Source organism: Triticum aestivum, chromosome 2A (genome assembly GCF_018294505.1).
Source record: "Triticum aestivum cultivar Chinese Spring chromosome 2A, IWGSC CS RefSeq v2.1, whole genome shotgun sequence".
In the NCBI taxonomy this organism is placed as follows: Eukaryota; Viridiplantae; Streptophyta; class Magnoliopsida; order Poales; family Poaceae; genus Triticum; species Triticum aestivum.
The window spans coordinates 759,520,016-759,592,104 of NC_057797.1; the positions used below are offsets into that span (position 1 = coordinate 759,520,016).

The 72,089-nt window shown below is 45.1% G+C and overlaps 2 protein-coding genes across 3 annotated transcripts; both read right to left on the minus strand.

The window, feature by feature from the left end:
• Window positions 1-31,373: 31,373 nt before the first annotated feature.
• LOC123190968 (WAT1-related protein At5g64700) lies at window positions 31,374-42,500 on the minus strand. 2 transcript variants are annotated; one of them, XM_044603705.1, is made up of 8 exons: window positions 42,101-42,500; window positions 41,487-41,661; window positions 41,312-41,374; window positions 39,616-39,732; window positions 39,097-39,337; window positions 35,917-36,075; window positions 35,354-35,505; window positions 31,374-31,733 (listed from the first exon to the last, which is right to left on the minus strand). In XM_044603705.1, the coding sequence occupies exons 2-8, from the start codon at window positions 41,564-41,566 to the stop codon at window positions 31,574-31,576; spliced, it is 972 nt and encodes a 323-aa protein (XP_044459640.1). In that variant the 5' UTR covers window positions 41,567-41,661; window positions 42,101-42,500; the 3' UTR covers window positions 31,374-31,573. The 2 variants fall into 2 exon arrangements, with proteins under 2 accessions (XP_044459640.1, XP_044459641.1); XM_044603706.1 differs by having other exon boundaries at window positions 42,395-42,485.
• A 6,724-nt stretch (window positions 42,501-49,224) lies between these two features.
• LOC123186527 (loricrin-like) lies at window positions 49,225-50,266 on the minus strand. Its single transcript, XM_044598280.1, has 2 exons — window positions 49,664-50,266; window positions 49,225-49,496 (listed from the first exon to the last, which is right to left on the minus strand). The coding sequence occupies exons 1-2, from the start codon at window positions 50,255-50,257 to the stop codon at window positions 49,362-49,364; spliced, it is 729 nt and encodes a 242-aa protein (XP_044454215.1). The 5' UTR covers window positions 50,258-50,266; the 3' UTR covers window positions 49,225-49,361.
• Between the last annotated feature and the right edge of the window lie 21,823 nt (window positions 50,267-72,089).

The following is a 72,089-nucleotide window of genomic DNA, read 5'->3' on the forward strand; positions in this document are numbered from 1 at the left end:
GCTCCAGAACAAAAGAAACTATACCCAAAATACTATTTAACCATGGAGCATCCAGTTCACTACAGATCAGCCCTTCGTTTCTTTACACCCTTAAAGTGCACAAGAACATCTTCATAGCTGTACTTCTCCACAATTTCACTCTCTATGTTTACTAGCAAGCTATTGGCTAGATAATCATCTTCCATAGTATTACGTAGCCTTGTCTTGATGATCTTCAAAGTAGAGAATGCTCGCTCGGCACTTGCTGTAGAAACTGGAAGAGTTAGAAGCAATCACAACAATTGATCAACCAAATTGTAGATAGAATGCCTCCCTGACTCAAAGAGATATCGACAAAGATTTGTTAAGGTTGACACATTTTTCAACTCCTTATCATTGGAGGCGTCCACAACAAAGTGTTTTAGTTGTTGCTCCAATCCATAGATTTCCTGTTGAGTGAAATCTGCTGGATAATATTTCTTCACCAACTCGCAAATATCATCAGCTTTGAAAGAACTGAATTTATTTTTGGGGATCAGAGTAGCACTTGTGGTCAAAAGATCCAGTACCTTGTCATTGAACCTGAATTCTAATTCATGTAGCTGAGTATCAAGTGTTGCACGAAATACTTCCACCCGGAAATAATGTTCCTTCGTAAAACGGTCTGGTTGGCGACGAGCACGACCACCACGCATAATGTAAGTTTCCCCCAGATTTGGAATATCAATGGAATGATTTACACAGAACTCAACAACCCTATCAAAAAAGGCTTCCCAACCATCATCTGATCTCATTTCATCAAGAAGAACCTTTGTTGTAAACACTAGGCGCATGGCATTTACTATGTCCTGTGATTTCTTTTGCAAAGCTTGACCAAGATCTTCAGTTATCTCCAATATTTCTTCCATTAGACATAAGATAAATATGAACTCAAAAGAGGACAAGTAGCTAAAAGCAGTGTCTCCATCTGCACGAATTGAGCCAGCTGACCCATCGGATGCTATATTTTGAAGTACTGAATTTACTGCATTAAACATTTTCTTTAGGCTTGATATAGAACCTAAGTGAGACCCCCATCTAGTGTCTCCAGGTCGTTTTAGTGTGCAGATTTGATTTCCCCCTTTTCCAGTTTCAATGTCATCAATAGCTAGTAACCGAGCTAGTTCCTCCAACTGGGCATCATGAAGCTCATCATGGCGCTTTGCGGAGGAGTCAACGGTGTTTACAATAAAAAGAAGTTTCTGGAAGAATTGCGCAATAGAGACCACTTCCTTTGATGCAGCCACTAGCGCAAGTTGCAAACGATGAGCATAGCAGTGGACATAGTACGCATACGGGCATTCTCTAAGAAAAAGAGCTTGCAAACCATTGAACTCCCCCCTCATATTACTAGCCCCATCGTACCCCTGTCCACGAAGGTTCTGAACATCAAAAGCATGTTTGGATAACAAAGAACTCAATACCTCTTTAAGTGTTGCGGCTTTGGTGTTCGTCACATGTATCAAGTCAAAGAACCGCTCTTGCAATATACGATCTTCATCAACGAATCTGAGAACCAATGCCATCTGCTCTCTTTTTGCTACATCACATGTCTCGTCCACTAGAATAGAAAACTTAGAATTCCCAATCTCTTCACGGATATGTTTCCTAACTTTAAATGCATAAATACCCAATATCTCTTGTTGGATTTCATGTGATGTGTACTTTGAACTGTATGGAGCATTCTCCAAAATAACTTCAGCAATCTCAGGATTGAATTCTGCAAGGAGCTTTAATAGTTCAATAAAGTTCCCTCTGTTCTTTGACTCTGGTGTTTCATCATGGCCTCTAAATGCACAAGATTGTGATGTCAACCACTTAACAGCTGCAATTGATACTTTCACCCTCAGCTGGTTTCTTTCTGTCTTCCTCTCGTTGCCCACTGCTACAACATTTTCTAAATGGCCTTGCTGATTCAAGAAGTCATGATATGCTTTGGTTGCATTATTATGTACAGAGCAAGGTTCAGAACCTATATGGTTTAAGAATGCACATTTCTTTCCATCATGGACCTTCTTCCAATTTACAAATCCTCGCACTGTAAAGACATCTGAACCACCTCGCTTGTTTTTATTGTTGCTGAACAAGAAACAATAGAAGCAATATGCACGATGACTGTCCTCCGAGTACTCCAACCATGATGGGAAATCCTTGAACCAGTCATATTTAAAGCGTCGTTTGCGACCTTCTGGACCGTAAGCTTTGTAATCCTTCAAGCGGGGCTGCATAATACCAAGCTTCAAATATGCTCGCCGCACATCATCTCTTTGATTAGGTGGATATTGCCAAATCTGTGGACGTAGTGCTGGATCCCGCTGCAAGAATTCAATCCCTCGAAATTGTACTTCATTTGTTTGAGTTTGATGGCCTTGTTGCTGAGGCATCGAAGGATGTGGTCCATGTTGCTCAAATTCGAGCAACAACAGAGGAGGCGGAACAGGAATTTCTTCTGTTGCTAGTGGTTCATCAGCTTCACATTCAGTTGAATCACCTCTCTTTCTTTTGAAAAACGCATCAATTGTTTTCCCCTTAAGCATCACTGTCTCCCTTGTTCCCTCTTAATCTGTAAAGGACATTTATCTATTTCGGTATAAAATCCAATTGACAAAATCTAACTGACAAAATCAATGACCAGATGACCTAATTAGAATCTTCCTCCACTAAGGTAACAAAACTACAGAATCACAATATTCCAACTTTCCAGAATTTCCATAGGGGAGAGATTGAGAGAGATACAGCCAGGGAGGGGAATCTGCTCACCGAGGCACTGTTGCGCGGGGTCGACGGGGCCTAATGCTATAGCGGACAGCCACAACCGAGGCAGAAGTGGATGAACCTGAGCGAAGGAGGAAGGAGTCGACCAACCCCTAGCCAGCCACCCGCCAGCCGGCCAGCGGTCGCCCCACGCCGGCAGGCCACAGCGCAGTTCCCAGTCGCCGGTGCCCCACGCCCACGCTCAGCCGTCCGTGGTCGCAAGTCAAAGGCCAAAGGGGATAAGGATTCTGGAGTGGAGTTGGTCGCTGCATCCAGGCATCGTAGACTAGGCCTAGTTGATAAGCGGGCCTGTGGGCTGTATGTATACATAGGGGTAGTAAAAAAATTTCATTTTTGCTGGGGGGGCGACGGCCCAGGTTCGCCCCCACGAAGCTCCGCCGTTGGTCCCGGCCATCGGACCGGCACCAGGCCGGGTAGGCGGTGACACGATCGAGTGAAGGAAATATGGCCTAGAGGCAATAATAAAGTTGTTATTTATATTTCCTTATAGCATGATAAATGTTTATTACTCATGTTAGAATTGTATTAACCGGAAACTTAGTACATGTGTGAATACATAGACAAAACGAAGTGTCCCTAGTATGCCTCTACTAGACTAGCTCGTTAATCAAAGATGGTTAAGTTTCCTCACCATGGACATGTGTTGTCATTTGATGAACGAGATCACATCATTAGAGAATGATGTGACGGACAAGACCCATCCGTTAGCTTAGCATTATGATCGTTGAGTTTTATTGCTATTGCTTTCCTCATGACTTATACATGTTCCTCTGACTATGAGATTATGCAACTCCCGAATACCGGAGAAACACCTTGTGTTGGGGATCGTAGCGGAAATTTAAAATTTTCTACGCATCACCAAGATCAATCTATGGAGTAATCTAGCAACGAGGGGAAGGGGAGTGCATCTCCCTTGTAGATCGCTAAGAGGAAGCGTTGCAAGAACGCGGATGAAGGAGTCATACTCGCAGCGATTCAGATCGCGGTTGATTCCGATCTAAGCGCCGAACAACGGCGCCTCCGCGTTCAACACACGTGCAGCCCGGTGACGTCTCCCACGCCTTGATCCAGCAAGGGGAGAAGGAGAGGTTGGGGAAGACTCCATCCAGCAGCAGCACGATGGCGTGGTGGTGAAGGAGGAGCGTGGCAATCCTGCAGGGCTTCGCCAAGCACCGCGGGAGAGGAGGAGGACTTGGGAGAAGGGGAGGGCTACGCCAGAACTTGGGTGCGGCTGCCCTCCCACCCCCCACATATATATAGGGGCAAGGGAGAGGGGGACCAGCCCCCTTAGATCCAATCTGAGGAGGGGGCGGCGGCCAGGGGGTTTGCCTTGCCCCCCAAGGCAAGGGGGGCGCCCCCCTTTAGGGTTCCCCCAAACCCTAGGCGCATGGGCCCTAGGGGGGAGGCGCCCAGCCCACTAAGGGCTGGTCCCTCTCCACACACAGCCCATAGGGCCCTCCGGGGCAGGTGGACCCTCCCGGTGGACCCCCGGAACCCCTTCGGTGGTCCCGGTACAATACCGGTAACCCCCGAATTATTCCGGTGACCGTATGATGACTTCCCATATATAAATCTTTACCTCCGGACCATTCCGGAACTCCTCGTGACGTCCGGGATCTCATCCGGGACTCCGAACAACATTCGGTAACCACGTACATCTATTCCCTATAACCCTAGCGTCATCGAACCTTAAGTGTGTAGACCCTATGGGCTCGGGAGTCATGCAGACATGGCCGAGACAACTCTCCGGTCAATAACCAACATCGGGATCTGGATACCCATGTTGGCTCCCACATGCTCCACGATGATCTCATCGGATGAACCACGATGTCAAGGATTCAATCAATCCCGTATACAATTCCCTTTGTCTATCGGTACGATACTTGCCCGAGATTCGATCGTCGGTATCCCGATACCTTGTTCAATCTCGTTACCGGCAAGTCTCTTTACTCGTTCCGTAACACATCATCCCGTGATCAACTCCTTGGTCACATTGTGCACATTATGATGATGTCCTACCGAGTGGGCCCAGAGATACCTCTCCGTTACACGGAGTGACAAATCCCAGTCTCGATTCGTGCCAACCCAACAGACACTTTCGGAGATACCCGTAGTGCACCTTTATAGCCACCCAGTTACGTTGTGACGTTTGGCACACCCAAAGCACTCCTACGGTATCCGGGAGTTGCACAATCTCATGGTCTAAGGAAATGATACTTGACATTAGAAAAGCTTTAGCATACGAACTACACGATCTTGTGCTAGGCTTAGGATTGGGTCTTGTCCATCACATCATTCTCCTAATGATGTGATCCCGTTATCAACGACATCCAATGTCCATGGTCAGGAAACCGTAACCATCTATTGATCAACGAGCTAGTCAACTAGAGGCTTACTAGGGACATGGTGTTGTCTATGTATCCACACATGTATCTGAGTTTCCTATCAATACAATTCTAGCATGGATAATAAACGATTATCATGAACAATGAAATATAATATAATAATAACTAATTTATTATTGCCTCTAGGGCATATTTCCAACAGTCTCCCACTTGCACTAGAGTCAATAATCTAGTTCACATCGCCATGTGATTAACACTCACAGGTCACATCGCCATGTGACCAACATCCAAAGAGTTTACTAGAGTCAATAATCTAGTTCACATCACTATGTGATTAACACTCAATGAGTTCTGGGTTTGATCATGTTATGCTTGTGAGAGAGGTTGTAGTCAACGGGTCTGCAATATTCAGATCCCTATGTATTTCGCAAAACTTTATGTCATATCGTAGATGCTGCTACCACGTTCCACTTGGAGCTATTCCAAATTGTTGCTCCATTATACGTATCCGTTATCTCTACTCAGAGCTATCCAGATAGGTGTTAAGCTTGCATCGACGTAACTCTTTACGTCGAACTCTTTATCACCTCCATAACCGAGAAACATTTCCTTATTCCTCTAAGGATAATTTTGACCGCTATCTGGTGATCCACTCCTAGATCACCTTTGCACCCTCTTGCCAGACATGTGGCAAGGCACACATCAGGTGCGGTACTCACATGGCATACCGTATAGAGCCTATGACAAAAGCATAGGGGACGACCTTCATCCTTCCTCTTTCTTCTGCCGTGGTCAAGCTTTGAGTCTTACTCAACTTCACACCTTACAACTCAGGTAAGAACCCCTTCTTTGACTGATCTATTTTGAACTCCTTCAAAATCATGTCAAGGTGTGCGTTCTTTGAAAGTATCATCAGGCGTCTTGATCTATCTCTATAGATCTTGATGCCCAATATGTAAGCAGCTTTATCCAGGTCTTCCTTTGAAAATCACTCTTCAAACAACCGTTTATGCTTTCCAGAAATTCTACATTATTTCGGATCAACAATATGTCATCCACATATACTTATCAGAAATGTTGTAGTGCTCCCACTCACTTTCTTGTAAATACAAGTTTCTAGCAAACATTGTATAAACCTAAAAGCTTTGATCACTCCATCAAAGCATATATTCTGACTCCGAGATGCTTGCTCTAGTCCATAGAAGGATCGCTGGAGCCAGCATACCTTTTAGCATCCTTAGGATCGACAAAACTTTGATTGTATCACATACAACTCTTTCTTACGAAAACTGGTAAGAAAACTTGTTTTTGACATCCATCTGTCAGATTTCATAATCGAAAAATACAGCTAATGCTAACATGATTCCGACGGACTTAAGCATCGCTACGGGTGAGAAATTCTCATCGTAGTCAACTCCTTGAACTTGTGAAAAGACTCTTTCCCACAAGTCGAGCTTCATAGACGGTAACATTACCGCCCACGTCCGTCTTCTTCTTAAAGATCCATTTATCTCAATGGCTTGCCGATCATCGGGCAAGTCCACCAAAGTCCATACTTTGTTCTGATACATGGATCCTATCTCGGATTTCATGGCTTCTAACCATTTGTCGGAATACGGGCCCACCATTGCTTCTCCATAGCTCGTAGGTTCATTGTTGTCTAACAACATGATATCTAAGACAGGATTACCGTACCACTCAGGAGTAGTACATATCCTTGTCGACCTACGAGGTTCGATAGCAACTTGATCCGAAGCTTCATGATCACTATCATTAACTTCCTATTCAACAGACGTAGGCGCCACAGAAAACATCTTTCTGTGTTGCATCACTCTTTGGTTGAAGTAAAGGTTCGACAACCTCATCAAGTTCTATCTTCCTCCCACTCAATTCTTTCGAGAGAAACTCCTTCTCGAGAAAGGACCCGTTCTTAGCGACAAACAATTTGCCCTTGGATCTGAGATAGAAGGTATACCCAACTGTCACCTTTGGGTATCCTATGAAGATGTGTTTGTCCGCTTTTGGGTTCGAGCTTCTCCGGCTGAAGCCTTAAGCATCGCAGCCCCAAACATTAAGAAACGACAACTTTGGTTTCTTGCCAAACCATATTCATACGACGTCGTTTCAATGGACTTAGATGGTGTCCTATCTAAAGTGAATGTAGCTGTCTCTAACGCATATCCTCAAAATGAAAACGGTAGATCGGTAAGAGACATCATAGATCGCACCATATCTCATAAGGTTCGATCACGACGTCCGGACACACCATTACCCTGTGGTGTTCCAGGTGGCTTCAACTGTGAAACAATTCCACAATGTCTTAAGTGATTGCCAAAGAAATTCTCATCGATCGGATCGTAGGAATTTGATCTTCTTGTTATGATGGTTCTTAACTTCACTCTGAAATCGCTTGAACTTTTCAAATGTTTCAGACTTGTGCTTCATTAAGTAAATATAACTATATCTACTCAAATCGTCAGTGAAGATGAGAAAATAGCGATATCCACTGCACGCTTCATTTCTCATTGGATCACACGCATCAACATGTATGATTTCCAACAAGTCACTTGCCTGTTTCATTGTACCTGAAAACGGGGTCTTAGTCATCCTGCCCATGAGGCATGGCTCGCATGTGTCAAGCGATTCAAAATCAAGTGACTCGAAACATCCATCGACACGGAGTTTCTTCATGCATCTTACGCCAATATGACCTAAGCGGCAGTGCCACAAGAAAGTGGTACTATCTACATATTTTGGCGTGAACATGTGTATTACCACGACCGAGATTCACTGAACCATTCACATAGGGTGCATGACCATGAAAGGTATTATTCATGTAAACAGAATAACCATTATTCTCTAACTTAAATGAATAACCGTATTGCAATGAACATGATCTAATCATATTCATGCTCAACGTAGACACCTGATAACATTTATCTAGGTTCAATACTAATCCCGAAGGCAGATGGAGCGTGCGATGGTGATCTCATCAACTTTGGAAACACTTCCAACACACATCGTCACCTCGCCCTTAGCCAGTCTCCGTTTAGTCCGTAGCTTTTGCTTCAAGTCACCAATAATAGCAACTGAACCGGTATCCAATACCCAGGTGCTACCAGGAGTACTAGTGAGGTACACATTAATAACACGTATATACTTTGTTGAAGTTGCCAGCCTTCTTATCTACCATGCATTTGGGGTAATTCCGCTACCAGTGACCGTTCCCCTTACAATAGAAGCACTTAGTCTCGGGTTTGGGTTCAACCTTGGGTTCCTTCACTGGAGCGGCAACTGGTTTGCCATCCATGAAGTTTCCCTTCTAGCCCTTGCCCTTCTTGAAACCAGTGGTCTTGTTAAACCATCAACACTTGATGCTCCTTCTTGATTTCTACCTTTTGCGGTCTTAAGCACCGCGAACAGCTCCGGGATCAACTCCATCCCTTGCATGTCATAGTTCATCACGAAGATCTAGTAGCTTAGTGATAGTGGCTAGAGAACTCTATCAATCACTATCTTATCTGGAAGTTTAACTCCCACTTGATTTAAGTGATTGTAGCACCCAGACATTCTGAGCACATGCTCACTAGCTGAGCTATTCTCCTCCATCTTGTTGGCAAAAGAACTTGTCAGAGGTCTCATACCTCTCAACACGGGCATGAGCCTGAAATCCCAATTTCAGCTCTTGGAACATCTCATATGTCTTATGGCGTTCAAAACGTCATTGGAATCCCGATTCTAAGCCGTAAAGTATGGTGCACTAAACTATCAAGTAGTCATCAGGATGTGTCTGTCAGGTGTTCACAACATCCACAGACGACGTTGTAGGGGTTTGCACATCGAGCGGTGCATCAAAGACGTAAGCCTTCTGTGTAGCAGTGAGGACACTCCTCGGACTACGGACCCAGTCCGCATCATTGCTTACAATATCTTTCAACTTAGTCTTTCTCTAGGAACATATTGAAACAGGGAGCTACAACGTGAGCTATTTATCTACAACATATTTGCAAAGACAATTTAGACTATGTTCATGATAATTAAGTTCATCTAATCAAATTATTTAATGAACTCCCACTCAGATAGACATCCCTCTAGTCATCTAAGTGATACATGATCCGAGTCAACTAGGCCATGTCCGATCATCACGTGAGACGAACTAGTCATCATCGGTGAACATCTTCATGTTGATCGTATCTTCTATACGACTCATGTTCGACCTTTCGGTCTTCCTTGTTCCGAGGCCATGTCTGTACATGCTAGGCTCGTCAAGTCAACCTAAGTGTATTGCGTGTGTAAATCTGGCTTACACCCGTTGTATTCGAACGTTAGAATCTATCACACCCGATCATCACATGGTGCTTCGAAACAACGAACCTTCGCAACGGTGCACAGTTAGGGGGAACACTTTCTTGAAATTATTGTGAGGGATCATCTTATTTAAGCTACTGTCGTTCTAAGCAAATAAGATGTAAAACATGATAAACATCACATGCAATCAAATAGTGACATGATATGGCCAATATCATTTTGCTCCTTTTGATCTCCATCTTCGGGGCGCCATGATCATCATTGTCACCGGCATGACACCATGATCTCCATCAACGTGTCTTCATGAAGTCGTCTCGTCAACTATTACTTCTACTACTATGGCTAACGGTTTAGCAATAAAGTAAAGTAATTACATGACGTTTAAGTTGACACGCAGGTCATAAATAAATTAAGACAACTCCTATGGCTCCTGCCGGTTGTCATACTCATCGACATGCAAGTCGTGATTCCTATTACAAGAACATGACCAATCTCATACATCACATATATCATTCATCACATCCTTTTGGCCATATCACATCACAAGGCATATGTTGCAAAAACAAGCTAGACGTCCTGTAATTGTTGTTGCAAATTTTTACGTGGCTGCTATAGGTTTCTAGCAAGAACGTTTCTTACCTACGCCAAAACCACAACGTGATATGCCAATTTCTATTTACCCTTCATAAGGACCCTTTTCATCGAATCCGATCCGACTAAAGTGGGAGAGACACACAGCCGCTAGCCACCTTATGCAACTAGTGCATGTCAGTCGGTGGAGCCTGTCTCACGTAAGAGTACGTGTAAGGTCGGTCCGGGCCGCTTCATCCCACGATGCCGCCGAATCAAGATAAGACTAGTAACGGCAAGTAAATTGACACAATTGACGCCCACAACAACTTGTGTTCTACTCGTGCATAGAAACTACGCATAGACCTAGCTCATGATGCCACTGTTGGGGATCGTAGCGGAAATTTAAAATTTTCTACGCATCACCAAGATCAATCTATGGAGTAATCTAGCAACGAGGAGAAGGGGAGTGCATCTACATACCCTTATAGATCGCTAAGCGGAAGCGTTGCAAGAACGCAGATGAAGGAGTCGTACTCGCAGCGATTCAAATCGCGGTTGATTCCGATCTAAGCGCCGAACAATGGCGCCTCCGCGTTCAACACACGTGTAGCCCGGTGACGTCTCCCACGCCTTGATCCAGCAAGGGGAGAAGGAGAGGTTGGGGAAGACTCCATTCAGCAGCAGCACGATGGTGTGGTGGTGAAGGAGGAGCGTGGCAATCCTGCAGGGCTTCGCCAAGCACCGCGGGAGAGGAGGAGGACTTAGGAGAGGGGGAGGGCTGAGCCAGAACTTGGGTGCGGCTGCCCTCCCACCCACCCCACATATATATAGGGGCAAGGGAGAGGGGGACCGGCCCCCTCAGATCCAATCTGAGGAGGGGGCGGCGGCCAGGGGGTTTGCCTTGCCCCCCAAGGCAAGGGGGGCGCCCCCCTTTAGGGTTCCCCCAAACCCTAGGCGCATGGGCCCTAGTGGGGGAGGCGCCCAGCCCACTAAGGTCCTGGTCCCTCTCCACACACAGCCCATAGGGCCCACTGGGGCAGGTGGACCCTCCCGGTGGACCCCCGGAACCCCTTCAGTGGTCCCGGTACAGTACCGGTAACCCCCGAATTATTCCGGTGACCGTATGATGACTTCCCATATATAAATCTTTACCTCCGGACCATTCCGGAACTCCTCGTGACATTCGGGATCTCATCCGGGACTCCGAACAACATTCGGGAACCACGTACATCTATTCCCTATAACCCTAGCGTCATCAAACCTTAAGTGTGTAGACCCTACGGGCTCGGGAGTCATGCAGACATGGCCGAGACAACTCTCCGGTCAATAACCAACAGCGGGATCTGGATACCCATGTTGGCTCCCACATGCTCCACGATGATCTCATTGGATGAACCACGATGTCAAGGATTCAATCAATCCCGTATACAATTCCCTTTGTCTATCGGTCTGATACTTGCCCGAGATTCGATTGTCGGTATCCCGATACCTTGTTCAATCTCGTTACCGGCAAGTCTCTTTACTCGTTCCATAACACATCATCCCGTGATCAACTCCTTGGTCACATTGTGCACATTATGATGATGTCCTACCGAGTGGGCCCAGAGATACCTCTCCGTTACACGGAGTGACAAATCCCAGTCTCGATTCGTGCCAACCCAACAGACACTTTCGGAGATACCCGTAGTGCACCTTTATAGCCACCCAGTTACATTGTGACGTTTGGCACACCCAAAGCACTCCTACGGTATCCGGGAGTTGCACAATCTCATGGTCTAAGGAAATGATACTTGACATTAGAAAAGCTTTAGCATACGAACTACATGATCTTGTGCTAGGCTTAGGATTGGGTCTTGTCCATCACATCATTCTCCTAATGATGTGATCCCGTTATCAACGACATCCAATGTCCATGGTCAGGAAACCGTAACCATCTATTGATCAACGAGCTAGTCAACTAGAGGCTTACTAGGGACATGGTGTTGTCTATGTATCCACACATGTATCTGAGTTTCCTATCAATACAATTCTAGCATGGATAATAAACGATTATCATGAACAATGAAATATGATATAATAATAACTAATTTATTATTGCCTCTAGGGCATATTTCCAACACCTTGTGTTCTATCAAACGTCACAACACAACTCGGTGATTATAAAGATGCTCTACAGGTGTCTCCGAAGGTATTTGTTGGGTTGGCCTAGATCGAGATTAGGATTTGTCACTCCATGTATCGGAGAGGTATCTCTGGGCCCTCTCCGTAATGCACATCACTATAAGTCTTGCAAGCAATGTACCAATGAGCGGGATGATACATTACGGAACGAGTAAAGAGACTTGCCGGTAACGAGATTGAACTAGGTATGGTGATACCAACGATCGAATCTCGGGCAAGTAACATACCAATGACAAAGGGAACAACATATGTTGTTATGCGGTTTGGCCGATAAAGATCTTCGTAGAATATGTAGGAGCCAACATGAGCATCCAGGTTCCGCTATTGGTTATTGACCGGAGATGTGTCTCGGTCATGTCTACATAGTTCTCGAATCCATAGGGTCCGCACGCTTAACGTTCGATGATGATTTGTATTATGAGTTATGTGATTTGATGTACCGAAGGTTGTTTGGAGTCCCGGATGAGATCACGAATATGATGAGGAGTCTCAAATGGTCGAGATGTAAAGGTCAATATATTGGAAGGCTATATTCGAACATCGGAAAGGTTCCGAGTGATTCGGGTATTTTTCGGAGTACCGGAGAGTTACGGGAATTCGCCGGGGGAAGTATTGGGCCTTAATGGGCTTTAGTGGAAAGGAGAGAAGGGCCACAAGGGGAGGCAGCACGCCCCCCCATGGGCTGGTCCGAATTGGACTAGGAGGGGGCGGCGCCCCCCTCTTTCCTTCTCCCCTCTTCCCCCTTCCCTTCCTTCTCCTAGTTGGAATAGGAAAGGGGGGGGGGCAAATCCTTCCTGGACCGGGAGTCCAAGTAGGACTCCCCCCTTTTGGCGCGCCCCTTCTAGGGCCGGCCTCCTCTTCCTCCCTCCTTTATATACGTGGGCAGGGGGCACCCCAAAGGCACTCAAGATTTGTCTTAGCCATGTGCGATGCCCCCTCCACAGTTTTACACCTCGGTCATATCGTCATAGTGCTTAGGCGAAGCCATGCGCCGGTAACTTCATCATCACCGTCACCACGTCGTCGTGCTGACGAAACTCTCCCTCGGACTCAGCTGGATCAAGAGTTCGAGGGATGTCACCGAGCTGAACGTGTGCAGATCACGGAGGTGCCGTGCGTTCGGTACTTGATCGGTTGGATCGCAAAGACGTTCGACTACATCAACCGTGTTACTAAACACTTCCGCTTTCGGTCTACGAGGGTACGTGGACACACTCTCCCCGCTCGTTGCTATGCATATCCTAGATAGATCTTGCGTGATCGTAGGTAAAAATTTGAAATTGCATGCTACGTTCCCCAACAGTGGCATCCGAGCCAGGTCTATGCGTAGATGTTATATGCACGAGTAGAACACAATTAGTTGTGGGCGATAATACTCATACTGCTTACCAGCAATGTCTTACTTTGATTCGGCGGTATTTTTGGATGAAGTGGCCGGCCCGGACCGACATTACATGACCACGTTCATGAGAGTAGTTCTACCGACGTGCTTCGCACACAGGTGGCTAGCGGGTGTCTGTTTCTCCAACTTTAGTTGAATCGAGTGTAACTACCCCTGGTCCTTGTTGAAGGTTAAAACAACACACTTGACGAAAAATCGTTGTGGTTTTGATGCGTAGGTAAGAACGGTTCTTGCTAAGCCCGTAACAGCCACATAAAACTTGCAACAACAAAGTAGAGGACGTCTAACTTGTTTTTGCAGGGCATGTTGTGATGTGATATGGTCAAGACGTGATGAGATATAAATTGTTGTATGATATGATCATGTTTTGTTAAAGTTATCGGCAACTGGCAGGAGCCTTATGGTTGTCTCTTTATTGCATAGGATGCAAGCGCCATATAATTGCTTTACTTTATCACTATGCGATAGCAATAGTTGTAAAAGCAATAGTTGGCAAGACGACCATGTGACGACACGTTGATAAAGATCAAGATGATGGAGATCATGGTGTTATGCCGGTGATGATGGAGATCATGACGGTACTTTGGAGATGGAGATCAAAGGCACAAGATGATGATGGCCATATCATGTCACATATTTTGACTGCATGTGATGTTTATCTTTTAAGCATCTTATTTTGCTTAGTACGACGGTAGCATTATGAGATGACCCCTTACTAAAATTTCAAGGTATAAGTGTTCTCCCTGAGTATGCACCGTTGTGACAGTTCTTCATGCTGAGACACCACGTGATGATCGGGTGTGATAAGCTCTACGTTCACATACAATGGGTGCAAGCCAGTTTTGCACACGTAGAATACTTGGGTTAAACTTGACGAGCCTAGCATATGTAGATATGGCCTCGGAATACTGAGACCGAAAGGTCGAGCGTGAATCATATAGTAGATATGATCAACATAGAGATGTTCACCATTGAAAACTACTCCATCTCACGTGATGATCGGACATGGTTTAGTTGATATGGATCACGTGATCATTTAGATGACTAGAGGGATGTCTATCTAAGTGGGAGTTCTTAAGTAATATGATTAATTGAACTTTAATTTATCATGAACTTAGTCCTGATAGTATTTGCATAACTATGTTGTAGATCAATAGCTCGCGATGTAGCTCCCCGTTTATTTTTGATATGTTCCTAGAGAAAAACTATGTTGAAACATGATAGTAGCAATGATGCGGACTAGGTCCGTGATCTGAGGATTATTCTCATTGCTGCACAGAAGAATTATGTCCTTGATGCACCGCTAGGTGACGGACCTATTGCAGGAGCAGATGTAGATGTTATGTACGTTTGGCAAGCTCAGTATGATAACTACTTGATAGTTTAGTGCGCCATACTTTACAGCTTAGAACTGGGACTTCAAAAACGTTTTGAACACCACGGAGCATATAAGATGTTCCAAGATCTGAAATTAGTATTTCAGACTCATGCCCGAGTCGAGAGGTATGAGACCTCTGACAAGTACTTTGCCTACAGGATGGAGGAGAATAGCTCAACCATTGAGCATGTGCTCAGATTGTCTGAGTACAACAATCGCTTGAATCAAGTGGGAGTTAATCTACCAGATAAATAGTGATTGACAGAGTTCTCTAGTCACTATCACCAAGTTACTCGAACTTTGTTATGAACTATAATATGCAAGGGATGACGAAAACGATTCCCAAGCTCTTCGTGATGCTGAAATCAACGAAGGTAGAAATCAAGAAAAGCATCAAATGTTGATGGTTGACAAGACCACTAGTTTCAAGTAAAAGGGCAAGGGAAAGAAATGGAACTTCAAGAAGAATGGCAAGTAAGTTGCCACTCCCATGAATAAGCCCAAAGCTAGACCCAAGCCTGAAATTGAGTGCTTCTACTGCGAAGGGAATGGTCACTGGAAGCGGAACTGCCCCAAATACTTGGCGGATAAGAAGGATGGCAAAGTGAACAAAAGTATATATAATATACATGTTATTGATGTGTACTTTACTAGTGTTCATAGTAGCCCCTGGGTATTTGATACTGGTTTAGTTGCTATGATTAGTAACTCGAAACAAGAGTTGCAAAATGAACAAAGACTAGTTGAGGGCAAGGTGACGATGTGTGCTGTAAGTGATTCCAAGGTTGATAAGATCACCATCGCACACTCCCTTTACCTTCGGGATTAGTGTTGAACCTAAAATAAATGTTATTTGGTGTTTGCGCTGAGCATAATATAATTGGATCATGTTTATTGCAATACACTTATTCATTTAAGTCAAAGAAATAATTGCTATTCTGTTTACATGAATAAAACCTTCTATGGTCATACACCCAAGGTGAATGGTTTACTGAATCTCGATTGTAGTGATACGCATATTCATAATATTGATGCCAAAAGATGTAAAGTTGATAATGATAGTGCAACAAATTTGTGGCACTGCCGTTTAGGTCATATTGGTGTAAAGCGCATGAAGAAACTCCATGCTGATGGGCTTTTGGAATCACTTGATGCTTGCGAACCATGCCTCATGGGCAAGATGACTAAGACTCCGTTCTCCGGAACAATGGAGCGAGCAACTGACTTATTGGAAATAATACATACTGATGTATGCGATCCGATGAGTGTTGAGGCTCGCGGAGGGTATCGTTATTTTCTGACCTTCACATATGATTTGAGAAGATATGGGTATATCTACTTGATAAAACATAAGTCTGAAATATTTGAAAAGTTCAAAGAATTTCAGAGTGAAGTGGAAAATCATCGTAACAAGAAAATAAAGTTTCTATGATCTGATCGCGGAGACGAATATTTGAGTTACGAGTTTGGTCTTCATTTGAAACAACGTGGAATAGTTTTGCAACTCACGCCACCTGGAACACCATAGCATAATGGTGTGTCCGAACGTCGTAACCGTACCTTATTAGATATGGTGCGATCTATGATGTCTCTTACTGATTTACCGCTATCATTTTGGGGTTATGCATTAGAGACGGTTGCATTCACGTTAAATAGGGCACCATCTAAATCCGTTGAGATGACACCATATGAACTATGGTTTGGCAAGAAACCTAAGATGTTGTTTCTTAAAGTTTGGGGCTGCGATGCTTATGTGAAAAAACTTCAACCTGGTAAGCTCAAACCCAAATCGGAGAAATGCGTGTTCATAGGATACTCAAAGGAGACTGTTGGGTAAACCTTCTATCACAGATCTGAAAGCAAGATTCGTTGCTTAGAATGGATCCTTTCTAGAGAAGGAGTTTCTCTCGAAAGAAGTGAGTGGGAGGAAAGTAGAACTTGATGAGGTAATTGCACCTTCTCTCGAGTTGGAAAGTAGTTCATCACAGAAATCAGTTCCGGTGATGCCTTACACCAATTAGTGAGGAAGCTAATGATGATGATCATGAAACTTCAGATCAAGTTACTACAGGAACCTCGTAGATCAACCAGAATATGGTCCGCACCAAAGTGGTATGGTAATCCTGTTCTGGACGTCATGTTACTTGACCATGACGAACCTACGAACTATGAGGAAGCGATGATGAGCCTAGATTCCACGAAATGGCTTGAGGCCATGAAATCTGAGATGGGATCCATGTATGAGAAAAAAGTATGGACTTTAATTGACTTGCCCGATGATCGGCGAGCCATTGAGAATAAATGGATCTTCAAGAGGAAGACGGATGCTGATAGTAGTGTTACTATCTACAAAGCTCGAATTGTCGTAAAAAGTTTTCGACAAGTTCAAGGTGTTGACTACGATGATATTTCTCACTCGTGGCGATGCTTAAGTCTATCCGAATCATGTTAGCAATTGCCACATTTTATGAAATCTGGCAAATGGATGTCAAAACTGCATTCCTTAATGGATTTCTTGAAGAAGAGTTGTATATGATGCAACAAGAAGGTTTTGTCAATCCTAAAAGTGCTAACAAAATGCACAAGCTCCAGTGATCCATCTATGGACTAATGCAAGCATCTCGGAGTTGGAATATACGCTTTGATGAGTTGATCAAAGCATATAATTTTATACAGACTTGCGGTGAAGCCTATATTTACAAAGAAAGTGAGTGGGAGAACTACAACCTTTTTGATAAGTATAAGTGAATGACATATTGTTGATCGGAAATGATGTAGAATTTTCTGGAAAGCATAAAGGAGTGTTTGAAAGGAGTTTTTCAAAGAAAGACCTCGGTGAAGCTACTTACATATTGGGCATCAAGATCTATAGAGATAGATCAAGACGCTTGATAAGATTTTTCAATGAGTACATACCTTGAGAATATTTTTGAAGTAGTTCAAAATGGAACAGTCAAAGAAGGAGTTCTTGCCTGTATTGCAAGGTGTAAAGTTGAGTGAGACTCGAAACATGACCACGGCAGAAAATAGAAAGAGAATGAAAGTCATTCTCTATGCCTTAGCCATAGGTTTTATAAAGTATGCTATGTTGTGTACCAAACCTATTGTGTACCTTGCCATGAGTTTGGCAAGGGGGTACGATATTGATCCAGGAGTGGATCACTTGACAACGGTCAAAATTATCCTTAGAATACTAAGGAAATATTTCTCGGTTATGGAGGTGATAAAGAATTCATCGTAAAGAGTTACGCTGATGCAAGCTTTTACACCGATCTGGATGACTTTGAATCTCAATCTGGATACATATTGAAAGTGGGAGCAATTAGTTAGAGTTGCTCCATGCAGAGAATTGTAGACATAGAAAATTTGCAAAATACATACGGCTCTGAATGTGACAGACCCATTGACTAAGCTTCTCTCACAAGCAAAACATGATCACACCTTAGTACTCTTTGGGTGTTAATCACATAGCAATGTGAACTGGATTATTGACTCTAGTAAAACCCTTGTGGTATTAATCACATGATGATGTGAACTAATCACATGGTGATATGAACTATTGGTGTTAAATCACATGGCGATGTGAACTAGCTTATTGACTCTAGTGCAAGTGGGAGACTGAAGGAAATATGCCCTAGAGGCAATAATAAAGTTGTTATTTATATTTCCTTATACCATGATAAATGTTTATTATTCATGTTAGAATTGTATTAACCGGAAACTTAGTACATGTGTGAATACAAATGTCTACTACAAAACCTTCTTCTTGTAGACGTTGTTGGGCCTCCAAGTGCAGAGGTTTGTAGGATAGTAGCAAATTTCCCTCAAGTGGATGACCTAAGGTTATCAATCCGTGGGAGGCGTAGGATGAAGATGGTCTCTCAAACAACCCTACAACCAAATAACAAAGAGTCTCTTGTGTCCCCAACACACCCAATACAATGGTAATTGTATAGGTGCACTAGTTCGGCGAAGAGATGGTGATACAAGTGCAATATGGATGGTAGATATAGGTTTTTGTAATCTGAAAATATAAAAACAGCAAGGTAACTAATGATAAAAGTGAGCGTAAACGGTATTGCAATGCTAGGAAACAAGGCCTAGGGTTCATACTTTCACTAGTGCAAGTTCTCTCAATAATAATAACATAATTGGATCATATAACTATCCCTCAACATGCAACAAAGAGTCACTCCAAAGTTACTAATAGCGGAGAACAAACGAAGAGATTATTGTAGGGTACGAAACCACCTCAAAGTTATCCTTTCTGATCGATCTATTCAAGATTCCATAGTAAAATAACACGAAGCTATTTTTTCCGTTCGATCTATCCTAGAGTTCGTACTAGAATAACACCTTAAGACACAAATCAACCAAAACCCCAATGTCACCTAGATACTCCAATGTCACCACAAGTATCCATGGGTATGATTATAAGATATGCATCACACAATCTCAGATTCATCTATTCAACCAACACAAAGAACTTCAAAGAGTGCCCCAAAGTTTCTACCGGAGAGTCAAGAGGAAAATTGTGCCAACCCCTATGCATAAGTTCACAAGGTCACATAACTCGCAAGTTGATTACCAAAACATACATCAAGTGGATCACGTGAATATCCCATTGTCACCATAGATAAGCACATGCAAGACATACATAAAGTGTTCTCAAATCCTTAAATACTCAATCCGATAAGATAACTTCAAAGGGAAAACTCAATCCATTACAAGAGAGTAGAGGGGGAGAAACATCATAAGATCCAACTATAGTAGCAAAGCTCGCGATACATCAAGATCGTGCCAAATCAAGAACATGAGGGAGAGAGATCAAACACATAGCTATTGGTACATACCCTCAGCCGCGAGGGTGAACTACTACCTCCTTGTCATGGAGAGCGTCGGGATGATGAAGATGGCCACCGGTGAGGGATCCCCTCTCCGGCAGGGTACCGGAATAGGGTCCCAATTGGTTTTTGGTGGCTACAGAGGCTTGCGGCGGCGGAACTCCCGATCTAGGTTATGTTCTGGAAGTTTGGGTATATATAGGGATTTTTGGCGTCGGGAACAAGTCAGGGGGGGGTCTCCGAGGCAGCCATGAGGTAGGGGGCGCGCCCAGGGGGGTAGGGTGCGCCCCCACCCTTATGGGTGCCCCGGGACTCTTCTGGCCCATCTCCGATACTTCGTGGTCTTCTTATGGTCCAAAAATTATCTCCGTGAATTTTCAGGTCAATTGGACTCCGTTTGGTTTTCCTTTTCTGCGATACTCAAAAACAAGGAAAAAAACAGGAACTGGCACTGGGCTCTAGGTTAATAGGTTAGTCCCAAAAATCATATAAATGCATATAAAACATCCTAGATGGATAATATAATAGCATGGAACAATAAAAAATTATAGATACGTTGGAGACGTATCAAGCATCCCCAAGCTTAATTCCTTCTCGCCCTCCAGTAGGTAAATGATAAAAACAGAATTTTTGATGTGGAATGCTACCTAACATATTTATCGATGTAATTTTCCTTATTGTGGCATGAATGTTCAGATCCGAAAATCCAAGACAAAAGTTTAATATTGACATAAAAACAATAATACTTCAAGCATACTAATCAAGCAATTATGTCCTCTCAAAATAACATAGCCAAAGAAAGCTCATCCCTACAAAAATCATATAGTTTGGCCATGCTTCATTTTCGTCACACAAAATGCTCCCATCATGCACAACCCCGATGACAAGCCAAGCAATTGTTTCATACTTTAGTATTCTCAAACTTTTTCAACTTCCACGCAATACATGAGCGTGAGCCATGGACATAGCACTATGGGTGGAATAGAATATGATGATGGAGGTTGTGTCGAGAAGACAAAAAGGGAGATAGTCTCACATCGACGCGGCTAATCAACGGTCTATGGAGATGTCCATCAATTGATGTCAATGCGAGGAGTAGGGATTGCCATGCAACGGATGCACTAGAGCTATAAATGTATGAAAGCTCAACAAAACAAACTAAGTGGGTGTGCATCCAACTTGCTTGCTCACGAAGACCTAGGGCATTTGAGGAAGCCCATTATTAGAATATACAAGCCAAGTTCTATAATGAAAAATTCCCACTAGTATATGAAAGTGACAAAATAAGAGACTCTCTATCATGAAGATCATGGTGCTACTTTGAAGAACAAGTGTGTAAAAAGGATAGTAACATTGTCCCTTCTCTCTTTTTCTCTCTTTTTTTGGGCCTTCCTTTTTTTATTTGGCCTTTCTCTTTTTTTGGCCTTTCTCTTTTTTTTCACATGGGACAATGCTCTAATAATGATGATCGTCACACTTCTATTTATTTACAACTCAAGGATTACAACTTGATACTAGAACAAAATATGACTCCATATGAGTGCCTCCGGCGGTGTACTGGGATAGGCAATGAATCAAGAGTGACATGTATGAAAAATTATGCATGGTGGCCTTGCCACAAATACAATGTCAACTACATGATCATGCAAGACAATATGACAATGATGAAGCGTGTCATAATAAACGGAACGGTGGAAAGTTGCATGGCAATATATCTCGGAATGGCTATGGAAATGCCATAATAGGTAGGTATGGTGGTTGTTTTGAGGAAGATATAAGGAGGTTTATGTGTGATAGAGCATATCATATCACGGGGTTTGGATGCACCGGCGAAGTTTGCACCAACTCTCGAGGTGAGAAAGGGCAATGCACGGTACCGAAGAGGCTAGCAATGATGGAAGGGTGAGAGTGCGTATAATCCATGGACTCAACATTAGTCATAAAGAACTCACATACTTATTGCAAAAATCTACAAGTCATCAAAACCAAGCACTATGCACATGCTCCTAGGGGGATAGATTGGTAGGAAAAGACCATCGCTCGTCCCCGACCGCCACTCATAAGGAAAGCAATCAAAGAACACCTCATGCTTCAAATTTGTCACACACCGGTTACCATATGTGCATGCTACATGACTTGCAAACCTCAACACAAGTATTTTTCAATTTCACAATTACTCAACTAGCACGACTCTAATATCAGCATCTTTATATCTCAAAACAATTATCAAGTATCAAACTTCTCATAGTATTCAATGCACTTTATATGAAAGTTTTTATTATACCCATCTTGGATGCCTATCATATTAGGACTAGTTTCATAACCAAAGCAAATTACCATGCTGTTTAGGACTCTCAAAATAATATAAGTGAAGCATGAGAGTTCGTCTATTTTTTCAAAATAAAACCACCGACATGCTCTAAAAGGATATAAGTGAAGCACTAGAGCAAATGACAAACTACTCCGAAAGATATAAGTGAAGATCAATGAGTAGCCGAATAATTATGCAACTATGTGAAGACTCTCTAATATTTAAGAATTTAAGATCTTGGTATTTTATTCAAACAGCAAGCAAAACAAAATAAAATAAAATGACGCTTCAAGAAAAACACATATCATGTGGTGAATAAAAATATAGCTCCAAGTAAAGTTACCGATGAACGGAGACGAAAGAGGGGATGCCTTCCGGGCCATCCCCAAGCTTAGGCTCTTGATTGTCCTTGAATATTACCTTGGGGTGCCTTGGGCATCGCCAAGCTTAGGCTCTTGCCACTCCTTATTCCATAGTCCATCGAATCTTTACCCAAAACTTGAAAACTTCACAACACAAAACTCAACAGAAAACTCGTAAGCTCCGTTAGTATAAGAAAATAAAACCACCACTTAGGTACTGTTGTGAACTCATCCTAAATTCATATTGGTGTAATATCTACTTTATTACAACTTGTCTATGGTTCATACCCTCCGATACTACTCATAGATTCATCAAAATAAGCAAACAACACATAGAAAACAGAATCTGTCAAAAACAGAACAGTCTCTAGCAATCTGATTTGTTCGAATACTTATGGAACTCCAAAAATTCTGAAAAACTAGGACAACCTGGATAATTTGTATATTGATCTTCTTCAAAAAGAATTAACATTTTATCACGTTCTGGTGAATTTTAACAATTATTTCCTTGAGCACAAAGTTTCTGTCTTTTTCAGCAAGATCAAAAACTATCACCCAAGAAGATCCTATTAGTTCTACTTGGCACAAACACTAATTAAAACATAAAACCACATCTAACCAGTGTCTAGATAGATTATTTATTACTAAACAGGAGAAAAAGCAAAGGACTAAAATAAAATTGGGTTGCCTCCCAACAAGCGCTAACATTTAACGCCCCTAACTAGGCATGATGATTTCAATGATGCTCATATAAAAGATAAGAATTGAAACATAAAGAGAGCATCATGAATAATATGACTAGCACATTTAAGTTTAACCCACTTCCTATGCATTGGGATTTTGTGAGCAAACAATTTATGGGAACAAGAATCAACTTGCATAGGAAAGCAAAACAAGCATAACTTCAAGATTTTAAGCACATAGAGAGGAAACTTGATATTATTGCAATTCCTACAAGCATATATTCCTTTCTCATAATAATTTTCAGTAGCATCATGAATGAATTCAACAATATAACTATCACATAAAGCATTCTTTTCATGATCCCCAAGCATATAAATTTTATTGCTCTCCACATAAGCAAAATTCTTCTCATGAATAGTAGTGGGAGAGAACTCAACAAAATAACTGTCATGTGAAGAATAATCCAATTGAAAATTAAAATCATGATGTCAAGTTTCATGGTTATGTTTATTCTTTATAGCATACGTGTCATCACAATAATCATCATAAATATGAGGCATGCTTTCATCATAATAAATTTGCTCATCAAAACTTGGGGGACTAAACATATCATCCTCATCGAACATAGCATCCCCAACCTTGTGGCTTTGGATATCATTAGCATCATGGGTATTCAAAGAATTCATACTAACAACATTGCAATCATGCTCATCATTCACATATTTTATGCCAAGCATTCTATGTAATTCTTCTTCTAGTACATGAGCACAATTTGCCTTCCCATCATTTTCACGAAAGACATTAAAAAGATGAAGCATATGAGGCACCCTTAATTCCATTTTTTGTAGTTTCCTTTTATAGACTAAACTAGTGATAAAACAAGAAACTAAAAGATTCGATTGCAAGATCTAAATATATACCTTCAAGCACTCACCTCCCCGACAACGGCGCCAGAAATTGCTTGATGTCTACTACACAACCTTCTTCTTGTAGACGTTGTTGGGCCTCCAAGTGCAGAGGTTTGTAGGACAGAAGCAAATTTCCCTCAAGTGGATGACCTAAGGTTTATCAATTCGTGGGAGGCATATGATGAAGATGGTCTCTCTCAAACAACCCTGCAACCAAATAACAAAGAGTCTCTTGTGTCCCCAACACACCCAATACAATGGTAAATTGTATAGGTGCACTAGTTCGGCGAAGAGATGGTGATACAAGTGCAATATGGATGGTAGATATAGGTTTTTGTAATCTGAAAATATAAAAACAGCAAGGTAACTAATGATAAAAGTGAGCGTAAACATTATTGCAATGCTAGGAAACAAGGCCTAGGGTTCATACTTTCACTAGTGCAAGTTCTTTCAACAATAATAACATAATTGGATCATATAACTATCCCCCAACATGCAACAAAGAGTCACTCCAAAGTCACTAATAGCGGAGAACAAACGAAGAGATTATGGTAGGGTACAAAACCACCTCAAAGTTATCCTTTTTGATCAATCTATTCAAGAGTCCGTAGTAAAATAACATGAAGCTATTCTTTCCATTTGATCTATCATAGAGTTCGTACTAGAATAACACCTCTTCCTCCACATTTTTACACCTCGGTCATATCGTCGTAGTGCTTAGGCGAAGCCCAGCGCCGGTAACTTCATCATCACCATCACCACACCGTCGTGCTGACGAAACTCTCCCTCGGCCTCAGCTGGATCAAGAGTTTGAGGGACATCACCGAGCTGAACGTGTGCAGATCGCGGAGGTTCCATGCGTTCGGTACTTGATCGGTTGGATCGCGAAGACGTTCGACTAGATCAACCGCGCTACTAAATCTTGTTGCTATGCATCTCCTAGACACACAGTTTCGCTTTCAGTCTACGAGGGTACGTGGACACATTCTCCCCACTCGTTGTTATGCATCTCCTAGATAGATCTTGTGTGATCATAGGTAAAATTTTAAAATTGCATGCTACGTTCCCCAACATCAACAACGCCCGCTAGCGTCGGTACTCACCATTCCCCCCTTCCCGCGAAAGGCACCCCCTGTGGCGCCCCAGCCGAGCTCCATCTCCGCAGAGAGCATGGCAAAGAAGGACACGAACACGAGGTCTCCCTCCAGCATGTTGATAGAAGAGGAAAGGGAAACCATCAGGGCCAGGGGCCCCTTCTGCATATGATCCAAAGACTGCTTTTTAACATCTTCCTTAGTGATATCAACTTCTAGGAGCCTGTTATGCTCATCAGAAAGTTTTTTAGAAGGATCCTAGAACTCTTCATCCAAGGAAATATCTAAGGTGTCTTCTTTACCAAATAGTTGCTTGTAGTAATCTACATCAATCTTAATAATATCACTAGTGTTCTCCACAGGCCCCTCTGGGCCATTTAGCAAATCAATTTGTTTCCTTCTCCTCCTATGATTAGCTAAAGCATGAAAGTAAGCAGTATCCCCCCCCTCCAAAATATCTCTCTCTCTCTGGATCTTTGCCTGGATTTAATTTCCTCTAGCCTCCATATATTTTGGAGATCTAGGGCAATTTTGTCCATCCTATATTTTGAAGGTGGGGAAAGCACTTTAGTCTCAGACTCTATGTCCAACAGGTCATACTCAGCAACTAGCTGTTGTTTGCTTTTGTTCTGGGCAGCCTCATAATTGGCATTCCACCCCTTACAAATTCTCCTAAGCAATCTTATTTTATGTTTCCATCTATCTAAAGGGTCTTTGATAGAACATGGAGCATTCCAACATTTTTTAACCATATCCTCAAAGCCTTCTACTTCCAACGACCACTTCTCAAACCTAAATTGTTTATTCTTTCGTGGCTGGATGGCCCCTGTATCTACCACTAGGGGAGTATGATCACTACCCACCCTAGGGAGGGCTTTGAGTTGGACAGCTGGCAAAATATTTTCCCAGCAGGTGGAAATAAAAACTTTATCAATATTAGCCATCACCAGCTTATCCTGGTTGTTAGCCCAGTTATATCTCCTACTAGAGTTTTTCAACTCTATCAGCCCATACTTGTTGACCCAATCATTAAACAGGGTCACCCAATGGAGGTTGACTACCCCAGTATTTTTCTCTTCATAACTTCTAACCAGGTTGAAGTCACCCCCAATTATGGTGGGCACCATCCAAGTATCTAAAATGTTATGTAGCTCATTGATAAAATCTAGCTTGAGATTATCATAAGCTGAACCATATACCGAAATAAATCTCCATTCAATATTATTCTTATTATCTTTAATTAGACAAGAAACAGAGAACTCCAAAATACCTACAGAAACAATATCAAATTTCTCTGCATTGATCCCAACCAGGATGCCTCCAGCTGTACCAACAGCTGGTAACCAGTGCCAAGAATAACACTCATGTGGGTCAACACTAGCAATTTGAATATTACTAAAGGACTCTTCCTTAGTCTTAGAGAAACCAACCAAGTTAGAATGAGTGGCTCTAATGAGCTTACCCACTGCCTTAATTTTTTCAGGTTTATTCATCCCTCTAACATTCCAAGATAGGGCTACTACCATTATTAAATTCAGGTTTTCTACAACTACTTTTTCTACCTGAGACTACCTCAGCCCATGTAGGAATATCTTCAGGGTGATCACTACTGTGATCACTCACTAGGGATGCCTTCTCAGATAGATCATTATTTAATACTTCTAGACTAATATCCAGGTTAGCAGGGAGGAAACACTCTAGGTGAGTGTCTTTAAATGCAGATAGCATGCTTTCCTCCACTTGTCTAATAACCTAAATATTTTGAGAGATACTAATATCATCATTACCTAATTTCAAGACAACCTTTTTTGCTTTCGGAAGTAGATCATCATCATTAAAAGCAGAAAAGGAGTTAAAATTCCTATTACCTGTTGGAACTTCCAGGTCTTTAAGCCTCCTGAGGTCTTCAGCCTTCTGTATGGCATTTCTCCCATCTCTTTTTATCCTGTTGCTCACCCTGGATGCCACCACAAGGTCCCATTTGTTGTGTGGATTCTGTGGTCTTGGCACATCTATGGTTGCCCCATCTCCATCAGACTCCTCATCAAATTGTTCCAGTAGCTGAATACCGATGTTATGCTCAGGTTTTTTCCTATGCAAGTCCTTCTTTGTGCTTGCATCTCCTTTCAGTCCCAGTATAGCACTTTGCACCTTTTTTCCAGTGAGTTCACTAACTCCATTGGTGTTTTGGACTGAGAAGGAGCTTTCTGAGAGTTTTGAGCAGCCCCCCCCCCCCCTAGATTTTGGATTTTTACTCTTATCAGTCTCCATATCTTTTGGGCCCTGCATTTGCTGATCTTTATCAGGATTTCCTTCCAAAAGGTCCTCATCTGACCTCTCTCCACCACTTGTTTTTGGGTTAATACTTTTCAGGACTGGTTCTGTATCAACAAGGAAGGATATGAGGAATAGTTCCTTGTCAATTTCTACTAGCCTTTCAGTTGGGATTTTTGAAATATCTCTCACAGCAACCTGCACCTTGACTTTTTCATAGAAACTTCTGAAGATTTCATGCCAATCTACATTCGCCAAGATTCCCAAGATGTAGGTGATCTGAGATATAACTTTCCATGTGAGCTTGTTAACAGGAATCCCAATCATGGTCACCCAAACCTCTTGTAATTCAGCATATGCTACCTCCTCACCCTCCCATTTATCAAAAGAAACAGTTACCCCCTTTTTTGAGATTGATGGAGGGGAGCTCAACCAAATCCTTTAATTTTTTGTGAGGTGGAAACCTAACCAGGAAATGTTTCTCAGTTAACTGCCTCACTTGCCATGGCCAATTGGTCTTCCATATTTCAGAAAAGTTGTTTCTCAGTTCTTGGGAGGTGATAGAACCTTCCTCAATCACAGCAACACACACATTGGTCATGTTCAGCCATTTAACTACCTCTTTATCATCAGATTCTATGTGAAAGAATCCCAGCCCAGCATTGGCACTGCCATAGTATTGGGCAGTGGCTTGAGGTTTACACCACTCCAAGTAGTTATCCATATGGTGTCCAGCCTTGTGGCATATGAAGCATTTTTTTGGCACTGGACAAGTTCCAACAAAGTGAGCTGGCTCTCCAAAAATTGTAAAAAATGACATCCCTCAACTTTGGATCATAATTGATCACAGCCTCTTCATTCCTGTTTTGAGAACTATCAGCCTTGACAGCACTGTTGGCTTTCCCTTGCTGTTCTTTTTGGGAGTTGAAGCTTTTGTTTTTTCTCTTCTGTTGAGTCTGAGTGTTCTGTTGTTCAATACTAGACTGCCCCTCCCCATATCCTTGGAATTGATTTCCAGTCTGGAATTGATCAGGGGGATGCCCATATTGCACTGGCTGCTGCTGTTGATGCATATCCTTGTTGTTGTTGTTGTTGTTGTTGTTGTTGTTGTTGTTGTTGTTGTTGTTGTTGTTGTTGTTGTTGTTGTTGCTGGTGCATGACAGGCATATTGGGCAGAAACTGCTGAGGCCACTGATTATACTGAGGAAATTGCATCCCTTGCCATGGTGGCATCCCTTGCAAACTGCTCGGACCACTGAATTGTTGCATTGGTTGGAAGGTACCTGGTTGTAGCTGCCCCTGCATCACCGGTGCCCCCTGCGGGCATGCCCCAGTCTGGATGGGGATCTAGCCATGGGTTGGGGGATAATCTTGGCCCACTGGACGATGAGCTCCCTCTCCGCGGCCAGCAACATTCCCCCCACCCCGGCGTCCTCCTCCTCCGGTGCCTGCCATCCCTTTGACCACTTCAGCGTACGTCACCCGATCTGCACCACCACTCCACAATTCTTTTGAGAAATTGATCATCTTTGGTCGAGCAAGCTCTCTACTCTCTCTCGCCGGATAGCAATCCTCTGGGGTGATTTTTTTTTGGAAAGGACTAGATCCTTGTGGATCCAGACCAGTCTTCTCTTGGCGGCGGAGACCCTAGCAGTGTTTGGGGACGGAACCGACCAAAGCTGTCCGAATATTTCTACCACCTCTTCCACGTCCCGGGGAAGCTGCTTTTGCAAATGCGCTTTTCCTTTTTGAAAACAGCCCCCGCAAACCGCTTCTCGCTTCTCAGGTGTCCACTGCCTGAGTTGAGGGCCCCATTGCTCAAATTCCCCCAATCGCCTTTGTCCTCGCCGCAGCAGGTCGCCGGCAAGCCTGAGCCCTCGCTGGAGTTGCTCGGAACGGGGACGGACGGCAGGGGGTGCTGACCCGTGCTTCCAATTGAACCAGCGAGACATGGAACTCGCCAATCATCACCTCTCCCTGGCCCTCCTTGCCCAAACTCACCAGGGATCTCAACGAAATGGTTACCATCTCGCGCACTGGACCCTCGACGTCGACGATGCTTCCCCGGCCGCCCAATCCAGCACCCGCTCCGGCTCTAGCGGCGAGCCCAGTTGGAATAGGCGGTCGATTTCCTCCTCCGTCGCCCTCGCCATGATGCGCTCGATGAGGACCAACTTGGACTCCCTCGCTTTCTCCGCCGCACGCGCCGTCGCCTTCTCCGCTCTGTTCGCCGCCTTCAGTAGCGCTTCTAGATCCTCCGTTCCCTCGGAGCCCCGCTCATCTCGAGTTGGATCTGGGTCGTTGCTCGGCACAATCCCCAGACCAATCCTCGGGCCTGAGCGGTCGAGCGAGCGGAGTCTCGCGCTCCCCGACTCGTCAGGGATCTCGCCGTCGGCGCGGTTTGGGTGGAGCAGGCGGTGGTTGGTGGTGGAGACGCGGTCATCCCGTGACTTTTGAACAGTTGATGTGCGACACTAAGACAAGTCCCGTTCATGTAGTGCTCGTCGTCCTCACGCTTGCCGTGCTCGCCGCCGGCACCCTCGAGGTCGCCCCGGCCGCGGGCGAGGGGTGGGCGCGGCTACGGACGCGGTGGCGGGCACAGCTGCTGCATCGCAGGACGATGAGTGTGGCCACCAACGTAACCAGCGCGGACACGGCGACCTCCCCTGGCGCAGCGAGGAACGTGGGGGCCTCCCCTCACACAGACGTGAATTTTTAGAACACCTACATCCCGGCCCTGGTATCTTGGCTGTTCAATATTGCTTTAAGATCTGTGCCACAACTAACTTTCTACATGAAATTTTCTCTTTTTTTATGTCTCTCACATAAAACATGTCTTGAAGTTCAAATCTTTGCAGCGTGGCAAAACTTTCTAACTAGAATCTAGGATAAATCTTTCAGATTTTTTTGTCAAATATAAAAATATAAAAAATGATTTTGTAATTTTTTTAAAAAAATCATATTTTGCATGTTTATGTTTCACAAAAATTCTAAAAGATTTATCCTAGACTCTAGATAGAAAGCTTTGCCACGCTGCAAACGTTTGAACTTCAAGACATGTCTTATGTGAGAGAAACAAAAAAGAGAAATTTATTTGCACGAATCGCGATGCGGGGAATGGATGGCTAGATAGAGAGGGCCTGGGTGCAGGTGTTCTATTAAATATTTTCGCCCCTCACACGCCAGCGACCGAGCTTGCTGCAGGACTACACGTAAGAAGCTGTCTTTCCAAGCAACGAAGCAACTTGATTGATCTGTGCAAATACGCAGTAGCAAAAGAGACCACATGGCCGCCGCGATGGCCAGCTTCATGCCAGCGAATAGAAATAGCAGCCGAGCACCAGCGTGAGTCCCGCCATGCGCGCACGCCGCCCTCCGATGCAGCTACTCCGCGCTCGCGTCCTGCTGGCTGTGGCTCCGGTCGAGCACGACCAGGTTGTGCCATATCTTCCGCACCTCGCCGGAGGGCTTCGACGCCGCAACCGCCACGTTCGTGCGCATCCACGACGAGGGCCCACTCGAGCGCCGGCTGGAGGCAGTGGTGGCTCCGCGGGGCGACGCGTCTTGGAGAGAAAGGAGGCTGCGCAAACAAAAAATTCCTGTGTTTTTGTCCAGGCTCCTACAAATCGTCCCATGTTTGTCTCCAAAATACCGGAATATAGACGTCCTCGAAGATGCCCGGTCTGACATACTATACCAGAGTTTTGCAGGTCTCCCTTGAAGATGCCCGTAGGCATTGGGCATCCAATGAGGCACTTGGGCACTATTTTTACAAGCAAAACAAATGGAACCTTGGGAGGTTTCGATCCCTTGTTGGATTGAGTTGTTCATCAAATGCAAGAAATGAAGAAAACACACAAACACGACTTGCTGCAACAACTTGCAAAACAAGAATGCAACACCAAGAGATACTAACTTCTCCAAATAACGTCACTAGATAGCACAAAATACTAGTTCAACAAAACACCAACACAATCATATAATCCAACAAGACATTAATGCAGCACGACACGCCTTAGGATTGGTTAGACCATCTTGCTTCACTATCTCACATGCTAACCACAGCTGATGTCAACTGCACATTCAAAGCTCCTTACAGGAATAGTTTCCCCAGAATCAAGGACCCGATTCTGGATCGTCACACTTTGAATCAGGGACAGGTTGGACTTGAAGACTTTCATGGCTTGAACCTGGTGCTGTCTTTGCATGTACCTCTCTTGCCTTTCCATAGAGGTACGTGTACAGTCCAATGAAAACAAACGCACTGCCCAACAAGCTGCATACAACAATAAAATGTCACTTTTGGAATACAATATATAAATTTTAACATTGAAACAACCAACTGTCAAACTATCACATAAAATGTAATTCTGGTTAAAATTTGTACAACTAAATCACAACATTTGTTAAGCTACAGTATTCATTATCTCCGTCTCATAATATGTTAAGCTACATTTTTCACTGTCCGTTGAAATTAAATAAAGGCACTTTTACATATGTCATATGAATGAGTTGGCGTTCATGTTGCTAGCCTGCTGCCATGCCGTCATATGTTTGTGCTCAGGCGGAATCTGAAAAGGGGAAGGACAAGGTCACCAAGGATGCGGCTAGTACTGAAGAAGGGGTGGACCCAATGATGGGGCGTCTCAATATCCTTACTGACGAGACAGAGGTTGTCAAGGTGAGCAACGACGAAGACAAAGCAGTAGCTACACTGGTGAAATGGTCCCTCGCTTGCAAGGTGCTTTCCCCATGCGGTGATTCATGTGCAGACAGTGACAGACGCAATGCGACCAGCCTGGGGCAACCCGAAAGGCCTGAGGATCAGGCTGGTAGCTAACAATGTGTTTGCCGCAGATTTTGTCAACAAGATGTTGGATGGTGGAAAGACATGCAGCTCTGTTGCAGGAACTGGATCATCGCCTACGCCCTTCCGATTTAAGATTCGACTCGATGGCAATTTGGATGTGCATCTTAAACCTGCCTTTCGAGTGGATGAACAACAAAAAAGGTCCAAAGATTGCTAAATTAGTGGATAAACACTGATCTGTTGATGTTGATGAATTTGGGGAAGCAGCTGGAAGTTTTCTTCGGGCTAGGGTATCCTTACCCATTAATCAGCCAATCCCTAGATGGGTCACAATCAGTAAGAACAAGGAGGAAATCAAATATGATCTCCAGTATTAAAGCTGCCTTTTTTCTGCCATAGCTGCGGTGTGATTGGGCACAGAGATTTGGAATGCCGAAACCTGGCAGATTGTGATGCGGATGGCAAGCTGCCGTTTGAGTGAAAGCTGAGCGCGCCTGATAACCTTAAGATAAGGAATTCAGTCATTTGGCCAGGCTGTCACATCAGCCTCATGGACCAGTGACTCAAAAGACAGAGGAGGAAGAAGCCAGAGATCCTATACAGGATCTGCTGCAAGCAGAACTTCATGGGAATCTGGTGACGATGATGCTGGCAAACCTGGAGAAGCGATGACTTCCCCAATCTTTAAAGACAAGCATGGGGGTGTGACTGAACCCACAAGAGTTTCAGAGATTGCTAAGAAACTTTTCTGAGATGGAAAGGCACAAGAGGACTACTCTTGAGCGCTGGTTCCAGTGGGCCAAACAACAACCAACAATGACCTTGACGGGGTGTAGGAGACTAATAAAAAGCAGAAGAATGATGAATCTTCGTTCCCAAACAAGATGGTGGCTGCTAATGTGATGCAGCTCCGCCGCACCCAATGAATATTTTATGCCTGAACTGCCAGGGTGTGGGCAGCCCGAGGCAGTTCATGAGATCCACAACCTTGTGGAGATCCATCGCCCAGCTTTGGTTTCTCTCGGAGACCAAACTGAATGCTACGAGAGCTCAAGATTTGAAGTGGAGAATTGGGATGCAGAATGCCAAAAGTTTAAGTTGTAATGGCCTGAGTGGAGCATTGGCGCTTTTCTGGACGAATGATGTCAAAGTGCGAGTTTTGAATTTTTCTGAAGCGCACATCGATGTCCTTGTTAATGGGGAAGCAACTGGAGCAGGAGATTGGAGATTCACTGGGATCTATGGTGAACCTAAACATAAATTCAGAGGAGATAGCTGGTATCTCCTGAAATACTTGTGTCAACAGCAAGATGAACCATGGCTTTGCGCTGGGGATTTTAATGAGACTCTGTGCCACAGAGCAAATCGGGGGTGAGGTTAAGGAAGAATGGAAGATGGAGGGCTTCAGGGAGGCTGTGGACTTTTGCGTGTTCTCTGACCTGGGGTATGCTGGATTTCCATACACCTGGGATAACCATCAGGATGGTACTCGCAACATCAAGGTTCGCCTGGACAGGGCTTTTGGTGATGACAAATTTTTGGAAAAGTTTGATGGCAGCACGGTCTCTCATGTCCAAACAACTGAGTCGGACCATTGTGCTATCCTTATCACAATGAGAAGATCAAATTGGCTCGGAGGTGGCGCCACTGCGAAACCTTTTAAATATGAAAATACGTGGAGGAAACATGAGCACTATGAAGAGGTGGTCAACAATGCCTGGCTGCGAGGGACTGGGGACTTGGAGGATGTAAATAGATCTCTTAGTCACTTGAGAATTAAGCTGAGCAGTTGGAGCAAAGAAGAGTTCGGCTCTGTGAAAAGACAACTCACATGTCTGAGACAAAATCTGGAAGACGTCAGATCTTACTCTCTCCTCTCTGGGCCAACTAGAGCTGAGAAAGACTTCATGAAAAGGATGTCTGACCTGTTAGCCAGAGAAGAAGCAATGGCAAGGCAGCATTCCCAGGTCAAATGGCTAAAAGAAGGTGATAGAAGCACTGGTTTTTTCTTGCAACAGCTAAAGGTCGAGCCAGGACCAACAAAATCTCGTCCCTGAAAAGAGAGGATGGCACCTTTTGTTCTATCCAACATGAGATGCGGGCAATGTCCAATGATTTTTTTAAAGGCTTATTCAAGGCTCAGTACTACACTGAACCGAGTTTGGTGACTCAGGTTGTTCCACACAAGGTAACAAATGAAATGAATGAAAATCTTTGTGCGCCATTCTCTGACTTGGAGATTGAGAAAGCATTGTTCATGATGAAACCCAATTCTTCCCCTGGTCCTGATGGGTTCACTGTGGGTTTTTATATCAAGCATTGGCACTTGGTGACAGATATTTGCAAGGCGGTCAGGAAGTTTCTGGATGGTGGTAACATGCCAACTGACGTGAACAGGACGGTGTTAGTCTTGATCCCTAAGATAAAGAGGACCTCACCCAGTTCAAATCTATTGCTCTGCGCAACGTGCTCTACAAAATTGCCTTGAAAGTCAGATTGAGACCTACTCTTGAAGAAATTATCGCAGAGGAGCAGAGCGCCTTTGTGCCGAGCCATTTGATTACGGACAATGTTCTCACGGCCTTTGAGAACAAACACTATCTAAAGAGGAAAAGGGGGAAAGCTGGGGCCTGTGCTATAAAACTTGACATGGCAAAAGCTACAACCGGGTTGAGTGGCCATATCTCCGAGCCGTAATGCAAAAATTGGGCTTTGCCGAAAAGTGGGTTGATAGAGTGCTGGAGTGTTGAAACGGTCTCACTATCTGTTCGAATCAATGGACATTACTCCGAATATTTCAAGCCTTCTAGAGGAATCAGACAGGGAGACCCTATATCACCGTATCTCTTTCTGTTGTGTGGGGACTCAGCAGCATGCTAAAATTCAGTGGACCTTTACACATACACATACACATACACCACACACACACACCAGACAGACAGACAGACAGACAGACACACACACACACACACACACACACACACACACACACACAACACACCCACGCATGCACGCACGCGCGCACACACACACAAGAAACTAAAATCTTTCAATACAAGTCCAAATGCTAGACAAAATACACGTACCTGCCAACTGTGAGAGTTTCTCCTAGTAGTAGTGCCCCAAGAACCATCGTGAAGATAATTGACAGAGTGCTGAACATGGGTGGAAAAACTGGGCCCCGTTTTTCCACGGCATAGAGATTCAACCAATACTTGGCTGCTGTGCCAAGTGCAGCCTACATTCCAAATCAAGTATGTGGCAGATTATTGCATATTGTTTTCGACTATCAAGTTCAAAAAATCAAGAAACAAATGTTTTTAATATTCTGCCTCATAAGCAAGTTTTCACAATTTTGAAGTAAGTCAACATCTAACTTTTAACAATGATATACCCACTGATTCAGTTAGCTAGAATAAAGGTTGAATACACTACAAATAATCTCTAACCAATATTTCCCTTACTAGTTCTCATAGATCTACAATGGAAAGCTATCTTGCTAGGGCTGCTTGACTTTTGCTTGAGAAACTAAGGTTGGCTTATAGATATAGTGGAATTATCAATTAGATCTGAAAATGTGGAAAGTAATAAAATTCATGCAACATAAGAGATTTCTAAAATTGAACACTTTCTGGGAAAAAAAACTTACTGAGTAAACAATTGTTAATAGTTGGATGTTCCATCCAACTTGCCAAGCCAGTTTGTCCCTTCTCATAATTATTCCTACGGCACAGGTTTGCAAACCACCTAGAACACAGGTCAATACAGTTGACCAGTGTTTCCATGGGTAGACCTTTAGAACTTTGACCTGCATTATTAGAAACACTTCGTAGTTACAGGTCAAGAAAAAGAATAAAATTCAGGGGTGTAGTATTAAAAAAAGATAACACCTGGTTAGATGGAGTAGGATTTGCAGATCCAAAAATAATGGGGGTCTAGGAGTGAAAGACCTAAGGAAGCAAAATCTTGCTCTCATGGTGAAATGGTGGTGTAAACTTGAGATACAAGATGGTATTTGTCAAGATATCATTAAAGCCAAATATATGAGGAACAAAACTATTGCTACAGTACAACCTAGATTCTCTCACTCCCCCTCTTGGAAATCTATCTATTGTATACTTATATCTCACGCAGGAGACTGGTGTAAAATAAAATAATAAATCCATATAGAAACAAATATTTTTCAAAAACCTAATAGCAATATTTGTGGGTATTTTTAACTCCATCATATTCTGTTAGTCAAAAAAGTTATCGATATTTGCAGAAAATATTTGCATTTTGGGAGATGGCGTTCACAAGTTTCCAAAGTGATGGAGATTTTGAAATCAGTGGAGGCAGCCCTGAATAAAAATATACTGATACATTTAATTTGCTACATCTTAAGTTATGCCTGTAATGATTAAATGTAAAATTATTATAAAGATAACCAAGGCATGATACTGTCCAACCAATTTCCCATGACAAATAGTAGATATAAAATCTACAAACAAGAAAAATTAAAATCCACTAATTGTACCGTAGACATGTTATGGTCTTATAGTTACCACTATCACAAAACATTTTGGGACGAATTCATATTGTAAGCCAACTAAACTGCGTGCATGTAGTTACATCATCGATGACATCAATGAATATCAAGAATTTGGAATATCATATTAGAATCAGTTGTAAGATTTATACATGATTTAGCTAGACTTTGGGTGAAAGATTAAACAGGACACACCTATGTTAGTATCTCAGTCAGATGGCTCGGGCGAGATCAGAGCATCCAAAAAGAGGAAACCAGATGAAATTGCATGTGGTGACATCAGAAACATCAAAAACAAGTAACAAAAAATAAATTCATGCTTATATACGAACACCGTGATATCTAAAAATAGCTAAATTTTGTATAAATATTAATATAAAAATCAAAATAAAAAAGGAACAATAGCAAATTGGTTCATAAAAAACTCTATTTGAGGCAAAGGATTAATAGTGGAAATCATTTTAAAAATCTTAGAATTAGCTTTTGGGTTTGTATATGGAATAGCTAACTTTTGAAAGAAGTCCTATAGTAACAAAATTAGCAGTTCAACTTTGTACTTAAAGGTAAGATTTGACCTAAAGGCATGGAAGAAAAATACAATAAACTTCACAAGATATGTGATATATTGCGAATGATGACCAATATTAACCTTGTATGTTAGAACCATATTAACATGAATCACTTGCATAGACGTATGCATTTATTTGACATGAATTAAATACAATAATGAGTTAATCATGCATGAATTAATCCACGTTTATGCGAAGCTTAGAAAGACTAAATACATGACATGGCTGGCATTGGCAGAAGAATTGCACATTGATGGCAATCTGATTTGTGTGCAAGCAGAAAAAAGGATGTTGAGAGATCCTGGAAACATGCCCAACCCTCACATTGCAGAAATCCGCACCATGCTTATTGTTTTCTCAAGGTAAATCTTGGGTGCAAGCTTTTCTATAATTTTCAATACGTACATAATGCCTATTATCCGCGTCTCGAAGTTGGTGTAGCAAGTATGCATGAACATAAGAACACCAACTAACAAATCTAGCCGCGCAAATGCGCGGGTCAACCCGCTAGTTCTAAAGATAAAAGAGCTTCATATGGTTGGTAGAAAAATAGATATTGGGATGGGTGATATTGCTAGGCTGTGGAAAGACTACCTTCAGGAGCAGGCTCCTCTTAGTGAGCAATTCCCCCAGCTGTTTGCTATATGCAATGAGCCTGAAAGTAGTGCTTCCCAATTCCACCAGATCAATGTGAATAACTTCTTCAGGAGAAGGTTAAACCCTGAGTTGCTTAATCAGTGGCATGCAGTGGGTGAGTGTGTGGAAAGATTGCAACTCACTAATGAACCTGGCACTGTTCACTGGGGCTCAAATAAAAATGGCATGTATACCACCAAATCCATGTATAAATGGCTTGAAAGACCTCTTTCTGGGTGCCATTTTAAAGATTTGGGCAGCTAAGTTGCCTTTGAAGATACAAATCTTCCTTTGGCAGTTGTTCCAAAATGCAGTTTTGACTACGCAAGTGATGAGAGAAAGAAAGTGGCCTGGGAGCCCTATTTGTTCCTTTTGCAAAGTGGCCTGGGATCATCTCAACATATATTTTTTCGATTCCCTGTAGCTAGAATTGGTTGGCAAACAGTGGGTGTTGTATTGGGAACTGATCTTTGTCCCAATAGCTGCTGGCAATTTTATTCTTGGTGCTATGCTTTCTGGCCCAACAGTGAAAATTTATGTTGGATTAGCTGCAGTGACTTGGGCTATCTGAAATGCATAAAATTGTGCTTAGGGTGGGAGCTGATCTTCGCGGAACGCTCTGAAGCTGATGAGGATTAGCGGTGCTACGAATTACACAGTTGCTGGTGATTGATGTCTCGCGGAGCAGCTGGAGATGCTGGATGCTGGCGAATATTTTGCTGCATGATCTCCAGAATGATGTCTCTTTTGAAGTGATATGTTACTATCCTGATACTTTGCGCTGCATTATATGCGTTGTGATAGTTCTAGTTTCTGCTTGCCCTAGTGCTTTCTAGGTTTTTGCCCCGTGGTGCACGTTTCGATGACGAGCGTGTGCAGCGGGTTTCCTAGCAGTGCTCGAACTCGCTTTCCCTTCTTTCCTGCACCCTTTGTTTTTCTGGACTGATGTATTTCTGTTATCTTGACAATGGAAAGGGGGTAAGCCCGGTATGGGAAAAAAAGAACAAGAATAAAAAACTGTAATCATTTTATACCTCTTGTGGGAAATATAGATAAAAGCCATAGTTCGAAAACACTGTATCAGAATTGGACAAACCTGGATAGGGTACCAAAACGCATAGCAGATGCTATCTCCCAGCAAAAGCAAGGTGCCCCTCGAGTGGTGGTGTCCTCCGGCTACTCCATGAGAACTCTTAGTGATGCCCTTTAAAACTGGAGACAAGAGATGAAGTTCTTCTCCCTTGTACAGGCTAATCAGAAGAGCCCCAGCAAAGCACACCAGTGCCCCAACCACTTTTGCGCTGCCCTCCTTAGACTTGAGGCGCAAGCTCTCCATGCTGGCCATTTTGGGGAATCCAAACAGTTACAAAAAGAATGTACTAATATTTAACATGTTTGTGCAGAAAAGGATATTACTTGCCAACGGTACATCAGTGGAACTAATCGTAAGCCCCTGGCACTTATCGTGATAAAAAATTGTTTTTAATAGAAAGAGGTGTCTACTTCTTTGTTTCACATCAGCTCCAGAAATGTGCGATAAATCGATGATATTTGTGATGTTGGAACTAGGATAATCGATGCTTTAATCACATCAGCTCCAGAAAAGATTGCTTACCCAAGCAATAGTGAAAGGACAAAGGTGAAGAGGGGAGTCAGACTGGAGAAGACCACACCATATGAAGCAGTCGTGTCGTGGAGCCCGTAGTAGTATAATGCCATGGGCAGAGAGTATCTGTGCAAAGTAAAAAATATCACTGTCAATTAATACCATGTACCTTAATCATATACTCAAACAAAAAATAGCTATATTACACTTAAGTACTTAGCATGGTGCATATAGTAAACTACAAACTTGACTAAACATAAGTTGTGCATCTCAACCTGTTAATTTATTTTGTGGTTATGAAGAAATAAAAAAGCATAAGATATTTGAAGTATCTGGTAGACAAGTGCTCCATTTGTTATCAGAAGGATTTGAGAAGTGTTAGCATATGGGGGTTGGAGAATCAGTCGGGTTCAGTTTAATTTTTCAAATAATGCCAATGTGTGACTGAATTAGTTGGCTAATGCATGCTTCGTCATGTTCAGATCAATTTTGATGGGAACATAGGACAATATACACATATAAGCATTGAACAGAAGATAGAGTTCAGAGGATAAAAAAAAACAGAACTACAAAACCAATTATTTTATGTTACTGCAAAGGTATATATGGTAGTATACAGAATCTCTAATTCACTTCTCTTATATCTATCACATAGTGACATCAATTCAAAATAGGATGATCTTCACACGAGTATAACTAACTCTACACTATATATGGCAAAATAGGATGACACTAACCCTAAGCCTCAGGAAAAACTAAGTAAAAGAACAAACTTTGCTTCTCGACTTTTCCCATGTAACTTCTGATTTCCTCACTGTTATTTTTGTGTCTTTAATTCTGCTTATGCAAACATAGCAAATGATGCCAATAAAGATATCAACAGGAAATTTCCTACAACTTTCATGTTGTAAGCATAAAGTAATTTGGTCTCCAAATTGCTTGAGGAAAGCTCAACAGTAATCTGCTCTAATCATAAACTCCATTACAGCATCAGTTTCTTGGTTGTAGTTTGCAAATTAATTCTGATTATGCAAACATACAAATGATGCCAATAAAGATATCTACAGGAAATTTCCTACAACTTTCATGTTGTAAGCATAAAGTAATTCGGTCTCCAAATTGCTTGAAAAAAGCTAAACAGTGATCTGCTCTAATTATAAACTCCATTACTGCATCGGTGTCTTTGTTGTAGTTTGCCAAACGTAAATAAGAACTGAACAAAATGGGTATGATAGGAAAGCTTACGACGAACCACACAGCTTTCACAATTGGATTAATTTCAGGTTTATCACGATTCAGCTCCAGTTTTACATTTAAGCTTATTGGGATCAAAGTTCAAACCTTACATCTAACTATCAAATTGATTGAACATAAGTTGTGAAGAAATAAAAATAAAGCATAAGATATTTGACGAATCTGGTACACAAATCATCCATTTATTATGAGGAGGATTTGAAGAAGTGTTAGCATATGGGGGTTGGAGAATCAGCCGGGTTCAGTTTAAATTTTTCACATAAGGCCAACGTGTTGCTTGAATTAGTGGGCTAATGCGTGCTTGGTCATGTTCTGATCGATTTTGATGGGAACATAGGACAATATACACATATATAGGCATGGAACAAAGAGTTTAGATGATAAAAACAAAAGAACTACAAAACCAATTGTTTTATGTTACTGCAAAGGGACAGGATAGTTTGCTTAGTACCCAACAAATGCATTGATAAAGAGCCATCCAAGAGCTTTCATGTTCAACTCTTTCCACCTCCCTCTGCAAAATTGCCATATATATTCTTGAGTCAATTGTTAAGAGTTATAGTATTACTTTCCATGAAAATGATAGGTTTTATTAACAAAAATTAAAGAGAAGGAAAATTGCTAACCTTTCAAGGAATAGGGCAAATGGCAACATGAAAACGGCACCAAGAACACTTCTGTATGAGAGCAAGGAGAATACGAACATGCCGCCATCAAGTGCTAGCTTGCCTAGCAGTATAGTCCCGGTGTTGAATACCTCCACAATGACCACACAGATAGCTGGTTTCCACTTGCTTCCAGCTGTGAGGCAATTTTGATCACAACATTAGATAACTAGCCATAAACTTTCACAAATATGAGCACAAGAAAAACAATGAATTAGACATCTTTGGGTGATCGAGCTGAGCTTCCGAGAATGGATGAGACATCGAAATGCGAGTATTAACTTGTCAAGAGTGGAAATCTAGCTTGCTTTCAAGCAAGAAAACATAAACTTTCCACAAAACAAAGTATGCCTAGTACTTTCGCAGTTGGTAGAATTGCTTTTGAACTGGAACCTTGCACCAATGGGTGGCAGATGCATCCATGACCACGACCAAAACAATGAGCGGGACGACCACGGGAGAAGCAACATTTCTAGGAGAGAACGATAGGGGCGCAGCGCATGCCTAGCCGACACGAATAACCATCCAGATCTAGCGACCATTAGAGGAACAAGGCACAAACGAAGGAAAATCACCTGATCCGTCGGGGAGCTGCCCTGATCTGGCCGGGAAACGACCGGGAGGGCGCCCGAGCACCAGATCCGGCGAGGGAACGCCCGGATCTGACGAGAGGCGACCAGGGGAGGATGGGACGGGGGTGGAGCACCAGAGAAAGGGGCGAGATGAGACCACAGATCGGCGGCGCTCCGCCCAGGGGAAGGGCGAAACACAAACCGGCGGCGCTCCAGAAAATGCACGGACGGCACGGCCCGGCACGGCAAGACTGGCTCTCCAACGATCATGGCACGACCAGAGGAATGTAATACTACCTCGCAAGCGGCGATCTCAGGGGGCGGCGAGGGGAGGGATGGCGGCGGAGTTCAAGGGCGGGCGAGGGGAGAGCTGAGCCCCAGTCAGTTTGATCAAAGAAGACTCGTCGTACTACCTTGGACTCTTTCTGGGATTACCCGAAAACGTTGGAATAAAAAAAGAAGATTAAAATCACATGCCTATACAATTTCTACTTACTACTCCCTCCGTCCCAAAATATAAGAGCATTTTTTAGTGTGGATAGAATGCTTGATGCCACTGAAGAAACAAAGAAACTGTAAAGGAAAAATATTGGAGTGAATGCTAGATTTCCTATGAAACACACACATAATTCCCAATCCCTAAAAACAAATCACCGACGATTCACTCGTACGAAACAAACGACCAACCAACTTAGAAAAAATTTCTAACCCTCTAATACCCCCATAAAATGAAATTTTTAGATCCAAAAAGGAGCCCTCAGCCCGTAGGTGCGTACTACATACTACACGGTGCACTTTATACACATCCAAAGGGAACAATGGGTTCATTCATGCATGCATATAGTAGTACCTTGAACTTGGATGGTGGTCAGGGCCGGCCCATAGGCCGGGCAAAAGGGGCGACCGCCCTGGGCCCCAAGAGGGGAGGGGCCCAACTAAAACTTACACTAGTAAGATTTTTGGTAAGCACAAAACTGCAGCGAGAGGAGTGGCTAGAGGGCAGATCGGGATCATCTGCAGGCCAGGAGGAAGGAAAAAACTGGTTGGCACTTTGGAATATACCTATACTCTCGAAGATCAAACTATTCATCTGGCGTTTGGCACGGCATTCGCTGCATACCACGGATGTGTTACACCACAGGAATATGGCAACCCAGGGCACATGTCCTTTGTGTGGATGCCAAGACTCGTGGCGGCACGCTTTGATCTCCTGTACGATGTCGAGGTGTGTGTGAGCACTATCGGATGCAGATGTGCTGCTAGCGATGGCAGAACTAGAAGAACCAAGTGCAAAGAGATGGCTATTTGAATTATACAGCAGGATGGATCACTCCAAGTTTACAACAATGGTTGTCACACTTTGAGCGATTTGGTATGCTCGGCGAAAAGCTGTGTACGAGGCAATCTTTCAAGCGCCGCACCAAACTATTTCTTTTGTGAACAACTTCCTTGCGGACTTGCAACATATCCCTAAGATGAACATGACGGTGAGCATGTCAGCACGGGCGGCCAGGACTCAACGCTGGCTCGCTTCGGGAACCGACACTGTCAAAGTGAACGTTGATGGAGCAGTAGCTCGGAGCAGAAGGGCGAAGCTGTGGCTGCACTATGTCGAGATGAGAATGGCAACTACCTGGGGTCTTCGGCAGTGTTCTACGAAGGTGTCATTGATCCAACGGTCTTAGAAACCTTTTCTTGCAGAGAGGGACTAGCTTTGGCAGAAGATCTGGATGTTCATGATGTGGTTCTGGCTTCCGATTGCAAAGGAGTAGTTAATGACATCAACTGGGGAACAAGTGGACCGAACGCAACAATCACACATGAAATAATAGCTCGTAGTTCTGGTTTTTCTTCTTGCAAGTTTATTTTTGAGCGTAGAAACTTCAATTTGGAGGCTCACAATCTCGCAAAGTATGCATATAATCTAGGCATAGGTAGAGATGTGTGGTTGGGCAATCCTCATAACCCAACTATTGTACCTATGAACATGTCTATGAATCAATAAAGCTTGCGAGATCTCTCCAAAAAAAGAGTATACATTACATCTGAAATATTATTCAATGGATGAAATAGAGCCTCAATTAGCATAAGCATAAGTTCACACTACATACTGATAAGTTATACCACGCTTAGGCAAACCAATCCGATTGCGGAGTTGAGTTCAAATACATTAGTCTCTCTTTTACAATGCATGTCTTAGTATCATAATGAAAATTATGATATATCGATTTCAATGTTTAAACCAATGCACAATTTTTAATTTGATAAACGTCTAGGCATCTCATTTGCACCAAACTAAACCAAGTGAATCTGGACGAGCACATTAGGTAATCGAATCAGGCATAAAAGTATAATCAACAACATTTTTGGTTCTTCGAATTACTGAACCTATCATGCATGCCACATTTTCTATGCCCTAGAAGTTTCCATGAATATGACCACCTAATATACACTAGAAATTGCTATAAAAATATTTGTTGGTATGTCTATAATTTATAAATCTCTATCATAATATTCAATATAACATGAAAAGATATATGAACACATGCATATATATGCAAATGTGTATACACTACACCGTTTATGCAATATTAAAAAAAATGAAAGATTGTCTTAACAATAAAGAAAAGTTTTGGTACATCATACATTTTTCATTTTGTAAAATTAAAATTTTCAATTATATACATTACAGATGCATACCAAATAATAGTATAAATGTTATTTGAAAACATTTTATGTGGCTAAGTAATAAAAAACATTAATTACAATTGTAATATGATACACTTAGTTTAAAATAAGTATAAAAGTTTAATATGAAAAATAATTATTTTACATCGCCTCGGACCCAAAAATATATTGGACCAACCCTGATGGTGGTGTCCGGTTCGGGGACATGAGCAGTAGCGCGCACCACGGCACTGCTACGGTCAATGCCCTTTGAACTCCAGCTCAAGCTCGCATCAGGTCCAGTCGACGCGCCCGGGCGAGGTGCCGGCGAGGGCGAGCGCGGCTTGCCGGGGGTGGCCACGGTTGACGGCAGGGAGCGGGAGGTGGCTGTGGCTGTGAGGGCGAGGGAAGAGACGGGCAAGGCGGATGCTGCCGCCATGGCAGCGGTGAGATCGAGTGGGAGAGATGGCCGGACCGGACGGAGTTGAAGTGATGGGACGAGTTAAAACTAATAGATCACCGACGATTCACTGATCGGCGTACCACCAGCGCGCATACTCTGGGTTGCCCACCGTGGGGCTTCTCATTATATAGACAACAACACATACATGTTTAGAGTACACGGCAAGGCTAAGGATCACAACCGATCCTTGCCATAGTTAGGATATGCACAATCCTTAAAAATAGCTACAGCTAACCAACGCTACGCTTAGACTAGGACTGGGCATTCGGTTAGACCGAACCGATCGGGTCGGTGCTTCGGTTACTTTTCAAATTCGGTTTTCTGATTCTCTTGACCGATCGGTGATCTACAAAAGCAATGACCGAGACTTCGGTCCATCGGTTCGGTGCTCGGTTACGAACAAAGAGAACCAATATTAAAAGGGAAGCAAGAAATCGGGAGACAAATCTTGGGGAAAAATGTTGACGCCGAACAGGAACAAATCGAAACTTGGAACGGAATGGTAAGAGGAAAGCATTGCCGCAGCCCGCAGGATATCGTCGGAAGCTGGCTGCGATGGCCTCGACCGCATACAAGCGATGTACGCCGGCCGCCTCCGCCGCTAGGGACTACGGAGCCATGGGCGCAACCAGCCGCCTCCGCCGCAAGGGAGCCATGGGTGCAACCAGCCGCGGGCCGCCTCCGCCGCTAAAGATCAATGGGCGCCGCTGCTAAGGAGCCATGAGCGCAAGCGCGCAGCCGACGCCCTGCGAGGTAGGAAAATGGAGGCGGCGGCGCCGCGTGATGTGCGCTCGCGAAGCACCGAAGCCTGGAGCATATTCTGGATAAGTTGCGTGGGCCGTTTCCCTTCATCTGCTTGTGGAAAGAAAAGGCTGAAAAAAGCATTGTCCACTAGTTCTGTAACGTGGAGTCGTGGATGGTTGGGCTGAATTGACTAGGCTTTAATAAAAAGATGAGAAAGTTAATAAAATACGGTTAATTCGGGAGCTTCGGTTAATAGCGTCCAATGACCGAAAGTACCGAAGTAATATCGGTTTCTTACGATCGCTAACCGGACGAACGACCGAACCTTCGGTCCTCGGTTTTTTCGGCTCCGGTCTCGGTTTTTTGGGCTCCGGTTTTCGGTTCTCGGTTTATATGCCCACCCCTAGCTTATAACACTCCCCCTCAATCGGAACCGACGTGAACGAGGTTTAGATTGGACTGAAATCTACGGAGGGTGAGATGAGTAGCGGGTTTAGTGAACATGTTAGCTAGTTGATCACCAGACGCGACGAACCGAACATCAAGAGCGCCCATGGCCACCTTCTCGCGAACAAAGTGGAAGTCAATCTCAATATGCTTGGTACGTGCATGGAAGACAGGATTCGCCGATAAATACGTAGCGCCGAGGTTGTCACACCATAAAACTGGGGGTGTCGATAGATGCACTCCAAGCTCCGGCAGCACATACTGTATCCAAGTAGCCTCGGCAGTGCCATTAGCCAAGGCTTTGTATTCAGCTTCGGTACTCGAACGAGAGACAGTGGGTTTCTTACGAGAGCTCCATGAGACAAGGTTGGGACCAAAGAAGATGGCGAAACCGCCAGTGGAGCGCCGATCATCTGAACAGCCAGCCCAATCAGCATCAGTGTAGATGTTGAGAGCACACGAAGGAGAACGTGCAAACTGCAGTCCCGTGGAGACAGTATCCTTGACATACCGAAGGATACGCTTGACAGCTTCATAATGAACAGTGGTCGGTTGAGACAGAAACTGGCAAACTTTGTTGACAGCAAAGAAAGATCTGGCCGCGTCAATGTGAGATACTGCAAACCCCCAACCAAACTGCGGTATTTAAAGGCATCTTCAGCAGAAAGCACAATACCAGCAGTACGAGAGAGTTTATCCGTGGATGCCATGGGGGTGGGAACTGAACGACAACTCTCCATGTTAGCACGATGCAGAAGATCGAGAGCATACTTATGCTGAGTAAGAAGCAGGCCAGACGAACGATATGTAGCCTCAATACCGAGAAAATACTCCAAACGCCCAAGATCCTTGATAGGAAAGGTGCCGGCGAGAGTCTGAACGAGGCGATCAACAGCTGCAGCCGAAGAACCAGCTATAACAATGTCGTCAACATACACCAACATGAATACCTGAACACCTTGATGATCGAAGATGAACAGAGAGGTATCTGCCTTGCTGGAAACAAAACCAAGCTGATGAAGTTTATCACTCAGACGGGCATACCAGGCGCGAGGAGACTGCTTCAGACCATACAAAGCACGCTGAAGTTTGCAAACATGTCGTGGATAACGAGGATCCTCAAAGCCAGGAGGCTGCTGCATATACACATCCTCAGACAAGAAACCGTGGAGAAACGCATTACTGACATCAATCTGGCGAAGACACCATCCACGCGACACGGCGAGGGAGAGCACAAGACGAACAGTGACAGGTTTGACCACTGGACTGAAGGTGTCATGATAATCGATGCCATGCTGCTGAGTGAAACCACGGGCAACGAGACTGGCTTTGTATTTATCAACAGAGCCATCGGGGCGAAACTTCGTCTTGAATACCCATTTACTGCCAACAATGTTAGTACCGGGGGGCCGAGGGACAAGTACCCATGTTTGAGTCCACTGAAGGGCGTCGAACTCTTCCTCCATCGCGGTCCTCCATGCTGGTTCCGAAAGAGCAACCCGATGCGTCGCCGGAACAGCAAGAAATGCTCCGCGGCGATACGGGTCATAACGGACCGTACCGTCCGTCCATACCTTCAGACGGAACACATTGTTGCGCTGCCGTGTCGTCATAGGTTGAGGCGCTGTCGGAGGAGCAGGCGGCACTGAGGATGTCGCAGATGAGGAGACATCAGCAGAGGGCGGCGGCGAAAGAACCTCCCCTCGGTCGCGCACTGGGGAGCTGGCCACTGGAGAGGACGATCCAGCATCAGCGTCGGGCCCAGTATCGGCGTTGGGCGACTGCGGCCCGTCAGGTGGGCCGGACGCGGAGCAAGGCGAGGACGAGGCAGTGGCCAGGCGTGGGCTGGCGGGCCGGTGCGAAGCGTTGGGCGCCTCAGAAGGCGGGGCATGCACATGCACGTCAAGTGATCTTGCGCCTTGTACGTCGATCGCCCGGGCTGGTACCTGAACAGAAACAACAGAAGAAACACCAGTAGCATCAACGGGTAACAAGGACCTGTCATAATTACGCGCATGGTCATTCTGAACAACTGGTTCTTTTGGAGGAAACGACACAGGGAGGAGCTGAGACACGTCTACCACCGCACCTGGAGTGGCAAACGAGAAAAACATTCTCGTCGAAAGCAACATCGCGAGATATGTAGATGCGACCGGTACTGCGATCGAGGCATTTGTAGCCTTTGTGCATAGGACTATATCCAAGAAACACGCACATTTTGGAGCGAAACTCTAACTTACGGGGGTTATATTTTCGGAGGCTAGGCCAGCAAGCGCATCCAAACGTACGAAGGAAGGAGTACTCGGGGGCTATGTTGAGGAGGCGAAATAGAGGAGTGGCATGATTTATGACTGGGGTAGGCATTCTATTGATAAGATAACATGCGGTGAGGAACGCTTCATCTCAGAACCGGAGTGGAAGAGAGGAATGCGCAAGGAGAGCTGGCCCAGTCTCGACAAGATGTCGGTGCTTCCGTTCAGCAATACCGTTTTGTTGAGATGTATGAGGACATGACACACGGTGGGAAATACCGGTGCGTTGGAAATAGGCATGGAGACGGTGATACTCACCGCCCCAATCAGACTGCACGGCACGAATAGTGGTGTTTAAGAGGCGCTCAACGTGCTTCTGAAACACATAAAAAACATTCTCAACATCGGATTTATGCTTAAGCAAGTATATCCAACAATAACGACTATAGTCATCAATGAAACTAACGTAGTATTTAAAACCCCCAGAAGAAGGCAACGCCGGACCCCAAACATCTGTATGAACAAGCTCAAGAGGTGCAGTAGACACACGAGTTGAATAACCATAAGGTAATTGATGACTCTTAGCACGTTGACAAGCATCACAAATAGAAGACTCAATGTTTGGAGTACACGGGAGATTATTGGACTTGATAGTTGTTTGAACTACTTTATTTGACGGATGACCAAGACGCTAGTGCCAGTGGTGCGATGAAAGCTTGACACCAGAAGACGCATGCTTCTCATGATGGGAGGCTCGACCGATCGGAAGAGGATAAAGGCCTCCACGACTCCTACCGCGAAGGAGGATTTTCTTCGTTACCTTGTCCTTAACAAGAAAGAAATATTTGTGAAATTCGAGGAAGATGTCATTGTCAGAAACAAGGCGATAAACGGAGAGTAAATTTTTGGCTAATGAAGGGACATGGAGGATATTGTTCAAAACTAGGGAAGAACTAGCTAAACGAGATTGACCAACGTGCGTAATAGACATACCTGAGCCGTTTGCGGCTTGAACCTGGTCCTTCCCGTGGTAGCGTTCATGGATGCCAGTCGCTCCATGTCATTAGTGAGATGATCGGTTGCCCCTGTGTCGAAGAACCACGGCTGTGACTGGGACACCCGCTCGTTGTGGCCGTGGGTGGAGGTGGCAGCATTGCCGGAGCGCCGTCCGTCGGCCTGAAAGGCGTCGTTGTAGCGATTCTTGCAGGAGAGGGCCTCATGACCCCATGCCTTGCAGACCTGACAGCGTGGGCGCCAGTGACGGTTGCCACCGCCTTGACCACTACCTCCGCCGCCTTGTCCGCCGGTACCGCCGCCGCCGTTGCGGTTTGTGTTACGGTTGCCCTGCTGGCCACCGTTGTAGGAGCCTCCACCGCCATAGTGGCCACCACCGTGTTGGCCACCGCTGCCATGCGATGGGCCACCACCAGAGCGACCGGTGATGTTGAAGGGGCGGCCGCCACCGCGGCTGCTATCACCCTGCCGAGCCGCGGCGTCCGCCGAGGAGGAGTATCCGCCGGCCTGAGCGTTCTGCACCTGGATCGCCTCACAAGAAAGCAGCATGGGGTAAAATTCAGAGAGAGACATGGAGGCGTTGGCGGCACCAAGGACGGCGAGAGACTGCTGAAGTGCCTCGAGCTGGGATCCGAGGCCAATGACGATGTAGTCGATCAGTTCATCGTCGGGGACGGGGGAGCCCGCCATTGCCATGGCGTCGGCAAACCCCTTCATCTTGCTGTAGTAGTCCGCGCGGACATGTCGTTCTTCTTTAACGTCGTCAGCTGGCGACGAATCTGACGGATCCCGGCCCGATTTTGGACGGAAAACAGGTCGTTTATGCAGCCCCACACCGAAGTCGACGTGGTGCGCCCGACCATCTGCGCGAGGATGTCCTCGCTCATCGATTCGACAAGAATCGAGAGGACACGCTGATCGGCGTACCACCAGCGCGCATACTCCGGGTTGGCCGCCGTGGTGGCGGTATCCCCGCTTCCCGTGGTGATGGTGGCGGGAGGGCAGGCGCAAGACCCGTCCAGGAAGCCATACCACCCTTGGCCGGCAATGGCGGACACGACGTGGGTTTTCCACAGGAGATAGTTGGAGCGATCTAAACGGACGGTAATGGTGTTGTTGAAAGTGGTAGGTAGGGTGGTGGGGATGGAGGTGGCAACGCCGGCGGCTAAGGAAGCGGAAGAGGAGGAGGTGAGCGCGCCGGCGGTGGTGCCAGAGAGCTGCAGCGTGGGCGTTGTCATCGCGCGCGGCCTCGGGAGATTGGATCGGAACAATCACTCTGTTACCAAGTTAAAACTAATAGATCGATTTTGTTTGCCATACTTTGCCCACCGTGGGGCTTTCTCATTATATAGACAACAACACATACATGTTTGGAGTACACGACAAGGCTAAGGATCACAACCGATCCTTGCCATAGTTAGGATATGCACAATCCCTAAACAATAGCTACAGCTAACCAACGCTACGCTTAACAGGACGGGGAATATATGGCAAGTAACGGCCAGTAGACAGACAGCAGTGGCACTTGGGGTGGTGACGGAGTTGAATGAGCAGTCATGAAGCCTGCAAACGTGCACATGCACATGCTTGACTTGGATGGTGCTAGCATGGCCATTGTCAGCACTAGGGGTCGCGCCACAAATGTGCACACGCACATGCTACCTTGGCCTTGGATGGTGGTGTCCTGGCCATTGACACCAGGTGCAGTGCAGACACTCGGGTCGCGCCACAGCCAATGTCCTTTGGGGTGCAACTCAGCTCCGTGCCAGCGCCCCCGCCGGGCCGATAGCTGGACGCTGGTGGCGGTTCAAGGGGGCGAGTGGGAGGTGGATGAGACGGGTCACCCGGTGGTAGGATGGGTGCCGTTCCATCCTGTACTATATAGAGGATTTGTGACCTCTTGACTATAACTCTATAAAAATATAATAAACTCTCTTTTACCGCGTAAAAAGAAAAACACGACGGTAGGCGTGCATGCTACCATGCTACCATGGCAATGGCATGGGACGATGCCGGCGAGGAGGAAATCATGGCTCCATATTCATGTGACACATGCAGTCAGCGCATGCATGTGTCATTCACGACCTCCGATCTGGGAACTGGCTGTATGCGTGCACGTTTTTGTTGCATGAACCGAACCCGATGCAGGGCACAAAGTGCAACTGCTAATTACTACTCCCTCTGTAAACTAATATAAGAGCGTTTAGATTACTAAAGTAATGATCTAAACACTCTTATATTAGTTTACGGAGGTAGTACTATACTGCTAGTTATAAGTAACGTGGTTGCTTGATTTAGTATACCTCCAAATCCTTGATCGTATCAGCGTGTGATCCCCGTCCGTTTCTCGATATTTAATTATACTTCATCTATATCTATACCAATATAAAAAGACCTAAACGGGCAGATTCAAACCATCTCGACCGTCAAATCATGTTATCTAGCGGTTTAAATCGCTCTAATGTTAAGCACCAAACACATTTAACGCTCTAATTATCCACCATTGCCATTGGTTATAAACACGTTTTGACTCAACGCTATACTTAAAATCTGCCATGTAATTAATATCATACCATTCCCGCGAAAAAGTAATTGATATCTTACTAAATACCAACGTGCAACAGATATATTTTATCTAATATAACGTATAACTAATATCCTATCTAATATAAACATGCATTGCACGTACATTATTATTAGTTCACACAAATAATTAGCCGGTACGGTGTGGATGGACAAGATATATGCGACGACCGACCGATCGCAGACGTACGACTAAAGAGCTAGTACAAGTAGGCACCGGTGAACGGCCATTGCCATAGAAGCACGTTGGCGCGCCTTTCCCAGATCGGAGGTCATAATGCAATGGAGCAAAATTCATGTGCATTTGAAAGATGCACCTGTGATATGAAACATAGAATCGCCATGACATTGTCTTCAAAATATTCCTCCGTATAGGGCTGCTCTTTTTTATTGGCTTAGGGCATCTCCAAAGGCATCACACAAATTTTCTCTTGCATCCGTCCGCTGGCAGGTTGGACCAGTTCACGGACTCGAAAGCAGGAGGACAACATCCAACTGTAGCCGCATACACCCGACCTTCCTTATTTTTTTTAAGTCCGCGTGATCAAATAACCCCATACAAAGGGTATATACGTTCAAATAGCCCCATGCAGCAGTACTAGTTCAAATTTTAAAATTTTTAATTATTACATCCCATCATTATTGCTTTTCCCTTTAACCACCCATTGTTGCTCAATCAGATCTTCCTTCAGCTGCTCATGAGTTAGTCGGTGCCGAATTTGTTGATGCATTTGAATAAACTCTTCAAGTGTGGTCAGATTCTGGTCTGGAAGTTGGATAGGATCACTCATGTTCTCAAATTCTATATCTGCGGCGGCATCGTCACTCTCACCTGGAAGGGTGTGGCGTCGCGGCTGGGGTGGTGGAGCGGCGGCGAAGACAAGAGAAAAAGAAGGAAGAGGAGAAAATGGGGAGGATGGAGGCGTGGGGTCTGTGAAGGGTTTTGGGTGGGCCAGGGGCGTCGAAGTCCTACGTGTCTGGTGTCCGGACTCCCACAACCCCCCTCCCCACTTTTTTGTCTTCAGTTTGCAAGAGAAACATATGTCTGGACCGCCCCACGGGCCGATACGGACCCATGTTGGATGGTTTCCGCGGTCCGGACAACGCGGTCTGGACGTATGCGAGCGGTTTGCGGGTCCGCCTTAGAGATGCCCTTATAAGATCTATTTCTTAGCCATCTGATCAAACAACAACTGAAGCTTAAAACTTGATTTCCACATCTATTTTTAGTACAAGTTTAATTACAATATATAGTACGGTATCAATAACATAATAAATACTAATCTTTAGAATTATCTGATGCTTTGGGACATAGATTTCTTCCCTATCTAGTTCAAACTCTTCCTTCATCTGGAAGTGACCTCGCAGGCAGGGACTGCTTGGACGGCTTCCACTTTCATCGTCATGCGGTCTACGAACTTCTGGGTGTCCTCGATGCGGTTTCGGGTGATCGCATGGAAGCCTTGCGTCAACGCGGCGTCCATTTCTATGTACATTAGGTTCGTAATGTGGGCAAGGTAGTTGTGGGGTAGGGAGGCTATGCTGCCTGGCGGATGTTTTAGTCTTTACTACAAAGTGCATTCTCCTCAACCCACTCAAAGATGTCCCAAGCCCTCTCCCAGAAATCCCTCTCGGCATGGCCCTCTTTGGTCTCCCTGGGGGAAAGGTATGCGAGGATGGGCCGGCCACTGCAACATGCCCAATGGGGATGACTCTGCCAACGAAGGGGAAGATGGGTGCTTGCCGGAGAACAAAAAAGGTGTCCGTGAGCGGAAGTGGGTCGGTTTATACACCTGAAAACGAGTGCGCTCCAGAGGGAAACAGGGGTGGAATTGGATCGCGCCAGGTGATGAGGTGAAGATACATGAAATGCGGCAACAACCATTAATGCAAGCTCTTCCCGGTGGAAAAGTGGCTTTGTCTCTTGCAGAAGTGGAGGCGGTTGTGCCATTGACACATAAACCTCCTCTTTATTAAGTTGCTACAAAAGTAGCATCAGAAACAATCAACGGTAGGACTTCCCTGGGGGGGGGGGATCCAACCATACATCAGGAGGTGAGAACTTAGCAAGCCTAGCTAATTCATGGGCTACACCATTGTTGTCTCTACTACAGTGTTCATACAAGATATGAGTGAAATCAAAGGACATAAAAAAACAGTCATCGAAGATGACACTGGCTACTGAAGATGAATAGCCCTCCTTCTGTGCAGCTATTACCTCCAAATTATCCGAGTTCACTTCAATTCTGTTGCAGCCTGCTATACGTGCCAAGTTCAAACCAAATCTTACCGCAATGGCTTCTGCCGTGAAAGCATCATAGCAGATATTCAGTTTTTCATTTGCAGCCACAATAAACTTGCCATTATGATCTCGGATGACAGCTCCCACAGAGCCTTTAAGTGTGTCTGCATCAAACCCCGCATCCACATTAAGCTTGACGTAGTCACGTCTCGGTCTGACCCAACCATCAAGACGTGCCCGCGTCTTAGGTGAATTAGCAGAAATAAAGTTCGCCGCCAATGCTCAAACTGCTAGGCTAACCTGGGATGCATTTTGCGGTGTTCCCCCATGCGCATGCTTCCTCCTTTCCCACCACAAGTACCAGCAGCAAGTAGCAATTGTTTCCTTCAGTTTCGTCAGTCCCAGGACGTGGATATAGTTCTCAGGAAGATTCATAAGAAACTCCAACACCCTTTCTCCAGATTTGTCCATGAGCAGACCTTGCTTTATCACATCAAACAAACCAAGCAATTTCCAAACCTCCACTTCCAACGGACACACGAACAGGAGGTGCCAAAGTGTTTCAGGACCATCATGACATACTGGGCATTGTGGTGAGATTTTAATGTGCCTGTCAGACAGGTTCGCTCGGCAAGGTATTGAGTTGTTAAGTGCTCTCCAAGTGAAAATTTTGACTTTCCCTGGACAACTCAGAGACCATATAGAATCCCAAGCGGGCGTAATTGTAGACGAGCTGCCAACATGTTGTAACCGTTGTCCGAACTGAGTCTCCCAGACTGCGTGATAGGCAGACCTCACTGAAAAAACACCCGTCTTTGTATAGCTCCAAGCCACAAAATCTGTCATCTCATGAATTGGTAGCGGGATTGAGAGAATTCTTTGAACGTCAACACTGCAGAAGGTTTGGTTCACTAGCGGCGCATCCCAATCCCCTGTCACCGGATCAATTAGTTCTTCCACTCGGGATATGATGTGGTTCCCTCTCAATGAGATAACCTTCCTGTTAGGTGATTGAGGTATCCAACTGTCCTCCCAAATCTTAATTTGTCGTCCATCACCCACCGTCCATATATGACCGCACTTCAGGGTATCCACTCCTGCAATTATGCTTTGCCAAGTATACGAATATTTCTTTTTTAGAGTAACACTCAGCAAGTCATCATTAGGGTAGTACTTTGCTTTGAGGATCTTTGCACATAGAGAATCCGGGTTCTCGATAAGTCTCCATGCTTGTTTTGCCAAGAGTGCAAGATTAAAGCACTGAATATCCCTAAAGCCCATTCCACCTTTTTTTGGTATACACATCTTCCACCAAGCAAACCGGTGCATTCTCTTGTGTGATGCATCATCACCCCACCAGAACCTAGCTATCACATCTGTAATTCCTTTGCAAATTTTCTTAGGAATTTTGAAGACCGACATCGCATAGGTTGGTATGGCTTGTGCTACAGATTTAATAAGCACCTCTTTACCTCCAGAAGACAAGCTTTTTTCCTTCCATCCAGTCAGTTTCAAGATCAACCGATCCACCAAGTACTGAAAACTATCAGTCTTGTCCAACCCCAACGTAGCTGGCAAGCCCAGATACTTATCATTTATAGCTTTTGTCATGATATTCAGTGTTGAGCACACCAAGGCCTTAGCACCTACATCTGTACTTGGACTAAAGAAAATGTTGGATTTGTCCATGCTCACAAGCTGACCTGACGCCCCATAATACGAATCCAGAACAACTTTCAGTGATATTGCGTTTTTCTCATTTGCTCTCATCGGAATTGAAGAATCGTCTGCAAATAACAGGTTTGTGATAGCTGGTGCATCTCTGCATACTTTCAGCCCCACCAAATCACTCGTCTTATCTGCATGATTAAGTAGGGTTGTTAATCCTTCTGTACAGAGGAGGAATAAATAAGGCGACAATGGATCTCCCTGCTGCAGCCCCCTCGAGGGTTTGATTATCTCTGTTTCCACTGAATTGTATCTTACTCTATACTCCACCGTAGAGACACAAACCATGATCATTTTAACCCATTCAGCCTTAAACCCTAGTTTTAGCAAAATAGCTTCCAAAAAGACCCACTCAACTCTGTCATATGCCTTGTGCATATCCAATTTGACTTCACACCACCCCTCCTTGCCTTTCCTTTTTTGTTTGATTGCGTGGAGACTCTCATATGCTATCAGCACATTATCAGTAATCAACCTTCCAGGGACGAAAGCACTCTGCATGGGGCTAAGAATTTCAGGCAATAAACCTTTCAATCTTGTTGCAATCATCTTGGAGATAGTTTTATAAACAACATTACATAAGCTAATGGATCTGAATTGTGTAACTTTCTCCGGTGAATTTAGCTTTGGGATCATAACAATGGTAGTGTCATTCCACCCCAGAGGCATTACTTGTGTATTCGCTGCTGTTAATACTTACATCACCAGATCATCTCCTAACATTGGCCAAAACCGCTTATAGAATACTGCATGCAGCCCATCCGGCCCTGGGGCCTTGAAGTCACCAATTGAGAACATAGCTTTTCGAACTTCCTCCGCAGTATATGGTGCCTAAGGGAGTCCTGGATTAGGGGGTCTCCGGACAGCCGGACTGTATCCTTTGGCCGGACTGTTGGACTATGAAGATACAAGATTGAAGACTTCGTCTCATGTCCGGATGGGACTCTACTTGGCATGGAAGGCAAGCTAGGCAATACGGATATGTATATCTCCTCCTTTGTAACCGACCTTGTGTAACCCTAGCCCCCTCCGGTGTCTATATAAACCGGAGGGGTTTAGTCCGTAGGACAACATACAATCATACCATAGGCTAGCTTCTAGGGTTTAGCCTCTCCGATCTCGTGGTAGATCAACTCTTGTAATACTCATATCATCAAGAATAAATCAAGCAGGACGTAGGGTTTTACCTCCATCAAGAGGGCCCGAACCTGGGTAAAACATCGTGTCCCTGCCTCCTGTTACCATCCGCCTTAGACGCACAGTTCGGGACCCCCTACCCGAGATCCGCCGGTTTTGACACCGACATTGGTGCTTTCATTGAGAGTTCCTCTGTGTCGTCGCCGTTAGGCTTGATGGCTCCTACTATCATCGATAGCGATGCAGTCCAGGGTGAGACTTTTCTCCCCGGACAAATCTTTGTGTTCGGTGGCTTCGCACTGCGAGCCAACTCGCTTGGCCATCTGGAGCAGATCGAAAGTTACGCCCCTGGCCACCTGGTCAGGTTTGGAAGCTTAAACTACACGGCCGATATCCGCAGAGACTTAATCTTCGACGGATTCGAGCCCCTGCCTTGTGCGCCACACGGTCACGATGAGTACGATTTAGCTCTACCATCGGACAGTGTTCAGGAGATCGCACCGGCAGCCGCTCCGACCCTCAATTCGGAGCCAGTTGCGCCATCCATGAACGGGTGGATAGACCCCGCCATGGAGGCCGTATACTTTGCGGCGATCGAGCCGAATATCGACCTTACCCTTCACGAGAGCCGTGTTGCCAAACTGCCGGATCCTTCTCCGGACACGGACTCCGAACCGCCTGCGCCCGTTCCTGTCGAATCCGATTGGGCACCGATCATGGAGAGTTTACCTCCGCGGATATTTTTCAGCACTCGCCCTTTGGCGACATACTGAACTCATTAAGGTCTCTCTCCTTGTCAGGAGAGTCCTGGTCGAACTACGTCCGGCAGGATTGGGATGCGGATGACGAAGAAATTCGCCGCCCACCCACCACCCACTTAGTAGCCACTGTCGATGACTTAACCGACATGCTCGACTTCGACTCCGAAGGCATCGGCGGTATGGACGATGATGCGGGAGGCGAAGAGGAACCACTGCCCACAGGGCACTGGACGCCCACTTCATCACATGACGTATACATGGTGGACACACCTAAAGAAAATAACTACGAGGAACGGAAGGACGCAGCGAAGGGTTGTTCCCTCGAGAAGCAGTCAAAGCCGCGGCGTAAACGCCGCTCCAAATCCCGCCTCGGCAGAAATAACGATCACATAGACCCAGCGTTAGAGCAGGGTGAACCATTGCCCGACCACGGCAACACGGAAAATCAAGCCGAACAACCCAACCCCGTCGAAGATAACAGTCCAGACGACATCACACCGGACAGGCGCCAGGAGCAACATAATGCCCACCAAAGGCTTGTTTCCACAACGAGGATTCTAAGAAAACAGAAGCAAAGGCTCAAGGCTGCACAAGACACACTCAAAATCAAATGGAGTGAAGTACTCAACACTGCAGCGAAATACGGCAGTAATCGCCACACCAAGAGCTATCCGAAGCGAAAGTTGCTACCTGAATTTGATGAGGAGGCCTTAGATCCTCCACAATTAAAAAATAAAACGGCCATCCGGTCGGATAGACGACCTCATAGCCAACATAAAGCGGCAATCGACGCCGCACATAAACCAGTACGCGATCCGCGTAAGGGCTCGCATCAAAAGGACGGCGCAACCAGATCCATCTATGGACCACGCAGGCGCGCTCCAACATACAATGCAACACAACAAACATCCGAACACCACGGTACACCCAAATACAGGGGTGCCGCACACCCTCTATGTTTCACCGACGAGGTGCTGGATCATGAATTTCCAGAGGGATTCAAACCCGTAAACATAGAGGCGTACGACGGAACAACAGACCCTGGGGTCTGGATTGAGGACTACATCCTCCATATCCATATGGCTCGAGGAGATGATCTCCACGCCATCAAGTACTTACCCCTCAAGCTCAAAGGGCCAGCTCGGCACTGGCTTAAAAGCCTCCCCGAAAACTCCATCGGAAGCTGGGAAGAGCTCGAAGACGCCTTTCGGGCAAATTTTCAAGGGACATATGTCCGACCACCGGATGCAGACGATTTAAGTCATATAACTCAACAGCCCGGTGAGTCAGCCCGAAAACTTTGGAACAGGTTCCTCACTAAAAAGAACCAAATAGTTGACTGTCCGGACGCCGAAGCCTTAGCAGCCTTCAAGCATAGCGTTCGAGACGAATGGCTTGCCAGACACCTCGGTCAAGAAAAGCCGAGAACAATGGCAGCATTAACAAGCCTCATGACCCGTTTTTGCGCGGGCGAGGACAGCTGGTTAGCCCGATGCAGCACCAGCGACCCAAGTACATCCGAAGTCAGGGATGGAAACGGGAAATCATGACGCGGCAAGAATAAGCGCCGGAATAAAGAAGACAGCCCGAAGAGCACGGCGGTAAACGCCGGATTTAGAAGCTCTCGGCCAGGGCAGCAGAAGCCGCCCTCCAAAGGCAACAGAGACGAATTGTCCAGCCTAAACAAAATTCTGGACCAAATATGTCAGATCCATAGCACCCCTGATAAACCTGCAAATCATACCCACAGAGAATGTTGGGTCTTCAAACAGTCCGGCAAGCTCAACGCCGAACACAAGGGGCAGGATACACCAAGTGAAGACGAGGACGAGCCTCGCAAGCAAAGCACAGGGGAACAGAAGAAATTCCCACCAGAAGTCAAAACAGTCAACGTGTTACACGTGATAAAAGGGAGAGACAAAGCGGCACCTTTAGAGGAACATGCCCCAGGGCCTATCACCGCGGAGCTCCGCCACTGGTCGTCCCAACCGATCACCTTCGACCACCGGGATTACTCGGCAAGTATCCGGCGTGCAGGATGGGCTGCCTTGGTATTAGATCCAATAATTGATGGATACCACTTCACCCGAGTCCTGATGGACGGCGGCAGCAGTTTGAATCTGATATATCAGGACACAGTCCGCAAAATGGGGATAGACCCAACAAAAATTTGCCGCAGCAATGCTACCTTTAAAGGAGTAACGCCAGGCCCGGAGGCTCACTGCAGGGGCTCCCTGCTACTAGAGGTTATATTCGGCTTCCCCGATAACTTCCGCAGCGAAAATTTAACTTTCCACGTCGCTCCGTTCCAAAGTGGCTATCAAGCACTACTCGGACGCGAAGCTTTCGCTCGCTTTAACGCAATACCGCATTACGCTTCCCTCAAGCTCAAGATGCCCGGTCCACGTGGCATCATTATAGTAAATGGAAATATTGAGCGCTCCTTGCGCGCCGAAGACGGTGCGGTCGCCTTGGCCGCCGCACACTAAACGGCCTCACCAAGTCAAGCATTTGACAGGTCGTTAAGACCACGGACACGGCTAGACGAGTCCGGCTCAGCTATATGTAATTAATACAGGTTTGATGGCTATACCCCTATTACAATACAAGGGGCTCAACGCGCGCGCAAAAGTGGCAATAAGGCTCACCTTTACTCATTTTCAACTATATATTGTTTATTTAGTATAACTTAACTTTTGCACGGCAACTTTTCAATTAAGTTCCTCTCTTTTTCAGATGACCATCGTGCTACACCCGTCCAGGATACGGCACAACGGAGACACAGGCGCAGACGTGCAGCAGGGACCCGTTCCAAGGATTCTTTGTAGATTAAGACCCTGCGTAAACCTTTTTTACTGTCTCTTGTTGATTTACATCCCTCGGATTCTCAGTACAACCGAGAAGGATGCTGACGTCTTGGCATGTGGCCACGCCAGAATAATGCACGTACCTGGACACCAGGGGCTTATTACAAAGGGTACTGTTTAGACCCGGTTTACACCATAAAGACCGAATACCTTAGGGAGTGTTCGGCGTCGCGAGTTTGGCCTTATATGCATCAGCTCCGAATCATGTCTTTGGTCAAATGTTGGGTTTGCCCGGCTCCTGTGTTTTGCTGCCTTACGTTCCGCTCTATCGGCTAAGGCGGCACCAGGAGAACTACTGCGATTGTGCCCTGGTTCATCCGGACGAGCACCTCAGTAGAGAAAGCCGAAAACTGACTGTCATGATATAGTGTGAGACTGGTCAACCACTCGATGACCTATTGGAATCTTCGGGATTCCTCCGCATTAACGAAGGGCCGTTTCCCGGGCAGGCATGTACGCACCCCGAATCCGGACGAGCGCGGAGCCACCAGGGGCTATATAGTAGCCCCACTGTCAAACTCCTATGGCTAAGTGAAAGTGTTAAAGCATTATAGTCCGGTTGCCTAGTTCGCTGCGCTATCACCTCCTTATTAGGACCAAGACGTTGGATTAAGTGTGAATACCCGTCTTCTGCGAACACCCCCGCATTATATGCGTGGGGGCTGAAGCCGACGACTGCAATCTTTCAGGTTATATACATGTATACATAAACGGCCACACAGGAGGCATCACAATACTTTCGGGAAAAAGTATAAATACAACCTTGATAAATTCAATAAAACGTTGTCTTTACAATGGGAACGCATGTCACTCAAACATAACATTCTCCGAGCACTAGGCCTCTATCGTACGAGCTCCCTCAAGAACTTCTTCAAAATAGCGCTCGGCAGCCACTCGGCCTATGGCCGAACCCTGCACCGCGACAGTGGTGGAATCCATCTCCGCCCAGTATGTTTTGACACGGGCAAGGGCCATCCGCGAGCCTTCTATGCACGCCGACCTCTTCATCGCATTAATGCGCGGCACCGCACCAAGGAACTGCTGCACCAAGCTAAAATAGCTGTTCGGCTTTGGCCTTTCCGGCCACAGATGATCCACGACAGACCTCATGGCGAGTCCGAACAATCTATTGAGTTCGGCCCATTCGGCAAGCTGATCAGTCAATGGAAGTGGACGCTCTGGAACGTTAAATTGCGACCAGAACAGCTTGTCCACTTCACGATCTGTCTGATCTCGGAAGTATTCGGCCGCATCGACAGCGCTCGCCGCTAAGTCCAGATATGCGTCGGCCGAACTCCACAGCCGATCTAGAGGGGCATACCGCGGATCGCCGAACTTCCTCCGCAGCATAAAGGGCTTCCCAGCCACAATGTCCCCGGCTTCACGCAGTTCCTCCTTCTTCGCTCTCATTGCAGAGCGGGTGTCTTTGGTCGCCATTGTGGCCTTTTCAAGGTCCGTAGCCTTGCCCGGTTTTCTTCTTCAAGAAACTGGCAGCGGTCAGCAGTGTCTTTCAACTTCACAGCCATTTTGGCCATTCTCTCTTTGCTCTCACTATGAGCGGCCTTCTCGGCTTTCAACTCTTCAGCCGCCTTCAAAGCGGCCGCATTACTACTCCTTGCTTGCTCCTTGGCTCGGGCAAGCTCCGCCCGCAAGGCCTCCACGGTGGCAGCTCCATCTGCAGTCACAACATATTAAAGATATTGGCATCACGCTGCTCTTACTATGTGACATTCACTATAAATATCACCTACCTTGTGCCTCGTCAAGCCGCTTGTTAACAAGCTCGATGTCGGCATCCGCCGCATCCAGTCACCGTTTTAATTCGGCAACCCCATTAGTCCGGCTAGCCACCGGAGCTTCAGACACCTGCACATAACGGCAGTCTGGTCATTACCTAGGACTACGATCCTTTGTTCACCGCCATTCTCAACGACAACCAGAGTCTCAGGGGCTACTATCTACACAGGGCGCACCTAAAAACGTGTGGTACTACCACAAACGCATATCATTCCACGTACCTCAAAGCCTGTCAGTAGACTCATAAAGGCTTCATGCAACCCGTTTTTGGCGGACGAAATACTTTCAATCACCGTACACATTAATGTACGGTGCTCTTCTGAGACAGTCGCTCACTCTAGCAGACCCTTCAGTACGTCCGACCGCATACCAAGTGGCGCCGGACTCTTTTGATTACTCTCTTCAAGAGCCGAATACTGAGGGCTTCGGGTGACCACGGGATTACCTTCTAGCCTTGCCGGATCCGGAGAAGCTCTCCGTGACGACACTTCAAGGTTGCCCGCTTCTTGAGCTAGGGAGTCCAGAGGAGGCGTTTCGCTCTCCATCATCTCCGGAAGAAGATCCCCCGAAGACGAGCTCTGCTGAGAAGGGTTCAGATCCGAACTGCAAGATAGACGCTTCGGTTATCTTCCTCAGAAGTAAGGTAGTATATCTTCACTATTAAGTACTTTTTGATTACTTACAGCTCGTTAGAAGGCTGATCCCCGCACGGACTTTGTGCGGCAAGAGCACCCTCCGAGGCGGGACCCTCTGGTGGAGTTTTCTTCTCCCGTTTGGAAACCTTGGTTTCCGGGTCATCAGAGGTAGTCCTCTTCCTCCCCCGAGGCGAGGGAATTTCAGATTCCTTCCCTTGGTTATCCTCCCTCACGGAGGCGCCTGTTCCCTCGGTTGGAATAGGTAGCAGTGGGGGACCGCTTTCGCCCTCTTTATTCCTCCCTTCATCTTCCTTTGAGGGCACCAGGCAAGGTGCTGGCTCGAGCATCTTTTCCAGCACCGGATTGTCCAAGCCTTCGGGAAGGGGGGCCGAACACCGGATCATCTTCGCCTTTGTTATCCAGTCCTGGTCAAAAAGCGATTCTTCAGAATGACGTCATGATAAATGAAAGACAGTGTGTTCGGCTAGAGGATTACTTACTTGGGCCGCGGTGCGGTTGCTGCTCAGGCCCACGTCCTCGGAGGTGTCCGGACACTCTATTTGGGGTCCGAAGAATGACTTGTACATCTCCTCATGCGTCAGGCCGAGGAAATTCTGAATAGCGCGCGGTCCTTCTAGGTTGAATTCCCACAAGCGGAGGGGCCGACGTTTGCAAGGCTGGACTTGATGAACCAGCATGACTTGCACTACCATAACCAAACTAAAATCTCCCTCGAAGAGATCCCGGATGCGGCTCTGCAGTATGGGCACATCCTTGGCTGGACCCCAGCTCAACCCCCTGTTGATCCATGACATCAGTTGTGGTGGAGGGCCCGAGCGAAAGGCGGGGGAAGCTACCCACTTGGCACTTCTGGGAGCGGTGGTGTAGAACCACTCCCATTGCCATAATCCGGACACCTCTGGAAAGGAACCTTTTGGCCACGGAGCTCCTGCAATCTTGGTTATTAATGCACCCCCACACGCTGCATACTGCCCCTCGACCGTCTTCGGCTTCACATCAAAGGTCTTGAGCCACAGGCCGAAGTGAGGGGTAATGCGGAGGAAGGCCTCACATACGACAATAAATGCCGAGATGTGGAGAAAGGAATCCCGGGCTAGATCGTGGAAATCAAGCCCGTAATAGAACATCAAACCCCTTACGAAGGGATCCAGAGTGAGGCCTAGTCCTCGGAGGAAGTGGGAGATGAACACGACGTCTTCATTGGGTTCAGGAGTAGGGACGACCTGCCCTCGGGCGGGCAGCCGATGTGAGACTTCGGCGGTCAGGTATCTTGCCTCCCTCAACTTCTTGATATCCTCTTCCGTGACGGAGGAGGGAATCCACCGGCCCTGGAGGCTGGATCCGGACATGATTGAAGATCCGAAGCACCTGACCTAGGCTTTGAGTGTTAGAACTCGAGGCGGGGGAGGGATTCGATTGAGCACGGGAGGAAAAAAGTAAAAGCCTTGACCCTTTATAAAGAGGGTGAATATCAAGCGTCCTCCTCGTGGCCGTTTGGGACTTGCCTAAAATCTAGGAGTCCTAGGCGTGGTTGGGTTACCCACGACCGTATTGATGAGAATCCCGTAATAAGGGGGACACGATCTCTGCTTTGACAAGACGTGTCAAGAAACTGCCTCGCGTTATGTGCGGGGCTAGTTAAAGAAAACGGTTCGAATAATCACCGAGCCATGGCATGATGTCATGTTGCCAAAACGTGTCAGCAGATTAGATTTGTGGAAATATTATTCTCTCTACGGTGGTATGTGGAACTTATTTTGCAGGGTCGGACACTATCCTTGTATTCAAATTCTTCCGTGGTGTATTCGGAGGAGGAACCCGCCTTGCAATGCCGAAGACAACACTGCGCGCCGGACTCATCGTCATTGAAGCCTGGTTCAGGGGCTACTGAGGGAGTCCTGGATTAGGGGGTCTCCGGACAGCCGGACTATATCCTTTGGCCGGACTGTTGGACTATGAAGATACAAGATTGAAGACTTCGTCTCGTGTCCGGATGGGACTCTACTTGGTGTGGAAGGCAAGCTAGGCAATACGGATATGTATATCTCCTCCTTTATAACCGACCTTGTATAACCCTAGCCCCCTCCGGTGTCTATATAAACCAGAGGGTTTAGTCCGTAGGACAACATACAATCATACCATAGGCTAGCTTCTAGGGTTTAGCCTCTCCGATCTTGTGGTAGATCAACTCTTGTAATACTCATATCATCAAGAATAAATCAAGCAGGACGTAGGGTTTCACCTCCATCAAGAGGGCCCGAACCTGGGTAAAACATCGTGTCCCCTGCCTCCTGTTACCATCCGCCTTAGACGCACAGTTCGGGACCCCCTACCCGAAATCCGCCGGTTTTGACACCGACAGTGCCATTAGCAGGTCATTCATACCATGTGTAACACGTCGCTGCACCTTGGATAACACATCCTGATCCGGTAGGTGTACTTGCGAGGTAAACAAAGAAGAAAAATACTCTGAGATAATGCCATTGATATCCTCTGCGTTCTCCTTCCAAACCCTGTGTCATCTAACAGTTTTTTGATGTAGTTCTTCTTTTTTTGGGGCTGATGCAGCTCTATGAAAATAAGATGTATTTCGGTCACCGTGCAGTAACCAGTTCACTCACCCCCTTTGCAACCAAATGAGCTCTTCCGGATCTAATAAGTTTTCAATCAGAACTTGAATATCCTTCATTTCCTGCCGAATCTCACTAGTATTCGGCCTTCTCTTAAGCTTCTCTAAGTCTTTCCGTAGCTTATGTAACCTCTTTTTGGGGCTTTTTAGTGTCTATCGATCCCACTCATGCAGATCCTTCAATACAGATCGAGTCCTGTCCGCGAGAGAAGGTCCCAAACCGGCCAGTTTAGCTCGTTCCCATGCAGAGTTAATAATCTCATTCACGGTCTCCTCATTTAACCATCTGGCTTCAAACATACGTTTATGATTCTGCCGCTGTTGTTCCATCCCCGATTTATAATAATTCGTGTCCAGCAGAACATGCCTATGATCTGAATGAACGTGTTGTTCATGCACTACAGCTGCATGGGGGAATTTCTCTGCCCACAAGTCATTGCAAAGGGCTCTGTCCAGCCTCTCTCGAATATCCCCTCGTCTCCAAGTAAAATCATCACCTATGAACATGACCTCATGCAGTCCACAGTCTTCAATACAATCTCTGAATTTTCTCATATATTGTTCAGGCCTAGCATTTCCTCCTTCTTTCTCACTCATGTTTGTGATCTCATTGAAATCACCAATAATCATCCACGGTCCAGTGTTGCTTGCATGGATGTTCCTCAAATAACTCCAATAGAGGTGTTTCCTCTCCCAACTAGGTTCTCCATAGAACCCTGTCAGCCGCCAAGATGGTGCATTCCCATCCATCACAATACCATCTATAAAATTGTCCGAAGAGTAATTCAAAACCACTTCATTTATTAAATTATAGAAAAGTACAAGGCCACTCGCCCGCCCATCACTGGGCACTAGGTGAAACCGCTCAAAACCTAGCTTAACTCTCACCGACTCCGCCTTTTCATTATTCAAATGTGACTCTGACAGAAAAATCACATCGGCTTTCAAACGCTCTTGGGTATCCAAGAGTTCACGAACTGGCGTGGTCGAAAGCAGACCACGACAATTCCATGCTAGGGTTTTCATTGCTCCCGGCGATCCTCCCTCCCGGAGGTCGCCGATCTATTCTTGGGTTGTGTCATGTCATCATTTCCTTGGTTCATAACGGACTCCGAGCTGTTCGGCTCCTGGTTATCCTTTACTATCTTTGTTCTTTTATACTCCTTCCTCGGAGAAACATACACAGGTGGGAGGGGAGGGACCTGCGTTTTATCCCTGATGATTAGTGCTTGCGTGCCCTCAGTCCCTCCACCAACCACAGCAGCCTCCAAAACACTTGTTGTGTTCTCAACTGACGCCCTCTTATTTGGAGTTTGGGCTGTCTTCGTCAGGATATTAGCTATAACAGGAGGGGCTACCACGGTACCCCCCCTATTCTCATTCGCATTCTCTTTTGGGTATGGCTGAGATCCATCACCCGTGTGTTGCTGCTGATGTTGGGCATTGAAGCGCCAACTTTGGTTTGGATTATAGGGTTCTCGGCCCCTACCATGACCTCCAGCCCCCTGCCCACCTCTACCTCCTGTTCCTTGTCTTTCCCCTCCCCATTATGGGACATAATTTCCCCTACCAGCTGGTTTGAACCGTACTTTGTGAGCAAACAGAAAGTCCCCCCACTCAAAGGTAGACTCATCGTGCTCCCCATCTCCACATTCCTCATGCCAATGACCAAACTCGCCACAGTTGTAGCAAAATGTTGGTAGCTTCTCATATTTCACTTGGTACTTCACACTTTCTTCTCCCTTCTTTGCAGTAACAAAACGTTTTATCTTAGCATTAATATCTATCTTGACTTTAACCCTCACAAATTCACCAAAGAAACCCGCCGGTAGCTTCAGTTGTACTTCTTCCACTCCTCCAATTCTAGATGCCAAACCCTTTACAGCACGCTCAATCAAGAACTTATTCGGCAAACGATGAATTTGTGCCCACACAGAGAGCTTATCTAGCTTGAAAGTATCGGGTTTTTTTAAACCCGCCGTATTCCTCCATGATCACAACTTGCTCCCTGAATAACCACGGCCCTTCAACCATCGCCGTATTCCAATCACCCAGGCATCCAAACTGCGCTGTGAACAAATTACTTTTGATCTTCCTCCATACCACCTGTTTGGCAGGGTTTCATGCCGCGCGCATGTTATTATACAGCACGCTAGGGCTGAAGGTCTTTGGTGTATGGACTCTGGCAATTGCTAACCACTTCGCCGGTTCTACCATATCCGGCAGCTCCTCCTCCCATATGAATTTGTCCTCCTCTTCCTCCTGTAGCGTGAGCCGGGCCAGCAATTCTTCAGCAGGTTCCTTCCCCTACCTCCGCTGAGAGCTCCTGTTTTCCGCCATCTGCAAGAGATCCGATCTTGCCGCCGTCGTTCCTCGCCAAACCCAAACCCCCGACCAGCGCCAAGGTACGGTCGGGGGGGGGGGGGGGAGGGGGGGATGCCGGAAGATGTCGAAACCCTAGGTTTTTCGCCTAGGGGATAGTAGTGGGCGGGGCATGCATGAGGCGGCTGTGCCATTGGCTGGACTGGGTGGGGAGGAAGAAAACAAAAACAGAGTGAAACTTCATTCCCATGCGGGTGGTTCGGTTTGGAGCACTCTTCATACCAATGCCCAGCCTACAAATGTGGAGGCTCGTGGGCTTGAAATGGAGTGCACTTCAAAAGTTATTTAGCTGGAGGCTGGTATGACTACTCGTTAGTGTGTTTTTTATCCGAATCAACGACGTAGCCGCCCTATAGTTAATTTGGCACTGATCGTCAACATGTTCCAAACTGTGACCGGGCTGGACGGAGATGACCATTCGATAGGGCATAGAGCTACTGACAATCAATGTTATATGGTGGACCAAAGCTGATGTAAAACGGTTTTTTTCTAGTGCTGGGAGATGTAAAATGGATTTTGTGCCTTAATTTAGCCACCACTTGTCACTATACCACGGTTTTCAAGTTTCAAAGAAAGTAAAGTGAAATGATTCATGAGTGTGAGGGCTTCGGGCAATTTGCACTCTAATCTCGTCACAACTCTCTTCTATAAACTCTTCGTCCCCTTCCCAAACGTGTCAAGAGTTGAAGCACAACTACTAATTTCAAGCAAAGCAGCATGAACATTTCACCGAAGTGTATACCGTGGTCCTTTACCTTTAGAAAGGCAAGATTTTACTGAATCATATCTTTTGATGGCTAGTGTTTTTGTTTTGCCAAAATATTAGGTGCCGCTTTGAGTCGCAGGATTTCTAAAACACGGGAATAGAAAAGACACAGAAATATGACGCATGTCATCTTCAATACTAATTATATGGATGTTTTATTGAGCACGTGGAAAACATAAGAATCTTCACATGAGGTTTGGATTGGATGGAATTTTTGCTATTAACTCTATTACAAACGGATCCTAAGGGGAAAACAGTATCGATTGTACATTCACATGAATCAAACACCTAGGAAAAAAGTCCTACCCCCTCCGTCCTTCAAACAGTGTACTTCCAATTTTGTTGGAGGGTCAAACCATCTTAAAGTTTGACCGAGTTTGTGCAAAAATATATCAATATTTGTGAAACCAAATAGGTATATGATGAAAATATATTTTATCACGAATCTAATGCTACTAATTTGATGGCATACATATTGATGTATTATTGTATAAATATGGTCAAATATACAAAAGTTTGACTTTTCAACAAAGTTGGAAGTACACTCTTTGAAGGATGGAGGGAATAATGATTAGAATCTTCCAAAATTCTTTTACAAGTCATTTGAATCAAAGAGACCCTAAATCGGATCCTCCAATTAGTGCATGGTGGCGTAAAAACTAATGCACACTATTTTCTTTCCTAAACAAACCATACATTTTATTCTTGAAATCAAGGGGATCGCCTAAATTAGCACAACATATTTGGAGATGAAACATACTGATTCTATGGAGTTTTTCCCCCGGGAATTCTGAAGAGTTTTGGCTTCCCATATTATCTTAGATAAGACATACAGGGATATACAAGGAGTATTTACAAGGTTCTAGCGCATTAGCAAAACAAATTTAAAATATATGGATGGATCAAACGAATTGTCTATATCTTAAAAATATCCAAAAAAAATAAACCGAAGTTAATTTTGATGTGAAATGAACTATTGTCAATGAGTTCTCTAACTTTGTTTGGAATAAACTCAAATATGATTGAAAACAGACACAATAAATTTAAATATATGTAGTAATTCCATCCATATGCTAAATTCTTAATTTACCAACGTTGTATATATACATGCTTGATATGGTAAGAGTTTATGGCAATAATTTTTTATATTATTAGTGAGTGCCTTCCAAAACAAAAGATTTATTGACTATTTAGTCATCTTACCTCTTAAGGTAAGAGATCACTGTCACCCTTGTATAAAAGAATTATAGACTACTCAAAATAGTCTGGGACCATGTTAAAAAACTTCCAACTTAATGATGCCTAATAATATATACTACATGTGTTTTCTCGGGACTGTGATCCCCTTTGATTTTGCCAGATGCTATCTTGAATGATGTGAGGGCCTCCGTGATTCGCGGGATTTTAGAAATGCGGCAATAGGAAAAATATAGGATTAGAATGTCGTGTTCATCATCTCAATCCTACAAGATTTTGATTAGTTTGATTATATCATAGGAAAAGCAAAGAATTCTTTCAAAAAAGTTTGAGTGGATGATAGAAATAGAAATCCTATGTGAAGTAGTACAAATAAATCATTAAGGAAAAATCGTATAGGATTCAACTATATAAATCAAACAACCAACATAAGAGAAATTTCTATGAATTCTAATCCACACGAATCCTTTGAATCAAACGAGCCCTAACTATGTTGAAACCAAAACAAATGCGCCATATGGCATTCCCCTAAAAACCAATAGTAATAGAACAACAGTCGTATAATGGAATACTGGATCCATCCATATACCTTGGTCCTGGATGGTGGTGTCCTGGCCGTGTACAGCACACACCACGGTCGTGCCGGCTCCACTTGACGCCGGCGGGAGGAGGGTTGGAGAGCGCGGCTGGCCGCAGGTGGCGGTGGACGGGAGGGGGGTGGAAGAGTCGAGCAAGGGGTCCGTCAGCGTGAGTGCTGCCATGGCATGTCAACGGTACCAGGGAAAGATGGCCGGAAGCGAGGGTATCAGGTGGAATTTGTAGTCATGGACGAGTGCTCTTGCGGAAGAAATAGTCGTGGACGAGTGGATTTAGTGGGTAGCACGTTCTCAGGACTAATAGTAGAGATGTATAACAACAGTAGCTTAACCAAAGGGATAGACTTGAACTCTTCCACACCCCCTTGCCAGAGGTTTTAAGAGAACAACCTTTTGGGGATACCAATTCCACCCATTCGCAGCAAAGGAACTAGCACTTTCTTAAACTTTCCACCGTTCTTGCTTATTCCCCTTACTTACCCAATGAAAGATATAGATTGGAAATTGGAAGATGGTCGTCCATAGTTATCTTGTTGAAAATACCCTCCCTTACTCATCAAAACGTTGGAAGCGACTTGAGATATCTTTTGGGAAGAGAGAATAACTATAGATGCTCGATATGCATATTGATCAATCGATCTCCGCGTCCTGCCAGTTCGCTAAGTAGTCTCACTCTACCGAGGGGCAGAAGAAGATCAAGCCGATAAGGGGAAGCGCGCGGACCCGACTTCTTCCTTTTATGCTGAAACTAGGGCTCCCTCTGGGTAATTCTACCTATCCGTTTGGACCACGTACCTAGATCAAGTCAATCATTTCAATCTAAGTTGTCCTCAGCTACAGCAAAAACAGAAGAAAGCAACAAGTTCTCCGTTTCCTGTTCCCAAAGGGTGTGAATGGAATCAATAATTATATATATATATACATATATATATATATATATATATATATATATATATATAAAGTTGACGTAAGCTGTATGCATTCGGTGCCCTCAAGTAGGTACGACTATGGATCATTCTATTCCTTTCCTTTAGGTAGTCCTAAAAAGCAAAACGTAATGGTAG

Coding starts and splice junctions, on each gene's coding strand:
- LOC123190968 (XM_044603705.1), bottom strand. CDS start 41,566: ATGTTCGTATTCTCCTTGCTCTCATACAGAAGTGTTCTTGGTGCCGTT. Junction 41,375..41,486: donor TTTGCCCTATTCCTTGAAAG/GTTAGCAATTTT, acceptor GCAATTTTGCAG/AGGGAGGTGGAAAGAGTTGA. Junction 39,733..41,311: donor TTTATCAATGCATTTGTTGG/GTACTAAGCAAA, acceptor TACTTTGCACAG/ATACTCTCTGCCCATGGCAT.
- LOC123186527 (XM_044598280.1), bottom strand. CDS start 50,257: ATGTCTCTCTCTGAATTTTACCCCATGCTGCTTTCTTGTGAGGCGATC. Junction 49,497..49,663: donor TCAAGCCGCAAACGGCTCAG/GTATGTCTATTA, acceptor TTTCTTGTTAAG/GACAAGGTAACGAAGAAAAT.